This window comes from Mixophyes fleayi, chromosome 5 (assembly GCF_038048845.1).
Source record: "Mixophyes fleayi isolate aMixFle1 chromosome 5, aMixFle1.hap1, whole genome shotgun sequence".
In the NCBI taxonomy this organism is placed as follows: Eukaryota; Metazoa; Chordata; class Amphibia; order Anura; family Limnodynastidae; genus Mixophyes; species Mixophyes fleayi.
The window spans coordinates 126027501-126099589 of NC_134406.1; the positions used below are offsets into that span (position 1 = coordinate 126027501).

Here is a 72089-nt window from a genome sequence, read left to right on the forward strand (position 1 = left end):
GTAGTGTATCCCTAGTGATAGAATCCATTCTTGTAGCTTAGTGTAATATATATATAGTAGTGTGTTGTAATCCTATAGATGTTTTCTGCAGTGTAGTGTATCCCTAGTGTAATGTATCCCTAGTGTATTTCCTGCAGTGTAGTGTAGAGCTCGTTGTCCAGGGGCAGCAGGCATGCAGAGAGAGCCAGGGGAGTCCGAGTCTGGACTTTTATAGTCCAGGCTAGCAAAACTCCCAGCCTGTCCAGCAGCCACGCGTGTGTTGTGATTCACCACACACACGTGGAGCTTCCTGTGCGTCCAGGGATGATGATGTCATCACCCCTGGCGATTCTCCCCACTGTGTATGTGCCGACTTGAGTCGGCACACAGTGGAGATTCTAATATGCAACTGTGTATGCGCGACTCGCGCATGCGCAGTTGTACTCGGTACGTGCGCACGTGCCTACGTACCCATACCCTCGTACACGTACTGCCCGTCGCTCCCCTTCACAGTCCCCCTGTTGTTGGAAGCACGACACAAGTAAAAACTACCTGTCCCTAGATTTGGTGGTGAACTAAAAAAAAAATTAACTCTCTCTTCCTCTCCCTACCGACTATGGAGGAGATAAAAAAAAAACCTCTTATGTTATTGGCGCACAACAGGAAAAAAACCTCCTAGAGGGGGGGAACCATAGTGGGAAAAAAAAACACCCTTTCCCCGAGGGTGTGAAGAGCAGGGGAGAAGAAAGAAGAGGAAAAGAGAAAAAGGCACAAAGGAATAATAAAAAAAATACATTCATATAAAACAGATCCCATGCCCGCAAAGTCCATGATGCCCGCAAAGTCCATACCCCCCCTTCCCTTAAGAGTTCATTTTTTGTCCTTTAGTCTTCATGTGGTACTAATACCAATATAATGAGAACTATTATGGGATGAATGAGAAAACGATACTTTGGCATCATGTTCCAGCCTGATTGTAGCTTGATTCCCAGAAAGTTTCTGCAGTATGTCTTCTTCCGTCCCATAGTCGAGCAGCCAATTCTTGAGTTCTGAACCAAAACCAAGCAGAATTTTCTGAAGCCTCACTGTAGTATCTGGATCGGTACCTAGTCGCTTCTCTGGGGTTGTTGGTGTTCTTCCCATCTACTCCGCTACATCCACACCTACAGTGGGAGAAAGTAAAATATGCTTTGAGGAGGAGTGTCCCTCTTGGAGCAATGTTAGTTGCATATAGAGTGCAAGATGTAATCAGGGTAGGGCTCTAGGATTTTCCTTTCCTTACATTTGGTTCTCAATGATCAGTTAAAACGTTTTTTGTTTTTTTTTATTTGGAAGGGGTATGTATTCTCAATCTACCCATCTCAATGAGCACAGAAGCACTCTATTGAGTTAAGGAGGCTTGCGTGGTTTTCACTTGATCAACGTGGACCCAGAGAACTTTACGTCTTCTCTCTTTCTTTGTAGTCGTTGGCCTTTGTACTTTTAGCATTGAGTCACCCAGGATTTCAAGGACCCGATATGGTCCTTCCCAGTTTGCATCCCAGGGACCTGCCTTTCGGAATGTCTTGATCAATACCAGATTATCTACTGGAGGCATGGGAGTCTCCCCCTGTAGATAGGGTTTGTTCAGCCGGATGGCTGCGTATGGCAGCAGTTCTTTCAGGTTATTTTGCACCTGTTGTAAGAACATATCTCTGGCAATCACCTCTTTGATGGGGTTTGACAACTGTGATTCATTGGGGAAGCAAAGTGGCATTTTGCGACCAGTCATGAGCTCAAATGGGGTGATCCCTGTTGTCGTTGCCTCAGTTGCCCGAATACCCATCAGTATTGCGGGCAGAGCTGTCACCCAAGAGGAGCCCTTCTCTAACAGTGTCTTGGTCAAACGAGATTTGATTGTTTGATTCATTCGTTCTACTATTCCTGCTGATTGGGGATGATACGGTACATGAAATCGCTGTTTTATGTCCAGTAATTCACAAAGCGCTTTTATGACCTTGCCAGTAAAGTGTGTTCCCCGATCAGATTCAATGATCCTGGGAACTCCCCAACGTGACAGAATCTGTTCCCATAAGACTCTTGCTGTGGTAGTAGCAGAGTCATTTACAGTTGGAATGGCCTCAACCCATTTTGAAAATACATCCACCACTACCAAGGCATACCGACAATTGTGACTGCCAGCTGGTAGTGGTCCTATAAAATCTATCTGTAGGGCAGCCCAGGGTCCTTCTGCAGGGGGCACACGCTGTAGAACCGGCTTGAGAGCTGGAGCTCTGGGGTTCACTTGTGCATACACAAGACACACAATTTCCACTGTCTTTGACATCCCTGACCAGTATAATTTGTCCTTTAAGAGGGACATGAGCTTATCTCGGCCAGGGTGTCCGAGGAGCTGATGGTTGTGTCTTGTCAGCTCTACCTGAAGATGTGCAGGAACAACTGGCAGGGGTTCTGAACCCTCATTGTTCGTAGGACACAGGATGCCCTCTTTGTTTGACCAGGGATCTTGTGGCATGATAATGTGGGGTATAAGAAGAGGATCCTTTGCTTGTTCCTCTTCAAATGACACTGGGCTTTCATCCAGAACCTTGTTTCGTATCGTCACTTTATAGGATGATACTTCCTTGTAATCTGGGTCTCGAAAAAACCCAGATAAAGAAGCCAGTTTGGCTGCTTCGTCTGCAGAGTTATTGCCCAGGAAAAGGGGATCATTCCCTTTCTGGTGAGCAGGAACTTTAATGATCGCAGCCTCTTCAGGATGCATCATTCCCCATTCCCATAACTCTTTGAGCACTGAAACGTGCGCCAGGGGTTTATTCTGGCTGTCCACAAATCCACGCCTGTGCAGGTATTCAAGTGTAATGTCAGGGACCGAACTACATATGAGCTGTCGCTATATATAGTACGTGGTCCTGAAGGTTGACTCCAACCTTAAAGTAAGGCTTCCTTTACTGCCTACAATTCTGCCCTTTGTGCTGACAGGTGACCAGGTAATTTAACAAGACTGAAGCCCTGTAGTCTTATCCAAGACTGCATAACCTGTCACATATTTCCCATCTGTGTGAGACCGAGACCCATCAACAAAGATGACTCGGTCATCCGGATGTGTAGTTTGTCTAAACAAAGTCATTATTTCATCATATGACATTTGTCCACAGTCGTGTTCCGTCCCTGCTGTGTTTAGCAGTTGGGACAATACATATTTGGCCTTGTGACTTACTTGGATATTGTGTCCACTCAAATCCATTATCCATCTCTCAAACCTCTGTTGAGAGACACCAGGCAGCATATCCCGGAGTAGAAGGGTTAATGGAGAGTGTGGGGTCTGTATAGTAAGGGGTCTAAAGCCCACAATATGTTCTGTCACTTTGACAGCATAATGTATTGCAGCCAGTTGTTTTGCACATTCATCAAAACCTCTTTCCACAGGAGAAATAAGTCTTGAGAAATAGCCTAGTGGTCTAGTCTCAGATCCTACTTCTTGTAGTAAGACTGTTGATATGGACTCTGGGCCAGCGTGAGCCTGAATTGCCAGCTCACCCTCTGGGTGTGGAGTAGCCAAAACTGGGGCAGAAGAGAGATCTCTTTTCAGAGTAGAAATTGCCTCTTCCTGTGCTTCTGCCCATCCACTCAATGAAGGTTCCTCACCTCTGAGCAATTCTTACAGAGGTTTTGCTTTTGTTGCAAAATCCTCTATGAACTCTCTCATGAAGTTTGTAACCCCAAGAAATTTTCGCAAATCTTGAAGGGGATTTGGTCTAGGTAATTTGTCCATTGCCTCAACTCGGGTGGCCATTATACCTTTTGTCCCATTAGCGATCTTGACTCCCACAAATATGACCTTGCTTTGCTTTGTGAGGACTCAGTTTGAGCCCTGCACGTACAAGGAGGGCTAACAATTCCTTTGGGAGTGTCAAATGTTGCTCCATAGACTCTGTATGGAGTAGTAGATCCTCCACATATTGCAGCAGGCATTCTGGGTGTGAAAATACACTCAGTACTTCTGCTAATGCCTGATGGAAGTATGTGGGGCTACTGTGAAATCCTTGGGGAAATACGCAAAACATGTATTGCGTATCTTGCACGGTGAATGCAAATTTGTAACGGCAGCTTTCTGTCAATGGTATCAAAAAGAAACCATTGGCTACATCAATGGTAGAGAATACCTTACTTTTGCCGTTTATTCTTGTCAATATGTTTGGTGTCTCTGCTACCAGCTGTGCTGACATGGGGGTATATTTATTCAAAACCCTGAGATCAATTGTGAGTCTCCAGGTGTTGGTCTCCTTCTTCTTGACAGGCTATAAGGGATTATTGCACTTGGAATTTCCCTTTATGACCACCCCCCTTGCTTCTAAGTCAGTCACAGCTTCTATCACTGGTTCCATAGCTTCAGGGGGGAAACGATATTGGCGTTGAGGTGGTGGATCTGGTACTTGTATGTCCACCTGAACATCAATCATCTTTCCACAATCATTCTTCCCTTGAACCCACAGCTCTGGGAATTTGTATACAATAGGTTTAAGGTTTGTGTTATTATTATTATTATTATCGTTTATTTGTAAGGCGCCACAAGGTTTCCGCAGCGCCGTACATGGTACGAACAGTAGACTATACAGGGTAAAACAGTACAGAACAATAAACACAAAGTACCAGTACTTCAGAAACTCCAGGCAGGCAGATACAGTAGAGACAGAGCGGAAGAACAGGTGTGGAGACAGGAGGGGAGAGGGGCCCTGCTCATACGAGCTTACATCCTAAGGGAGGGTAAACAGAATCAGGTACAGAAGGGAGCCAGTGAAGCAACGGGGAGAGAGAAAGGGGGCAGGGGAGAACCAGAAGAGGTGAGAGGTTAAGTGGATGGTTGGTAGGCCTTAAGGAACAGTTGAGTTTTAAGTGCCCGCTTGAAGGAGCACAGATTGGGTGAGAGACAAATGGAGCGAGGGAGGTCCATTCCATTGGGTGAAGGGGGCAGCACGGAAGAAGTCTTGGATTCTAGAGTGGGAAGAGGTGATCAGAGTGGAGGAGAGGCGGCGATCATTGGCCGAGCACAGGGAGCGGGAGGGAGTGTGAATGGAGAGGAGGTTAGAGATGTAAGGGGCAGTAGACTGAGAGAGAGCCTTGTAAGTGGTGGTGAGGAGTTTGAAAAGGATTCTGTAGGGGAAGGGGAGCCAGTGTAAGGAAAGACAGAGAGGGGAGGCAGAGGAGGAGCGGCGTGAGAGGAAGATGAGTCTCGCAGCTGTATTGAGTATAGGGTGGAGAGGGGCAAGGTGGGAGCAGGGGAGGTCAGTAAGGAGGAGGTTGCAGTAGTCGAGACGGGAGATGATGCGAGCATGGATGATAGTTTTGGTGGCATCTTGAGAGAGGAAGGGACGGATGCGGGCAATGTTATGGAGTTGGAAGCGACAGGCTTGGGCAAGGGATTGAATGTGGGGGGCAAAAGAGAGATTTTAATGCAAGATCTCTGGCCATTTGTGTACAACCATGTTAGCTCTTCCAGCAATTTCATGTATGGCTGGTCCTAAGTGATGTTTCTTTATCACACAGACCTTTGAGTTTCGTGGGCCCTTCCATAACAAACAGTTTGCTAGATCCAAGATCCAGCCATTCTGTGTCATTACATCAGTTCCGATAATGTTCTCAGAACATAAATAATACCACATAGGAATTTTTAAGGTGAAATCATTGTTGATTTCCACAGTGACTTCCTCAATTCTTTGGGCTTTTACCCCCCCCCCTTGTTTGTGATCAAATCCAGTCACCACACACTGAGGGCTGTCTGGTAGTAAGTCATGTTCTACATTAGTGATTGAAATTTCTGCCCCAGTATCAAGCAGAATTTTCAGTAATTCATTTTTTATTTTGGCCATTATGTGGGGTCTCCCTGAGGAATCCAATATGATATTGCATATTGGTGCCAGATCCTTAGGGGTCCCTAATCTTCAATCTAGTTGCACCAGATTCCCAGTAGGGACATCTGCTGTGCGGACTGCTACTTGTGCTTTCTGTACATCACAATTGTTTATCTGTTCTAAAGAGTTCTGTGTCTGTGGAGTCACTGAGTTATGTGACTGTACATGAGACTGTCCTGTTTGGCCAGTATGTGTACTTACAAGCGAAACACATTTTTGCATCTGATTCAGGTGCTCAGAGTCCCTTGTATACCCTTTGCGAACACCTTGTGGACAGTTGCGTTCATAGCCGGATTAAGGGGGGGGCACAGGGGGCACGTGCCCCGGGCCCCCCTCTCTCCGAGGGCCCCCCGTCGCCGCCTCGCGCATAACCTCTACTGATTTTTTGGGGGGGATTTGTTTTTCTTAATTCGGCGGCGGGGGGCCCTCGGTGAGAGGGGGTGGGGTTGCGGTCGGGTTCGGGGCTCCCTGCGTTGGTGGGGGGAGCAGGATAGTGAAAAGAAAAAATATATAGATACTACTCGCCTCATCGCATCGCCGGCGTCCCTCCTCTCTGCACTGTTAACACTGAATGACAGGCGTGATGTCATCAAGTCACGCCTGTCATTCAGTAAGGAGCAGCGCGGAGAGGACCAGGAAAGAAACAGGAAGACAGAAGAGAAGAAAGAAGCTACAAGAAAGGTAAGTAAAAAAAAAAAAAAAAAGGTAATAACGAAGAAAGGCACAGTATGTAGGAAAAAAGGAGAAGAAAGGGACACTATGTAGGAAAAAGGGAGAAGAAAGGGACACTATGTAGGAAAAAAGGAGAAGAAAGGGACACTATGTAGGAAAAAAGGAGAAGAAAGGGACACTATGTAGGAAAAAAGGAGAAGAAAGGGACACTATGTAGGAAAAAAGGAGAAGAAAGGGACACTATGTAGGGAAAAAGGAGAAGAAAGGGACACTATGTAGGGAAAAAGGAGAAGAAAGGGACACTATGTAGGGAAAAAGGAGAAGAAAGGGACACTATGTAGGAAAAAAGGAGAAGAAAGGGACAATATGTAGGAAAAAAGGAGAAGAAAGGGACACTATGTAGGAAAAAAGGAGAAGAAAAGGACACTATGTAGGAAAAAAGGAGAAGAAAGGCACAGTATGGAGGAAAAAGGGGGAGAAGAAAGGGACACTATGGAGGAAAAAGGGGGAGAAGAAAAGCACACTATGGAGGAAAAGGGGGAGAAGAGAGGCACACTATGGAGGAAAAAGGGGGAGAAGGGAGGCACACTATGGAGGAAAAAGGGGGAGAAGAGAAGCACAGTAAGGAAAAAAGGGGGAGAAGAGAAGCACAGTAAGGTAAAAAGGGGGAGAAGAGAGGCACAGTAAGGAAAAAAGGGGGAGAAGAGAGGCACAGTAAGGAAAAAGGGGGAGAAGAGAGGCACAATAGTGGGGACAATTAATTAATTTAAGATGGGGTGGTTTGGGCGCTACTGAATGTGGGGCTGAGTTTGGGGAGAATGAGGTCCCTTTATTAAATGTGCCTATGAATTATTTAATGGCAGTGACGGTTGTGGGAAATAGGTATATTTCTAAATTGTAAATACTATTAATTTATTGCTGGGGCTGTTTGTAGGGAGGGAAATAGGTTTATTTATTAAATGTGAATACTATTATTTTAATGTTGGGGCTGGAGGAAGGCCTAATTATTAATCATGGGTGGTACTGATTTAACGCCGGGGGTGGCTGTAATTTTCTAAATGTACCCATTTTTTTTCTCCAAATAGGGCCCCTAACATTCCAGGATCCAGACAAGCCGCAACTAAAGAAACATGCAGCACAGGTGGTGAAAGTGAGAAGAACAGGTAGGAGAGAGCAGGAAAGTCTGTGAAATGTTGTGATTCTAGTGGGACAATCCCAATTTTTGGTGACCGTTCAATGGTGTACACAACAATGCAGGTTTTTTGTCTGTAGGAGGGTGGCCTGGCCATGCCCAATGATGCATTATCAATGGTATTTTAATTTGCGGCATCATTGCTAGTTTTAGCGTGCGGTATCATTGCTAGTTTTAGTGTACGTTATCAATGGTATTTTTAATTTCATTGCTAGTTTTAATGTGTGGTGTCAATACCCATTTTAATGTGGTGGTTTGATGATTGTTTTAATGTACAGTATTTTGGTTTGTGGAAGCAATGATTTTTCTTATGCAGACAACCTAATCGAGCCCTCTGGGAGAGCTGTATGTGTCATACTGTGGGCTGTAGGTTATGTAATGCAGGATGTGTCACTATGCCCTTAATTTTAGATCTTAGGGGCCCCCCTGTCTTAAGTGCCCCGGGCCCCCCGAAGCCTTAATCCAGCTCTGGTTGCGTTTTACATGGCCAAAGTTTAGGCATGCATAACATTGCACATTCACCCATTTCTCCTGTGGATGAGCTGTGGGTGTAAAATGTGTCTGTCTGCGCACATTGCCATATGTTGTGTATCGGCTATCTTGTGGTCTGCCGTTTACTACAACATATTCCCTCATCTTCAGTGACTTCCTATTTTTCATTAAATCTTGTCTATACTCTTCTATAACCATTGCTGCGTCTGCAAGCGTTGGTTCTTTAGCCGCACTTAAGCGAATTGCTGTGTCAACGTAAGGAAACTTTTCCACAAACATGCGTATCATGCCTTGTGGAACATCTGCACATTGATCTTTGGTGACTTTTCTATACATTGCTTCAAACCTACCACATTGAGACAATGGCTCATCGTGAATGGTTGGTTTAGTTAGATAGGATCTCTGGGGTAACTTCCCAATGGCCAGTTGCCAATTTTATGAGGACGGAAAGTCTCTCTACCTCATCGTAAAATTGACCATTTTTGGGAGCAGTTTTTCTAGTTGCTGCATATCTCTGATTGAGATGAACAAGTCCATGCGATGTTCTGGGGCGACACTAAATTTGTCACAATATCCCTCAAAAATATCGCAGGAGGTAAAAAGGTCTATAATGGGATCATATTTTGGAATTTCCTTACGGATTTTCAACGGAAATTGAGTCTTCTCCATACTATAATTTCGATGGGGAACATGCAATCCTGTGCCATTACCGTGACTTGTTTGTGGTGTAGGAGCGGTATGTACAGTTTCCCAACCACTACCTAGGCCAAAAACTTGATCATCCGAAAATTGTGCACGACCGTTATAGCCATTCCCTATGGGTGTTGTGGAATAAGTTAATGTGCGTGCTACAGGGTCAGCCACTGAGGCTATTGGATTTCGCTGATCTATTGCAGAAGTATGGGCATATGTATATTATGTCCTATACTCCCTGTTTCACTGCTTCTCTTATCTGTTATACATACCTGCTTTCTAGCCATGGATGTATTATGTGTTGTGGAGAAGGGTGATAACTCATTGATAATTTTTTGCATATTGGTTATCATCTGTGCTCTATTCATTAAATCACTTTGTAATTCAGCAATTAGAACTTCATTAGATGATACCTTATCCCTGAATACATTGATTTCTGTATACAGTTCTGCCAATTCATTATCGACATCTGTGTAATATTTTTCTTTCTCTAATATTTGGGAATTGAGCATACAAATCTGCCTTCCCCTATCTATATTGGCCATATCTTTGTCTTCCAATTGTGCTTCAAGTATGGAAACACTTTTAACCTTTTCAATGCAGCACTGGCAATGAGAATTTGCATCAGTGCCCTTTTTGTTTTTAAGTATCATCTCAGCGTGTTCAGATGTCCAAATCCTATCTTCATAAGCATGTACCAATTTAGCTAACATTTGGAGACGTTTAGTTTTTTTGTTGAACACGGTTCTCCTATTAATACACAGCGTATGATGTGTATAAGCCTGTTCTAAAAGTGTTGCCCATAATGTTTCAGCAGATGTGTAGTTATTAGGAATCACTGGGTTAAACATGCTATTTGCTGACAACTTCTCAATGGTAGTAAAACTCATACTCGCCTGTCCAGATACAGAAGTCATTTTTGTTCTTTGTTCAGTGTTACTTCTCACTGTAGTAATACCGGTCCTTAAGCCTCCGAGACTTAAAAATGCTGCTTCCAGAAAGATCCTTTTCAATTCAGGAATGTCTTTCTCCTCTCAGCAGGACCCTTCCAAATGACTGTTGCAACCTTGAAAAGTGAATCCACGTTTCTCACAAACGCTCACAGTGCGACAAACCGTTCCTTCTTAAAGAAAGAAATAAAACAACGAGTATCCAAGAAACTTTAAATTTTAAACTAGATTCGCTGTAATTAATTGTATTTCTTCTAGGCCTCAAGTAAAACAATGTTATCTGTCCAAACCTCTTTCCAAAGCGAGCGTACGCTAATAACACATAAGTATCACCTCCTTTTTGTACCTATGCTATTCGTCCCCGCCCCTCTACCGAATTAGATTAACAATATAACAATTTTCACTACTATATCCTAGTATATTACAATTAAAACAGCCAGGGCTAAGCTCGCCAATGTTAAAGGACCTGTGGTAGCGCCTAACATGCGCACGCTATCCTTTAATTATATTCTTAGATACACTCGCTATAAAACTCACACTTTTATGCACTTTTCCTTACACAGTGTTGCCTTACTCAGTCTTTTGACCACACTAAATAACACAAGTTTTACAGAACTATTTATCCAATATTCACTGTATCTCAGCAGTACTTCACAGTATATATTCGTTATAAATAATCAATACTGACAACATATGTATGTATTTAAATCAAAGTATTTTACTGTTAACACAGAAAAGCTAGTATTCACAATTCACACATATATCATAACATTGTTCAACATAACATAGTATATAAATATAACATTAACCTTAGGTTCACCACCGTTATTCCTTACACTATCCTAGCTTTGCATATGTATCCTTAATTAGAATCAGTATTTATAATATTGATTTAACTATCACAGATATCACACAATAGCTACTCAATTATATGTATATAAATAGTTAAATCCACATTACAAATACACATATAGCTCTATGAATATATATATATATATATATATATATATATATATATATATATATATATATATATATATATATATATATATATATATTAATGATACTTATCAAGTCCTTGTATCCTCGGTCCGATTCTTATCTGCAGTGTAGGGAACATTCCTGTAGTATAGAATCCTTTCTTGTAGCTTAGTGTAATATATATATATATATATAGTAGTGTGTTGTAATCCTATAGATGTTTTCTGCAGTGTAGTGTATCCCTAGTGTAATGTATCCCTAGTGTATTTCCTGCAGTGTAGTGTAGAGCTCGTTGTCAAGGGGCAGCAGGCATGCAGAGAGAGCCAGGGGAGTCCGAGTCTGGACTTTTATAGTCCAGGCTAGCAAAACTCCCAGCCTGCTCAGCAGCCACGCGTGTGTGGTAATTCACCACACACACGTGGAGCTTCCTGTGCGTCCAGGGGTGATGATGTCATCACCCCAGGCGATTCTCCCCACTGTGTATGTGCCAAATTGAGTCGGCACACACAGTGGAGATTCTAATATGCAAATGCGCAACTCGCGCAGTTGTACTCGGTACGTGCGAGCGCGCCCACGTACCCATACGTGCGCACGTGCGCACATGTACTGCCCGTCGCTCCCCTTCAGATAGGCCAGGGGGGATCCATTCACAGCAACCCGGATCCATAGTAAGAGGTCCGGAGTTACCAGCCAGGTACACCAGCAAGGAGATACGCTAGCAGCGTTAGTTACGCAGAAGAAACCCGGTACTGGATGCCGGTAAGGAGTCCAGTGGTGGCAGCTCGTGTAAGCCCCTCCTACTGCGGCAAGAGGGAAATTTTTGGATAACGAAAGGGAACGGTGGCAAAGTAAATCCAGCCGGTTCCCAGCAACAACAGACAGGGTGGCATAGGCGGTCCATCCTGTCACAATGCTGATCTATAGAAAAACTATAGACAAGAGACTTGGTGCATAGGGGGGAGAAATGAGCACATGAAGTATGGTGAGTTTACCTATGTGGTCCTCAGAATCTATAATATGAGCTTTCTCAGGTGTAGGATCACATTGCCTGGTAGAGGAAAAATGGGTATATCAAATTTGTGGTCCCATATATTATTGTGATTTGTTCCAACTAAATATTAACAAAGGCTTCACGTATTGTCCAGGTGGTAAAACTGATTACTAAGCATGCAGTCTTGAATGCAGTAGGGTTTTCGGACTTGTATCAATATATAATTTGCATATTGTGGTATAACCCATTGAAGCTCACGATGTATAATGAATGTTGAGTGGCACAAGTTAGTATATTAAGAGCTAATAGGATGAGGGAATGGTTAGTATTGAGGGAGATACAGGTACGGATACAGATACATATGCAGAGACATGATACAGATTTGTTGATCAGATACAGATACATATGTAGAGACATGATACAGATTTGTTGATCGGATACAGATACATGTTAGGTATGATGATACAGATATGTTGATCATATAGATATTTATGTAGAGTCATGATACAGGTATGTTGACCGGATTCAGATACATATGCAGAGTCATGATACAGGTATGTTGTCCGGATACGGATGCAGGTAAGGTAGGATGATGCAGATGCGTAAGGGGATACATGGCACTGCTGGGTCACGTGGTCAAACAATATTTCTCGTATGAAGCTACTGGTTTTGCAGAGTGTCCAGGACAAAACTTGTGGGGTTTAGACTTAGTTTACTAAAGTACAGGGCATTTGGATAGTTGCTTGCAGGAGACCTATTGGCTATCAGCAATAGTTAAACGCAAAGGGGCTGTACTTTCATTGTATTTCCTTATGTATGGTATTAAGCGTCCCTGGGACAGTTGTTGGAGTGGGACAGTTTTCAATTTGGATCGGGCCCATGAGCTGACGATATTTTGGAAGTGGCCACTGTTAGTGACACTGTTGCTTTTGCCCTCCTACAGGAGTGAGCCTTCATGGGGGCCTATGCCCCAGTGTCGCAGCCTTATTTATTTACTGGTTTACTTCCCCATGCTACATAGTAATATACATTTTCAGGGGTTGGTCACGCGGATCCATTTTATTGTCAATATCTCCAAGGTTAATTACACATCTGCAGTTACTGAGCACGAATAGGTCGAGTTGATGAGTGGTGTGATATGCAGTTTCTTTCATGCACTGTGGGACAGACAGTATGAAATGCAGCATGGAGGACTTTCCTGATAGTTATGGATCTGGGTAGGGACCCTAGTTGTGATGGAAGTGGGTCTTTGGAGTTGGCGTTTCTGGACTATAGGAATTTAGACAAGAATCTTCCTTGTGGTCTTGAAAGGAGACACTGATCCCTGGGGGTAATAATTGGGCCTGCATGGGCACAGTGTAAAGTAGCCTGGCATGTTTGGCCTTACATGTTCATCTTAGCGGTGGCATTAATCCTGTGTGAGAGGACTTTTGCTTGATAGTGATTGGAGTGGCACTATAGCCTGGGCATGTGGGTAAACTAATATACAATATTTGCAATGCAGTCTCCTATGGCGCGGCAGTCCCTTACATTTTTGCTTGCTCACGTCGTTTACAGGGTAGGGGATGCTGGATCATGGTGGCTCCCAGGGTTGGTTTCTCTGTATGAATGGTTGCAATTGTATGTGAATTTACTGGCCGTCGGCCGGGGTACCGTAGCAGAGGAGAGGTGATGGTTCTTCCTTAACATGATACACGTTGCTGGTGGTATTTCAAGCTGACATGGGTTGCGCTAGGCTTGAATAGCTGTTCATTTCTGCACCCAGTCCTTTCAGAATGGGCCGCCAAGTCTGCAGAGGATGATGGCGCTTATGTTGCAGTATGTGTAGGCGCTAGGCTGATGGAACACTAATGTTTACAAGCGTTATGTGATGCTTTCAGTTCCTTCTTGATTTCTCCCCTACCTTACACTCGATGCTGGATCACACAGTGTTACGGCTGCTTGTTACTTTTGGAGGCAGGGGCACGAAGGGTCTTAAATGTATGACCTGCTACCTCCTACCATACAGACCTCTGGACCCCGCTGCGGATCTGGCTGCTGGGACACTCATATATTCATGGGGCTGGTTTGTACAGGGCAGCCAGGGATATTTCTCCATTTACAGGGTCAGTGGTGGTGCAGTGGATAGGTTGTAGAGGTTTCAGATGGCCTGGGTTTCGAAAGCTCCTTATGGGTAAGGTGGCTAGTCAATGGAGTTCCCCAGGTGCTGGGATACATCTAGGAGGAAATTACATAGGTGGTAGCAAGTCGATTGATTTGATATTACGTATTCAAGAAGACTTTGGCTTGGGTACATGCCTCCTGGCATGCCCTTGTCATTTGCTGGTCAGATATTGTGCCAAGGATGGTTTGGCGTTCATTTCCTGATGGACGCATAGCAGATGAAGTGAGGAGGAAGGTTAATTCCGTTGTGGCATGTTTCATATCCTCCATAAGTGGTTTGCGGATTAAGGACCCGTGGATTTGTTTCAGGGCCCCTCGCTATATAGGGGGGAACAGAGTGCATTTGAGTGAGGAGGGCATAGTGATGTTGTTCAAGATATTTATGTTTTTAGCATCAGCAGGTTTAGCTATGGTGGCGGGCCGCAGCTCCTAGGGAGCCGGGCGTGGCTGGAAAACGCAGTTAAGTCGACGGCCAGTGGTTGGTTGGGCGCACATTACGGAATTAGGGCACGTTGAACCCGCCTCTCTTCGAGTGAATCGGCTATTAGTCTCGGTTCAGGTATCGCCCCTGTGAGTTGCCCTGTGGTTGCTTTCCGTATAGCCGAGAGGATGGGCGGGTTCGGTAGAATCCGGACGTAGTGCCCCATCCAGGTAGATATGTGCGCCCGGGGTGTGATTGGTTGTCCCCCACTTGAACCCAGGGGTGTTGGCGCACCAGATGGAAAGTCCTAAGGAGAGGCTAGGACAGTTGGGTTTGGCCTGGCACGCGTCGGACTGACTGCTTTAATCTCCTCCACCATGGTTAATAAATTTATTTAATTTTGCCACACTCAAGTCTCGTGTCGTAACTTTAAGGTGATAGTTGAATAAGACGAAGAAGGTAAAAGAGGTTAAGATATCAGACATAAGCCTTTTATATATATATATATATATATATATATATGTGTGTGTTTGTGTTTGGTCCCTTTAAAAACGCAAGCTATGCAAGCACAGGAAGCATAGGACCCAGGAGTTTCCCTGCTTTTGCTGCTCATTGGTTCACACAGCCTGTCAGTCAAGGAGGGACAGACTGAGAATGAGATTACAGCCAAAATCCAATGAGATTTGGGGGTGTTCGTGCAAGGAACTTCTGTAGACAGAAAGAAGACGTGTGATGCGAGGTGCTATGTAAAGTAAACTGAAGCAGAAAACAGACAAGCAAAAGGCTGGTTGGAGTTTAACAGCTGCTGTACTGACAAGTTTTCCTGACAGACAACGCAGCAACAGAGATAACAGCAGCCCAGTGTGCTGGGGTTGGTCTATAAACTATACCCTATAAGAGTGAGACTTTGTACTGTTTGAGGCCTAACAGTAGTAAGAAGAAAGCTCTAAGTATAATCCTCAGAATGTATGTGTACACTTGTATTATTAACCAGAGGAACTAAGAGAGAGTCACAAAATGATAGCTTCAGGATATAAAAAAAATGTAATTAAAGTTTTTGCAGCATATCACAAGGAAAACTACCTCTCTAGCAGTAAGATATCCTTGCTCCAGAATTGTAGTTAAGACTGCTCACCAGTTAAAGGAATTGTGTTTGTTAACCACCACCATTTTGGGACAGTGAATGCAGCATCAAGGAACAGACATTTTGTTTGGTGCAGAGACTGAATTATCTGTCAGAACTTTATTTGTATTAGTAAGATTACATGACTCAGTCTGCATTGGAGTACCATTTAAACACAAAAACAGTAACTTTGTTATGGAAACCTTTTGACTATTGGATACAGTTCAGTTCTGTGGAACTAGAGATCCTAGCAAGATCCCATCCCGGAATTAAAGACTGTGTTACTTCACCTTAATTTCAAGTAAACCACTGAGATATTGTGGGAAACCTTGTTTTTATTTGGTTTGATTGCTAGGCTGTTATTGCAGTGATTGTTGACCTATTTTTAAGTGTCTATGCTAAATGCATTGTCTATTCCATGTATATCGAATGTATTCAGTGTCGGACTGGGGCATGAAGGGCCCACCAGGGAACTGCAACACTAGGGGCTCACCAGAGGGGGTGTGGTCAGCCATCATAGAGGCGGGACCTGACACTAGAGGGGGAGTGGTCAGTCCGCGAAGAACAGCTAGCTAGAGTGTAGTATATAAAGCATAGAGTGTGTGTATAAATAATAACACAGTCTTGACCTGCATATTTCCCTTCTGCTATTTATCACTATGCTGTAGCATTGTGTGTGCAACTTCCTTTATAAAGCCTAAGTCCCAGCTCAGCAATAACACAATTAAATAAAAATAATGTTGCCTGTCTGACAGGAAGTCATTGACTAAGACTCAGACTGTCACAAAAGCAAATCAGTGGATGTTAGCCTAATAATGTATGGATTTATTTTATTAATTCAATGGGGAAAAAGTTAATGAAGTCTTATAATTAGAGACCTGCTTAGTCCTATAGCAATATGCAAAATCATATTCCCTGTAAATATATATATTTGCGAAATGTGCTAAACATACTTGCATGACAAAATGTTTCTTAGCTTACAACTGAAGAATTTGCATTCATTTCTAACAGTGTAACTGAGATTATCTGTTTTGGAATAATAAATGGCCAAGCACGTTGCATAACATACCTCTAACAGAATTTAGGATCTCAAATAAATTACTACTGGTTTCTAATGATGGGTCAACTGAAACCCGTTAGCTGCATTTTACAAAATAAAAAGGAAAAGCGAAAAAGAAATAGGAGGAGTAGTTTCACTGCAATGAAATGGGATTATCTTGTCCGGACAGGCAGGGTGCAGACCTCTGCACCCTGGAGGGAAAATGCTAATGGGCAGACTAGCGCTTTACAAAATCAGGGTTATCGCTGTCAATAAACCTTTGATGTTTAAAGTGAAAAGAAAAAACTATCTCGGGCAAAAACTCCAATTTTTACTGGTAGTGGGCCTTTTCATGTGGAGTTTTTAGGTTCTCGTGGGTTTCCTCCCACAATCCCAGAACATACTGGTAGGTTAATTGGTTGCTATCAAATTTACCATAGTCTCTCTCTCTGTCTGTCTGTGTGTGGGTATGTTAGGGAATTTAGACTGTAAGCTCCAATGGGGCTGGGACAGATGTGAGTTCTCTGTAAAGCGCTGCGGAATTAGTGTCGCTGTATAAATAAATGGTGATGATGAATTGTAGAACTCTTATTTTATTCAAGTGTATGAACAGAAAATACTTATATAGGTTACTTAAGTAATTTCTTAGAACCCCTCATGTGTTTGGAGAAAGAGCAACACTGTGCAGACATGACACAGTAGATAAGTTTTAGTGGCTGCTGCTGTACAGGATGTTTTGATGATGAGACTGGCCATATCCTAGTTTGTAAGTGGGACAGACTGCTCCATTTCACATGGTCTTCCCATACTGACTGCAGAGGTCAGGTCTCAGTGTCATGAATCTCCAGAATTGCAGAGCTATATATCTGCCTAGAACAAAGTAAAGGTATTTAACAGTGACCTCTCTTCCACGCTTCATAAGTCAGACACTGGCATTCTCTGCTTGCATTATAGCGTTATTGGTCATTAACATGAATATGGATGGGTTACCTCTCACTGCCAATCTTGTCTGGAGAAGAAGCTGCAAGATACGAGTCCATGTAAGAACTAAGAAAAGTACACATACACCCAGAAAAGGAGGGGGGAGAGGAAAGACCGAGAAGAGACATGGTGATAGATAAATAAAGACAGACAGGCAGACACATGGTAAGGGAGAAGTGGAAACAGACAGCAGAAAAGCAGTGGCAGGAGCCGTGCACAATGTAGAGGAGGAGCTGAGAGGTCAGGGGGCGCCTGTGTGACGAGTGGTTGCATGCTGCTTCTATACAGAAACAGGCAGCATGCGGCCACATATACAGAGATACGGGGGCAATCCTGATTGTGAACAGCTGGGTAAACACATAGTTGTGTACAGCAAAGAATGGGTGGCCGTTGCACCCCCCTCGGCGGCCGCACCACCCTCGTTATGGCTCTGGCGCTATGAGACCCACCTAAAAGAAGAGAAGCGTTCTGTGCCGGGCAGTGCAGCTCTGTTGTGTCAAGGTTTTGTGGCAGTGATCAGTACACTGTGAGACTGGTTTTCTCTCTTGACTATAACTTCCGCCTGTTTTATATCACTGCTGCTCTCTTGGGTGTTCTCTTCCTCTGTCTACCACACACGGAGACTGTCCACTTGCATATTGCTGACTAGGGAGGGGGCGATCGCAAGCAGCGGGGACGCCGGTGAGGACCTCCAGGTAAGCTCTGCCCACGGGGAAAAGGGGGTGTGGCCATAAGGTAGCTGGGCCTATCGGTGATTTAACCGGTAGCCCACTGGGCCAGTCCGACGCTGAATGTATTATTTCTAAGTTGTCTTTTCCACCTAAATCTCTTTGATCCAGAAATAAAAGGTTCTTGCTGTCGGTTATTGAGTTGGGAGTGAGTAAGCCCTACCATTACCATTGCCACTCTGTTAACCATAGTCATTCTCATATCAACCAAATCTAAGGAGGAAGAACATCATAGAAGAAAAAGAAGTAAGTCATTGCATTGTAGGCACTCCATTCCTCCAGGGTGTTACATTTGCAGTCAGTCTTCAAGACACGTAGCCTTGGTAGAAACTTAAATCTAGTCATCTACCATACTGTGGTGAAGTCAATAGTGGTTTGGGCTCAGAAGCCAGGACAGAAGGCAGATCATACATAACTCAGCTTAATTTTAAGGTTTAATTTTTTCCTATGTTTTCCATTCAAAAATCAAGTGATATGGGCAATATTTTAAATGTAAAATATAATGGAGTATTTTATTCCACTGTATCTCAAACAACAAAACAAAATCATATAGCATGAGACCAATAACTACATTACTGGTTGGATGGATCAAAATGCCCCAATCAAATTTGCAGTTATATCACTAGCCAATATTGAGAATCAGTCAAAATATTGTTTTATATAAGGGCATTGGCAAAAGTAAAATTCAGTACTTTTTGTATAGTAGAAAAGCACAAGTATAAGAAAATAGTAGTTGATAAACATTGTTAATTACCCACAAATATGTAAAAAAAATGTATTGTTTAAACACAGTTATCTTTATATATACAAATGTTTTGTTCATAATGAGTACTTTCTTATTGTTTTCTCTTTAACACTTTCAGACTGAGCTATGTGTCATCTGTTTCTTTAGAACCTAAGGGAAATAAATACAGAACACACCCCGGGGCATTCAAAACAATTTTTCCGCCCCCCACCTTGTTTGAATGGTTCACAAAATCATATGAAAAATGACGTAATAATAAATTATGTAACTGACAAAATCACATCACTAAGGAATACATGTTTCCTCTCATGAAAACACAGATCCTCACACCTTATATCATTTATACCTGAAATTCAACGCACTACCTATCCACAGATTAGGAAACAGGATCATTCAATATCTAATGATTCCTTCAAAAAATATCCAGTATATCCCAGTATCCAGAGCCCCATTTCACTCTTGGGCTCTGGAAATTTCATGGAATTAAATTAAGGGACCATGTAATACATCAGTGTAAACAAAACAAACCTTTTAGTCAAGGGTGGGTTACATGTAATTAATTATCCATTTACTACATATTCTGTAACTACATAACTGACCTCATTTCAAATACAAAATATGTTGTTTAGTAACATATTTATTATATTTAATCAGATGACTACATGGATTATATATAATTGCTTTTTATTTGTGACCTATAATGTTTTTTCAATTCTATTTTCATTTTTAATTGGACAAAGAAAGACTTTTTTATCCATGTCCATTTATCTGTTTTAAACCCAAACTGAACTGGCAAGGCCATTAAATAGAACTTACTGCTGCTGATAAGTTCAAGGAATATTAGAAATGCTTATTCATTTCCATTATTTCTCTCTGCTACTTGTTTCCTAGTATGCGAGATTTAGATTTCTGAAAATGCTAAATGGTTTTTATTTTCTGCCATTCAAATAAATTACTACACAGGAAACTAAGTCAGCATAACATCTCAATTAATTATTGAAATTAGTTTTAATTAATTTGAGTACCATTATTTTTGCTAAATTCACCCAATTACCTTACAGAAATACCAAATTAATTGGATCACTGAATTGTCTAATACATATAAGTTTGTGTCAATGAAAATAATGATCGCTCACAAATACCAACATTAAAATATTTTAATATTTTTGTGCTTCAAGCTTCAGATTTTATACTTACCAACCTTTTTAAAGTCCTTTCTGGGAGATCCCAGACAGGGGGGCGTGGTTGGAGGGCGGGAGGGGCGGGGCGCGGTGAGTCGTGTCATTTTGGCCCCACCCCCACATCAAAATGCCATTTTTGTTGCGTGGGGAGGGGCCAAAATGAACGCGATTCACCGCGATTCGCGTCATTTTGACAGCAAGAGGCCGTTAACGGGATATTTGCCTGCTCTCCCTGGAGTCCAGGAGATCTACCCGAATTTCGGGAGTCTCCCGGACATTCCGGGAAAGTTGGCAAGCATGGATAATTTGTATGCAATTAAATCCTTTTCTAGCCCTTTTCATCTTAGACTCCCATTTCCATTGGGATGTCTCATTTTGGAGGATTTTATAAAGTTGTGAAATATGGTGGACAGCCTGTTAGGACTTGAACAAGACTTGAACTTTGGAGACATTAAGTAATCTAGTGCAGTTCAAGGTTTGTAGAAGTCTTTGTGATGTGCAAAATAGAGCCCTTGGGGAAGTCTGATGCGAGTGAAAAGGGAAAATAATGGGACATTCCCACTTAGTTGCTCTGGAGACTGAGAATGCCACAGCAGGAACTCTGGAAGGAACAGAGAATTGTTCCTCCCAATATAACCATAGACTAATTTTCAAATGCTAAACCTATCAATTAAGTAGCAAATTGTTCAGAGCCTCTTATTTACCACAATTTTTATCTTGATGTTGTTAAAAGGTAAAACTAAGGGGGAGCAAGACATGTTGGAACTATTTGCATATGTTGCAAATAGTTCCAACATATGCATTCAGACTCACTATTACATGCCTTTGATTGAGTCATTATTCCTAATAAGTATAGCAAAGGTATATAAATTCTGTTCCATAATCAAAACAGAGAGCAGTGGTGAGAAAGAGCACTCCCACCTATTTCTATTGGAGATCCCTACTGGGTCTGAAAGCGTACATATTTTAATTTGTGGAATCAGTTCATGATACAAGGCAATTATTCTAGTGATAGATGCAGGGCACAAATCAATTTACTCTAGTATTAAATTCTAGAACTGCCAATAGACCCACTTTCTAAGTATCAATGGGGAGGAAGCTTGTTGGTGCAAAAATGATATTGGGCATAGGCTTTTATAGTTCTAACAGGGGTATTTTTGTGTCCCTGTGGTGCTGAATTGTTTTGTTCATTAGATCGAGTGTATTGGATTGAAGTTTGTTTTACATCCACAAATTGGGAAGCATCCTTTGGAAGTACATATGCCTCGAGGGCATGTGAGGAAAATAGATAGGATAAATTTATGCAAGAAGAGGATGAGAGACCATTTTCAAAGCATTTGTAAATGCATGCTGTAAAGTTGCTACCTGACAATGTAATGATTTTCAACTTAACCAATTCATGAAAGGCCCAAACAGTTGTGACCACTATAGTAATATTATCTTCAAGTCGCATGTTGCTACTACTATGACAATAAATTGAAAAACAGATTTAATAACTAATGGCAGTGATAAGAGTCAATATAGACAAATACATTGAGATGGTAACAACTTTAAAAAAAGTCTCGATCAGCATGTCGATTCATGTGTACATACATTACCCATTGTACACAATTATCTATCATAACCATCAGCTGAAAAGTTCATGACTCTGTAAACTCTATGGAGATCCTGATTGAGAGTGCATACCCACACCAGGATCAGAACAACATCGTTCCATCAAAGAAAGAAATTTTTCCATGTCCAGAAAAAAAGTGATATTTTACTATCTGGCATATTGACACCTGAAAAAAAATCCATAACCATAAAAACAAGAAAACAGATCCTTGGTCCTGCAGCTTTGAAACAAAATAAAATATTCCAGAGAATAGGTGCTTGGCAAAATAAAAAAAATCTTGGGACTGCTGCAACCTCTTGACATGAAAAGCTCCCATTTTGTAATGACTTAATTACAGCTGCTAGGTCTATTCATAACATGGGGCTTTCCCATGAACTCAGCGATGGGCCGTGGGAAAGCCCCATGTTATAAATAGACCTAGTAGCTGTAATTCTCCCATTTTGCTGCGGGAGCTCTTCATATGAAGGGCTAGTTTGCGGTGGCCCCAATCCTTTTTTATTTTGCCAAGCAAGGATCCTCTGGATTATTTTGCTGGGCAACATTGGCAGGACCGCTATGTTTTTTTGTTTTTTTATGGGCATTGATTTATTTTTCTAGTGTCAAGCTGCAAGATTTTAGGATATCATTTTAGCATGGATTACAGTTGAGGAGCCTGAATGTTGGTGAGCATTACAGGCGTGGCTGTTTTTTTATTTATTTCAAATAATGGTATTTTATAAATGGGTGTGTGTGTTTTATTTACATTTTGACTTGGTTTACTATAAGTCTCAGTTTGCCTTGGGGGACATGCTGGCACTTGTGGGGTTTGGGTCTATTCTGCTTTCAGCACGGGGCTGGGTACCTCTAAGGGATAAGCAATAAAAAAATGCAGACCCCATACAATGTGCGGACAAGCCTGGGGTTGGTTGACATTATGGCAGGCAGACCTCACGCTGCAGGTTCCCCTGCTATAGTGCCACCAGCCCCAGCTGGCAAAGCCTAATCTGGAACAAGGCAAATTTTTTGTCCCCCTTGATTTTACTACTAACATCCTAGGCTGGCAGCACTAGAGTTTAGCTACTTGGAGGAAGGGGGTGAGCACACTGTGTTTTCTTTTTATTGTATTAACATTTTGTTTTTATTTTTTTACTGTTTACTGTCTGGCGGCTGTATTGTGCCGGCAGGTCTGGGGCTGTATTGCTAGCTGGAAGTGACTTTACTACCTGACAACAGCTACAATGTTGTCATTTTAACTCCATAGACATGCTGAACCAGACGACATCAGACAGTCTCACTGTCGACAGATTGACAACATCCCCATTGTGAGATTCATGTCGTCTGTTCATGCCCTTCAAAGAGACGCTGATGTCAGTCTTGCCTTGTAAGCATATAATGGAGTATGTGCTATAGCCATTGCCATCAAGGCCATTCCATGGTCAAACAAAAAGGGAATCCTCAGCCTTGAGCAATATGCTCACATAAAATAAATATATACTTATTTACAAGCAACTAGTTCATAGAGACATGATGATTCTGTAAAGGCTATAGCTTTGGTGACAATCAGACTCCAAATTTGTCATTTTTTTCACCAAAGCTATAGCTTTTACAGAAGACTCATGTCTCTTTGAACTAGTTGTTTGTAAATAAAATAAGTATATGTGCATTCTAAATTTAGTTATGCTACCTAACTGGCAAATTTGAAAATCACTCCAATTTTTAGTCAACCTTTCATTATATCTCATTACACAAGTGCACTCCCAGTGTTCGCGCTGTGGATGCTTACTGTTAAGGGACTACATAGGATTTCAACACTGAAGCTTGCCCTCACCTTTAACACAGGTTACAGATTGACTGAATCACTCCCAAAAAGTTCCCTCACACTCATAAACACCTGTCAACTCCCACTACCTATTCAGGGCAATAAGACATCAAAACTCATATGGACACACTGAAACACGCCTTGTAGCTAGAGATGCTCACTGACCCCCGTGTTTTGGTTTTGGATCTGGATTACCGTTGTGTTTTGGTTTTGGATCTGGATTACCGTTGTGTTTTGGTTTTGCCAAACCGCCCTTGCGTGTTTTGGTTTTGTTTTGCTATTTTTGAAAAAAATACAATTTTTTTGGTCTAAAATAACCTAATTTAGTGCTCCACCAGTTTCTTGGATAAGTGAGGTAATTCTAAAGCTAATAAATTATGAAAAAAACAGTTTAATCCCTGGTAGGCTGTCCTTAATTCGAACACTTGTCTGCAAATTATACAGACAAACCTGGTTGTCTACCTCCTCCATCTTTGATTATTGGCAATGTAGCCATCGTCCTTGGGTGTATATAACACCCTCCACTTGAAGTTGAATAGAAAAAAAGCAGCCTGCATAGACTGTGGAATTAGAAAGTAAAAATAAATGGACCAAGGTAGTTTGGTGGCTATATATGCCCCCCCGCCCTCCACTTGTAGTTGAATAGAAAAAAGCAGCCTGCATAGACTGTGGAAATAGAAAGTAAAAATAAATGGACCAAGGTAGTTTGGTATCTGTCTGCATCAGACCCCCTCTCCACTAGGAGTAAAATAGAAAACTATTCAGCCGTTATAGAATCTAGAATATAAATAGAAATTGAGAAAGGCAATTTGGTATCTGTCTACATCATAATCATCAACATCATCATTAGTGCCCTCGTCGCCTACACAAATCTCCCCCTCATCCTCTTCTAATTCAAAAGTGGCATCCTCAATTGGTGTATCACTGACTATACTCGGGCTGTTAAGGCACACATCAGCATAACTACTGAAAGGAACCTTCTTTATGGGTACACTGTCACTAACAGAATGCTCACGATTAGACATACCACTGGTGGATGGACTCTCCACAGGGATTGGTGTCATTTCAGATTCAGAGCATACATTATCCTCTAATGCCTTACTGGTTTCTTGCAGCTCGGCTTTCACGCGTAACAGTACATGTGCACCACTTTTCGACTCCAAATTTCTTGGTTTTGCTTTGTCACGAGTGTCCGTACAAGAAGAAGGCTCAGTAACATTTTTTTGATCTGCCACTAATAGAGAAAGGTGAAGGCCTCATTCTTTCTTTGCCACTGCGTGTGTAGAATGGCATGTTGGCAAAAAATTTTTTATCCGCACTTAACTTTTTCTCAATTACACTTGTTTTTCACTTCAACACTGTAAATTTTTTTGGGGTGTGTGTTTTTTTGACTGATTTCAAAAGACTGTGTAGTTTGACATTGCCTTTCCCAGATGACGTACTGGGAACACTACCATCAGGACTGGTAACAGAACCTGGTTGCTCATTCTGCTCATATGTGGACTGCTTTGAATCCATTATGAGCCCAAAGCACTTGTAGTGCTACAAAGTGTTTTAGATACTGCTGACAAATAGGATTCTTGACAGCCAGAAATATTAATGCAAAAGAATGGTGGACACATCAAAAGCACTTGGGAGTGCTAAATATTATTTTTGGAGACTGCTGACAAATAGGACTTTTGACAGCCAGAAATATTAATGCAAAAGAATGGAGGACACCACAATGCACTTGTAGTGCCAAATATTGAAAAAAAAGACTCCTCTATTATCATCATCATCACCATTTATTTATATAGCGCCACTAATTCCGCAGCGCTGTACAGAGAACTCTCACATCAGTCACTGCCCTATTGGGGCTTACAGTCTACATTCCCTAACACATACAGAGAGACTAGGGTCAATTTGTTAGCAGCCGATTAACCTACCAGTGTGTTTTTGGAGTGTGGGAGGAAACCGGAGCACTCGGAGGAAACCCACGCAAACACGGGGAGAACATACAAACTCCACACAGATAAGGCCATGGTCGGGAATTGAACTCATGACCCCAGTGCTGTGAGGCAGAAGTGCTAACCACTAAGCCACCATGTTGCCTTTATCCTCCTCTCTTCTCTATCAATTGTTATCAGAATTGTAATCAGAATTGTTATCAGAATTGGATGAAGAATAAGTTATATTCTCTGTCCCTGCTCTAATCAGCCTGTGACTACACCCTGCTCTCTCCCTCTGTCAAATGGCGATGGATTTCTGTGGAGGCAGGTATTTATAATTTTCAATTATCGCGAGAACCGAGCCCCGACGACGTCACAATGACGTTCGGCCTCGATTTGGAATCTGAGCGGGCGGGAGAGTACCGAGCCTGCTTGGCTCGGTACTCGGATAGGCAGAGTTCGGGCGGGTTCAGTTCTCGGGGAACCGAGCCCGCCCATCTCTACTTGTAGCTAACAGTTCACACCTGCTGTCATAGGGCTAATATATCAAAATTCTATTACACAAATGTACACATTGGCCCACACTATGCTTCTTATCAGTGAACAACTCACAGGGTTAGCGTAAAGGATGAGCGGTTTGGATTATTTGAAATCTGAGTCGTGAATCAGTTTTTCCCTCCAAACTTGGATCTCAGAACAAAGCAAAACATTATTTCCGTGATTCCCCCCCCCCCCCGACATTTTTTGTATATATAGTCCTCCCTCATTCTCTCAAATGCCATTTTAAAACAGACAGCATGTTGGGAGTAAGTTATCTGTGGCACTCTGTTCATAAAATAGCGGTAAGGGTGAAACAGTGTTATAGGAAAGTAATATAATCATGTCATTCTTGTAATGCAGCTCTGTAGAGAATTGTCAGCTACACTAGTTTGCTGATCAATTGCTTTTAATTTCAATCTAATCAATTCTAAATACACTTTACACATACTAGTGGCTACTGGTTGTTAATGCATTGCATATATATATAATAGTACTAGACAGTATTCACAGACTGAGTTAGATAGATATATATCATTCTGAACTAACTAGTATATTGATTTCTTTAAGTAAAACAGTGTGTCTTTACTGTCAGACTATTAGCAGCAGAATGCAAAAATGAAAAAAAAACTGGGTGTTTGTATATAGGATTCAGCAGCAGTTGCATCCCCCCTAAAAAGCCTATATAGTATTATATTCTAGTCTTTTCTATGTTTCAATACTTAGAAACTTTGGAGGGTCATTCAGTGAAATCTATTGTTTAAAAAAGGCTGTTTGGGGGCAGGGAGGCATCTACCCCCCAGGCCGGTTCCATAGTGGGCTACCTTGGGCTGGGTCACTGGGCCACCTGAATTTTTTTCTTTAAAATGTCCCTAATATGTTGAGCCGAGTCTTGACCCCCAGGCTAAAATTTACCCGTTTGTGAGGGTCAGCATGTAACTGCACACCCCAAAAATGCAATATATATTCAAATCTTTTCTATTTTTCAATATTTGTTTATTTTGAAAGGGTCACTCAGTGAAATCTTTTTCTCAAGATTGACATAGAGTCAGCTTTTTGTCTGCTGCCACTCCACCCTGAATCGTTTCAGTTTATGGGCTTTAGACACCGCAACGGTTTTTATGTCGATCGCTGCCTGCCCATGGGCTGCTCGATTTCGTGTCCCCTTTTGAAGAAGTTTAGCAGCTTTCTCCACTGGTGCATTCAGGCTGGAACCGGACACAGGGGGATTGCTCACTACCTAGACGATTTCTTGATTATTTGGTCCAGACAAGTCCAGCAGTTGCTTAGAAGTGCTACAATCAGCGCAGGCCCTTTTTTACGGTAATGGGAGTTCCCATTGCCAGCGATAAGACCGAGGGTCCTTCCCATTGTTTCGCTTTTTTAGGCATTGAGATTGATTCTGAAGTGGGTTGTTGTAGGCTCCCGGAGGACAAGTTGAAGAAACTGGGGGAGGCGATTGGGCTGGCACTTAGCTCTCCCTATATGTCATTGAAAAAAGTTCAGTCACTTCTGGGGCTTTTTAACTTTGCGTGCAGAGTGATTACAATGGGCAGAGTTTTTTTGTCATAAATTGCAAAGAGCCATAGCAGGGAAGAGTAAACCTCATGCAGCGGTCAGGCTGCCACAGGAAATTAAAGATGATCTTCAGGTATGACAGAGGTTCCTTAAGGAGTTTAACGGTAAAAGGATTTTGCCCACCCCTCCGGTAAACAACGCTACCCTTGAGCTTTTCACGGATGCTTCGGGATCGCAGGGTTTCGGAGCTTACCTGGGTGGACAGTGGTGTGCAGAGGCTTGGCCAGAATTGTGGCATAGAAGCGGATGGGTGAAGAACTTGGTTGTTTTGGAGCTATTCCCGATTATTGTTGCCATAGAGCTATGGGCTATAGCCCTACGGGGCAAGCACATTGTTTTTTGGTGTGACAACTTAGGGGTAGTTCAGTCCGTTAATAGCCAGAGCGCATCTTCCCCGCAGGCGATAGCGTGGTTGCGTCACCTTATACTTTGGTGCCTTGAATACGAAATAACTTTTAATGCCCGCCATGTCCCCAGGGTTAATAACGAAATAGCAGATGCCTTGTCTAGATTTCAATGGAGGAAATTTCGTGAACTGGCCCCTCAGGCAGATAGCATAGGCATTCTCTGTCCCCCTTGTGTTTGGCAGATCATCACGCCGGCATAAGAGGTCTAGCGGAACGCGGCCTAGCACAATCCACATTGCGGGTGTATCGGGCAGCATGGCGGCAGTGGGTCCATTTCAGCGCCTCCAAGGACCAGTCGGAGTCAGGCCAGCGGGATGCGGTGATGGAGTTCATGTGGTTGAAGTTTTGTGAGGGAGCAGCTAAGGCTAGTATGTCATCTACACTGGCAGGCATTTTCGTTTATGTCACGGCTGAATGGCACGGTAGACATCACTAAGGGTTTTTTAATATCTAAGGCGCTGAAAGGGTGGGCAAAAGAGAGACCGACCACTACTGACACGCGCCACCCGATTACCATACAGATCTTAGCCCAGCTTATGAGGATTTTAGTGGAGGTGGCTTGGGACGAGTATGAGATCCTGCTTTTTCATACTGCTTTTAGCCTGGCATTTTTTGGGGCTTTCAGGGTATCGGAACTAGTGGGGCAAACAGCAGGTCATGTCTCCGCAGGTCTGCTTACGTGGTCATACGCGATGATCATCTAAGCGTTAAGATAGCCCGGATCAGAGGGGGAGAGGTTGCTGGTTACAATTGCAGGCCCAAAAAGATAAAGAGTTATGTCCAGTCTAATTAACCACCCAATTTACTCTAATTAGGCCTTCCAAATCAATTTTCCTGATACATAAGGATAGGGCGCAGCTTACCAGATATCAGTTTAATGTGGTCTTGAAAAAGGCGATAAAGTTGCTAGGCCTTAACCCTTCTTTTTTCAGCTCAGGGGGCTCGGGGGCTTCGGTGGAGGCTTTAAAATCTCTCGGGAGATGGAAATCTTCGGCTTATCAAAGTTACATTAGGCCTAATGTTTTAAGTTGATTAATGATACACGTGAATGTTGTGTTATTGACTTCTGTGCTTATTTTGCCTATTTCTCTCTTTATGCTTTCATTATTATTGTTTGTCATTGTCAGATAGCTCTTGATCCTTATCTTCATTGTCGTTTGTTCGATCCTCCTATACCCTACCCTGTTACTCAAGGCTTATCTGCTCGTCGCGTTGAGCGAGGGCGCGAAGGGCTTTCTCACGTTTTTTTTCTCCGGAGGCCTGATTAGTGGTGCGCCTCTGGGGTTTGTTCGGGTTTCAACTTCGTGTGAGTAACTTACCCTTACCCAAATCCATTCCTCCCCTTTTACTTTTCCTTGCCAGCTATTCTCCAGGCCCGTTTTTGGGCTGCCTTCGTTAAAATTCCTATGTGCACCTTCGTGCTGTGTGTGATGATCCGGTAAAGATTGCAGTTATTAACTCTTGTCTCTTTTTTAGATGCTGGGGTTTCTGCGAGAGATGTGTGGCACTCATATTTTCTGGGCAGCTAACCAGACAGGGGTGCAGTCGAGGTTTACCAGCATAGGAGATAGGCGGGTGCTTTGGTTAGGTAAACGGGGTTTAGTATGGGGAGGTCTCTTTCCCTGGTTAAGACAGCTAATTGAACGGTGGGGAGCCCCTGACATACTAGTTATCCACCTTGGGGGGAATGACCTGGGTAAGGGTAAGTCCCTTGAGCTAATTATACAGATGAGAGAGGACCTTTACTATATTAACAGGACATGGCCATCAATTACCCTGGGCTGGTCCGCTATGATTCCGAGGCTGTCGTGGCGATCACAGATCCCCCTAAAAAAGATCCTGATAATAGGGAGGAAACTTAATAGTGCACTTCGGAAGGTCATTAGGTCCCTTGGAGGTTTTGTGGTAGATCACCCTGAGATAACAGCGGATAGGGTGGATCTGTATAGGAGAGACGGTGTGCACCTCTCGGACGAGGGGTTGCATATTTTTATGGAGAGCATTTGTTTGGAGGTGTGGAGAGTGCTCGGTTTTGGTGGTGGCGGGCTGCTTGGCCCTTAGGGCCGGCAGCGTGGGAGGAAGGCACTGCGATCAGCGGCTGATATAGATGGCTCTATCGTGATTGGCGCAGGTATCTGTCCCCTTACAAGGCAATCGGTTACTCTTGTCCCTTCCGTGGGGAGGGGCCTCGCCCGGCTCAGTGAGGGAGGGGGAGTGAGTAGTGAGGTGTGGTGCAGTTTACTCTGACGTCAGGTTAGGGCCGGCCAAGCAGTGGGGTTATGAGAGAAGTGGGTGGACTTAAGGCTATATTGCCATGTCCACGCTTGGTTGGGTATCACTGGAGCTGATCTTCAGTGCCCTTTCTCCGCCACCAGGTTTTAATAGGATATAATAAAATAGTTTTAGTGCAACTTTACTCAAGTCTCCGTGTCTTTATTTTATATAAGTTGTTTACATTATTTAAGGTATTGTGTAGGGCGAAGAGCATACACAGTGAACTATTTAATTACATGCACCACCTTGTCGCTCAGAGTGTACATCTGTTACTGACAACAAAACAGCAAAATCAGTGTGAATGTAGCTATATGAATTATATCCTGAAGTCAGTCATCATTTGCATAACCGAGAGAAAAGCATTAAGCGTATAAACTACTAAATTGTGCTGTGACTTATTGGTTAACTTATCTATACTCCACCCAAGATGCTGTAACATAATAAAATGGGTCTCATTAAAATCAGGTGGAGCCAGAAATTCATGTCTCAAGTTACAAGCAGGGTAAGGACAGCTGTCGGCAAAATCCAAGTGTAAAAATAGAGACAAACAATTGCATAGTAGAGACTGAAGATAGTGTAATATATCTATAGGTGGGAGAAATTACATCATTGATATTAGCATATATGTAGCACATTACTATAAAAACTAGAAAATTAACATTACAAATTAACCTGTATTCTGCAAGATTAAATTGTATAGTATTTGAGAGAGAGGAGATTGTATAGTGGAAGAGATTTCAGTCTTAACAGACTAAACACAAGGACCACCTAACTTGATAAGATGGATTTAAAAAAAAAAAAAAATAGTTATGTCAACATAAAACAAACACTGGTAACAGCATATCAAGACTAGTGCACAATTGTTACGAGCCGCGGCAGTGCCCAGCCGCCGCGACTCACTCACCCGCGTCCCGGCCGTCGCCATGGCGACAGGGACGTCATTTCCGGCCTTAACCCGGCCGTTGCCGGGGCAACTAGCAGACGCTTCAGAGCTGCGTCCCGGCAATAGGAGGAAGCCGGGCGCAGCGATTCTACAGCCTGTGGGCTAATTAATAGGGGCAGATTATAGGAGGCAATTACAGGCATTAGCCTGCAACTGTGCAGGCCAGGGGCAAGCCCTGATTGGCTCTATTAGTGACTGCTCTATTAACCTGCAGGAGTGTGTTCAACCTGTGATTGGTTCAGCTGGGTATTTAAGGCAATGAGGTCTGCTGCCTCATTGCCGGTTATAGCTTCTGTGCTCCAGTCTGCTGACCTGCTTGTTCCAGTTCCTGTATCCTGTATCTACGTTTGACTTCCCGTGTATGACCCTTGGCTTCGTATTGGACTTCGCTTGTGTTTCCTGTGACCCTGATCCTTGGCTTGTTTACCCGTTCTGCTACTTTGCCTGTGACCTCTGACCTCAGCTTGTTCATCATTACTGTTACCTGCTGCCGGCCTTTGACCTCTGCGTGGACCTGACTCTTCTTGCCTGGGTTCTCCCCAGCCGGTACACACTTCACGACCCTCTGTCAGTCTGCAGCCCAGTCTGTCCCCACCATCAGGGGCTCCAGTGAACACCTGACTGGCAGAGTAGACTCCGGGTTGTGTTGTGCCGGCTGGAGGGGTTCCTAACATTATAACCGGCCCACTCACGGAGACAAGATTAGGATGGATGCAAGTGGATCCACACCGTCTCCGGCACAAACCCTAGCAGGCCATGTTGAGTCTTTGTATCAGATGATGCAGGGATTGGCTGAGCGTATGTCTGTTCAAGAAGAAGCCACAAAAGCTTCACAATCTCCTCCAGATCCCATCTGTGAGCCCAAAATGAATTTACCGGATCGGTTCTCCGGAAATAGAACCTTGTTTCGGAACTTCAGGGAGAGCTGCAAGCTCTATTTTCGGATGAGACCCCGCTCCTCCGGTTCAGAGCAGCAACGAGTTGGGATTATTATTTCCCTTCTACAGGGTGACCCCCAGTCTTGGGCGTTTTCTTTGCCACAGACCAGTCCGGCCATGCAGTCCGTAGACTCCTTCTTTGAGGCATTGGGTTTACTGTATGATGACCCGGATCGAGTGGCCTCCGCGGAAGCTCACCTACGGTCCTTGAAACAAGGCAGACGGTCGGCAGAAGAATACTGCGCGGAATTCCGTAGATGGTCACCTGACAGTGGATGGAACGACCCTGCCTTACGTAGTCAGTTCCGTGTCGGCCTATCTGAACAGATTAAAGATTCGCTAGTGCAATACCCGTCTCCTAGCTCTCTGGAGGATCTGATGCACCTCTCCATTAAAATTGACAGGAGATATAAAGAGCGGAAAACTGAAAAGGAAACGTCATCACCTCCATCCGCCTTCGTTCCTATCTCCCAGGATGGTGAGGAACCAATGCAATTGGGAGCATACCGTCTTTCCTCTGAGGAGAGAGACAGGAGACGGTCACAAGGCTTATGTTTATATTGTGGCGCAAGAGGCCACTTCTCCCGTTCTTGCCCAAACAAGTCGGGAAACAAGCATGCCTAAGGAACGAGGGGAGAGTTCACTTAGGTCTACAAATTGTCTCCCAGAAAAATGCACTATTGGTCCCTGCACAGCTCACGTTCAGTGCTCGTTCTACGAAACTATCAGCCTTCATTGACAGTGGAGCTGCTGGCAACTTCCTTGACATCGAGTTTGCCCGCTCTGCTGGGATTCCGCGGATTAAACTCCAATCTGCCATTACGGTATGTGGCTTAGATGGTAGTCCGTTGCCAGGAGGCAAGATTACTTGGGAGACCCCACCACTACAGTTGAACGTTGGCGCTCTCCATTCGGAATCCATAGTCTTACGCCTTATCGAATGTCCATCGGTTCCTTTAATTCTGGGCCACCCTTGGCTATCCTGCCATAACCCCGTCATGGATTGGGCAAAAGGAGAAATTGTCCAGTGGAGCCCCCATTGTACACAGTCTTGCTTGACACTACCTCTACGTATTATTCAGTCTATTCCGGAGCAGCTCCCTTCTCAGTATCATGGCTACTGGGATGTTTTCTCCAAAAAGGCTGCTGACACACTACCACCGCACCGCAATTTCGACTGTGCCATTGAGCTCATTCCGGGCTCTAAATTACCCAAGGGACGCTTGTATCCTCTCTCCGGTCCAGAGACCAAATCCATGCAGGAGTATATTGACGAAAACTTGGAGAAGGGCTTCATCAGGCCATCCAAGTCCCCAGTAGGAGCAGGGTGTTTCTTTGTACCCAAGAAGGACGGTGGACTCAGACCCTGTATCGACTATCGAGGGCTGAACCTTATTACGGTTAAGAACACCTACCCCCTTCCCCTCATCTCCGTTCTTTTTGATCAATTAAGAGGAGCCACTATCTTCACAAAAATTGATCTTCGTGGAGCCTATAATCTCATACGTATTAGAGCAGGTGATGAGTGGAAGACGGCGTTCAACACGCTCTCGGGCCATTACGAATACCTGGTCATGCCGTTTGGCCTGAGTAATGCTCCTGCCGTATTTCAGGATTTGATTAATGAGGTGTTACGTGAGTTCCTGGGACACTTTGTTGTTGTTTACCTTGATGACATCCTCATATATTCAAAATCGTTGTCTGCGCACCAGGGTCATGTCAGACAAATCCTACAGAAATTACGGGAACATCACCTCTACGCGAAACTCGAGAAATGCGAGTTCGAGGTCCAGAAGGTATCCTTCCTCGGTTATCTAATCTCCTCAGAAGGTTTCTCCATGGACCCAACCAAGGTCCAAGCAATTCTGGATTGGATTCAACCGAATAACCTCAAGGCGGTCCAGAGATTCCTGGGATTCGCCAATTACTACAGGAGGTTTATTGGCGGCTTTGCTGATATCGTGGCTCCTATTGTCACCTTGACCCGCAAAGGAGGTGATCCAACTGTTTGGTCACAACAGGCAATAAATGCATTCAAAACCCTGAAGAAAGCTTTTGTGTCTGCTCAGGTTCTCAGACATCCGGATCCTAGGGTACCGTTTGTTCTTGAGGTAGATGCTTCTGACGTCGGGGCTGGGGCTGTCTTGTCACAAAAAGACCCCCAGACCCACCGCTTACATCCATGTGCCTTTTTTTCCCATCAGTTCTCATCAGCGGAAACCAACTATGACGTGGGAAACCGAGAATTGCTGGCAATTAAATGGGCCTTTGAGGAATGGCGACACTGGTTGGAAGGCGCTGCACACCAGATCTCCGTTATAACGGATCATAAGAACTTACAGTATATACAGTCAGCCAAACGTCTGAACCCCCGACAGGCTCGGTGGTCGCTGTTCTTCACTCGGTTCAACTTTATTATCACCTATCGTCCTGGTTCCAAAAATATTCAAGCGGACGCCCTGTCTAGAAGTTTCCTGGCACATCATGCTCCGGTCACCTGCTCAGAGCCTATTGTTCCTGTGTCTATGATTCATGCCGGATTAACTCAAGATTTGAGCTGTATCTTACAAAGGTTCCAGAGGTTGGCTCCTGATAACACTCCGGCAGGATGTTTGTTTGTCCCAGTTCATCTAAGGAAGACAGTCCTTGCTGAGGCACACAACAGTCGGACTGCTGGGCATCCTGGAGTCTACAAAACACTGGAAATCCTTTCCCGTACTGTATGGTGGCCGTCTCTGTCTGCTGACGTCAAGAGTCACGTCCGGTCCTGTGAAGTTTGTGCCAGGAACAAAGTTCCCAGGACTCGCCCGGTAGGTCAGTTAGTTCCGTTGGCCGCCCCTGGTAAACCTTGGACACATCTGTCCATGGACTTTATAGTCGATCTGCCACCCTCTGCGGGACACAATACCATTTGGGTCGTGGTAGACCGGTTCAGCAAGATGGCACATTTCATTCCACTCACTAGGCTGCCTACTGCTCGAGATTTGGCAGTTTTGTTCATTCAACACATTTTCCGCCTCCATGGACTCCCTACAGACATCGTCTCCGATCGGGGTTCCCAGTTCATAGCGCAGTTCTGGAGATCATTCTGTACCCTCCTGGGAATCAAGGTCAGTTTATCATCTGCATACCACCCTCAGTCAAATGGGCAGACTGAAAGGGTTAACCAGTCCTTGGAGAAGTTCTTGCGATGCTACATATCGGAGTTCCATGACAACTGGTCCTCCTTGTTGCCCTGGGCAGAATTTGCCTGTAACAACTCCTGTCACTCATCCACGAAAACCTCTCCGTTCTTTTGCAATTATGGTTTCCACCCCAGATCTAACTCTTTGTATTCACTCCAGTCCGTTGGTATCCAGGAGATCCGTTCCACTGCCAGGGATCTCAGAGTTGTCTGGAAGAAAGTACATTCATCTTTAAAACAAGCCTCACTTGTTGCAAAAAAAAATTCGGACCGACACCGTACCCCCTGCTCCCTTAAGGTTGGCCAGAAAGTCTGGCTGTCTACAAAAAATATCAGGCTCAGACAACCTTGCAAGAAATTGGGCCCTAAGTTCATCGGGCCGTTTCTTATCATCAAGCAGGTGAACTCTGTCGCATTTAGGTTAAAAATTCCAGGCTCGTTAAGAATTCCAAACACCTTTCATTGTTCTCTATTGAAGCCAGTGCTTTATCCTGGTCAAGCCCAGTCTTCAAGTGTGCCTGGGAGAGGTTCCAGTGGGCCACAAAAATTCGTGATTCAAAAGGTCCTTGATTCTAAAAATGTTCAAGGACAGGTGCATTTCCTTATACAATGGAGGAATCGCGGATTAGAAGAGCGATCTTGGGTTCCGCGGAGACAACTCCATGCCCCAAAGAAACTGAAGGAGTTCTTCAAAAAATTCCCTAGGAAACCAGGATGTCGGGGTCCCTCGACCCCTCCTCAAGGGGGGGTACTGTTACGAGCCGCGGCAGTGCCCAGCCGCCGCGACTCACTCACCCGCGTCCCGGCCGTCGCCATGGCGACAGGGACGTCATTTCCGGCCTTAACCCGGCCGTTGCCGGGGCAACCAGCAGACGCTTCAGAGCTGCGTCCCGGCAATAGGAGGAAGCCGGGCGCAGCGATTCTACAGCCTGTGGGCTAATTAATAGGGGCAGATTATAGGAGGCAATTACAGGCATTAGCCTGCAACTGTGCAGGCCAGGGGCAAGCCCTGATTGGCTCTATTAGTGACTGCTCTATTAACCTGCAGGAGTGTGTTCAACCTGTGATTGGTTCAGCTGGGTATTTAAGGCAATGAGGTCTGCTGCCTCATTGCCGGTTATAGCTTCTGTGCTCCAGTCTGCTGACCTGCTTGTTCCAGTTCCTGTATCCTGTATCTACGTTTGACTTCCCGTGTATGACCCTTGGCTTCGTATTGGACTTCGCTTGTGTTTCCTGTGACCCTGATCCTTGGCTTGTTTACCCGTTCTGCTACTTTGCCTGTGACCTCTGACCTCAGCTTGTTCATCATTACTGTTACCTGCTGCCGGCCTTTGACCTCTGCGTGGACCTGACTCTTCTTGCCTGGGTTCTCCCCAGCCGGTACACACTTCACGACCCTCTGTCAGTCTGCAGCCCAGTCTGTCCCCACCATCAGGGGCTCCAGTGAACACCTGACTGGCAGAGTAGACTCCGGGTTGTGTTGTGCCGGCTGGAGGGGTTCCTAACAACAATGAAATAAATTGAATATAAAATCTTGAAAAGTATAAAATGCATATGGTTAATGTCTTTTTCTTCATGCACCTTACCAACCTTCGTATGCTATAAGTGTAACTTAACCAAAATAAAGACACGGACACATATCATCTTCTTTGGCAATGTGTCGCAGTTTTATTGAATAACAAATTGAATAAGAATCCAGAATGGTGGTGGCGAGAGCAAAATGCAGTCAGCTAGCAACCAATCTTTTAACCAAATAGTACAATGCCACTATGGCATTAAACCAACCAAGGAATAATCCCTTAACATTGGTCGGTGTTAAAACAGGCGTCAGCGTGACTGCTCCGGACTCAACTCTGGACTCAACATTGGTGGCCACGCACAGCATGCCCAGGGATCCTCCACTCAGAAGGATCAAGAGTGATGTTACTTCGAAAGGGGCAGTGATGTGCGGCCAACTAGCGTAACACTATTGTGACTAGTCACTGACTGCACTGCTCCCCTACCCACAGCTGGCACCCTTTAACGAGTTCCCAGCCCACCACCACAAGATCCTACCCATGCCTCTAATTGCTCATAAATATCACTAATGAACAACCCCAGACCCTCTCTATTCAAGTGAACCCCATCCAGACGGAATAAGTGGGTTTTGTCCATCTTAATGGAAGGGTGAAAAATATCAATACCACCTATCCACCTAACTCCCTAATCACCCGCCCCGTGACACTATTGATTTTTCTTAGTAGTTTGGTTAATATAGACAGTCGTATAGGAAACCTCCAAAAAAGGCGTGGGACTATATTAGACCAACATAGACTTACAGTTGGCCATCGTGCGTGTATCGCATGCACATCCTCTCTGATGCTGATTATAAGAGCTAACAATTTTGTCTTACCCACATCATTGCCTCCCAGATGTAAAACTAAAATGTCAGGAGGTTGTGATTTTGAAAATTCCTCCTCCAACCAGGGCAAAAGGGATGGCCAACACACACAGATCCCTTTTCCCCATCCATTTAATATCAACCGGGCATGGGAAATGTGACCGATCACTTGACAACTGATGCTTGGAAGCCCAATAAACAAAAGAATGTCCCAAAATCCAAATCTGTATCTTCTGGCCTGTGAACCGAAGATTGAAAATTTGATCAACTTTAGTATTAAAATGCACACCAAAGCTTCTGTTCGATAAAACGACCAAGCAGACACCTTATAAGGGGAGACTAAAATTTGCCAACTGTGACAACTAATGTGCCACCACATACCATACATGTCCATTAACCCATATTCCCCTTGATACACACAACACCGAGCGTACACCGCAAATTGGGATCACTTTGAATGAACTGTGATCAATGCACGAACCGCACCCTACCATTCATTAACTGAATGCAACCAACCAGTAAGGTTTAATCCCATTGCTGCCATTGAGGGAAAGGGCAAACTAACCTATAAAGGTTTATTCATGAACCAATATTAGTGACACTAGCAACCAGTATGTTCTAGTGCTATGCCTATTGGGCTAGATAAATGGGGTTACCTCACCAAAAGGTGTAATGGAGGGGGTTGTGGGGGAGGGGGGGTATTGGGAACATATACTTAAAGCTAAGAATTGAGAGCCAAATACACCTATCAGGGTATAATAGGGAAGCATAAACTTCCATTTGAAAATTATAATTAATGACTGAGTTAACTAATGACGAGCCGTATTCCAACCTGTAAGGTTTATTTAATGTGGGGCTAGCAACCAGCCATATCCTGGTTTAACTGACGCCGCACCAACTTAATATGTTAAACATTGCTACATGAATAATGAACATAAACACCAACCACGTATGGTTTATCTAGAAAACAGCATTAAAGGAACCAACCAATTATGGTTTACCAGCACTACACGAAGTACCAACCTACTATTGTTTAACACCCCTAATGAAGAGTAGAAAATAGAGTACCAACCTGAACAGGTTTAACCAAAGTGAGGAAAGGGGAAGGAGTGGTAACCCAAGTGAAGGTTAACAACCCATCAAAACCCCGTAGGCTCACCACTAATCAGGCCTGTATCTGTGGGAAAAAGATGGGAAAATCCCTTTATGCCTTCGCAAACACGACAAGCAGCTTTCGCCTTGAACTACCGAAGGAAGGGGAGTGGAAGGAGAAGAAAATAAAGAGAAGGAGGGAGAATGGGGGAGGAAGCAATGAGAGAGAGGTAGGGATAGAAAGCATAAGAAATGAAGAGAACATACTTAAATAATTAAGGCCTAATATACCTTTTATAATTATTCGATTTCCAGTGACCCAAAGATTTAATATCAGGTACAGAGGCCCCACCTACAGCTGGCGCTGTAGCTGCCCCGATACGAAATGAATGTGTCCCGTAGTACTTAGGGTCCAAACCAATCCTTTGCACTGCATTTTTAAAGATCGCGCTAAACTGGAATTTTGACAGATGGGACCTATCAACATGCACTAACCATGTCTCACTATCTTTGGGATGAATCTCTGCCAATTTTGCACACAGCGCCACTGGACATATGGTCACATCACTGTTCGCAGGCAAATTGACCCAATGACCTTTACTGTACTGGTCCGGCTTAGAGCGTAAAATCTTCACGGAAACCTGTGTGTCAGTAACTAAACTATCGAGCCAACAAAGCTGAACCTAAAGTAACTCTAGAGCCAGCAATCAGCTCACTAATTTTAATCGCTACATGAAATGCCATAGCGAAAGCTGTGCTAAATAGTATAGCCTCGTAGGCACTGGAAGTTACCTCTGCCAAAGCCACTATCAACTGCTTAAGTAAAGGAACAGCAATGGGACACCTAGAATCAGCTGTAGCCCATAGCACCTTAGTCCATCCTTTCATGGCCTTAGAGATTACAAAACCTCTCGTGGGATCTAATTTGCTATGCAAGCGAGCCATAAATGATATGCCTGCCAATATGGAAGCCATAGCTGACTTATTTACACCTTCACTATATTTCACCCACGTAAAATTTAGAATCTCTTCTGCCTGACCTGAGGTACTTGATGCCCTGGAACTCAAGAAAGCTTCCCACTGACGCCAGCTTGCCTGGTAAGCTGGTCTTGTGGATTGTGCAAGGGACGACACCGCCAACCCGATCATTCCGATGCGACCCACTGCCATGTGGAAGAACAAGCAATGCAGGTTAATTGAGCTGTAGGGGCTAGCTCCCTAAAGTGGCGCCATTGGAAACGTGTGAGCGCATTTGCCACCACATTCACCTCTCCCGGATCATGTCTAGCCTGGAAAATTATATTCTCCAAGCATTCCAAAACAAACCTATGTAAGAGATTCACTGCTGGCAAAGATGTAGCGCTCTGGCGATTGATTGCTTGCACCACCCCAAGATTATCACACCAAAACACAACATTCTGGCTTGCTAACTTATTACACCAAAGCTCAATGGCCAGCACAATGGGAAATAGCTCTAGAACTAACAAATTAGCCACCCAATCGCTATAGCACCAATTCACAGGCCAAGGAGCTGCACACCACCCGTCCTGAAAAATAGCGCCAAAACCATTTGCTCCCGAGGCATCTGTATGCAAATCTAGCGACACATTAGAAACCTGCCTTTTAGGCCAAATACGGACTCCATTAAAAGTCTGCAAAAATTTAGCCCAAACCTGCAAATCTCCCCGTATCTCAGCCGATAAGCGTACTCTCGCATGAGGGCTTCTCAAGCCCGCTGTGGCCATTTGCAATTTCCTAGAGAAAATGTGTCCCATAGGGATCACCCTACATACAAAGTTTAATGAACGAAGCAGGGACTGAACCCGGCGCAATGAGCTAGCCGGGGAACTAAGGGCATCAGCAACCGCAACCCCCAACTTATCTATCTTCTCCTTAGGCAGACGACAACAACCTGCAATGGTGTCTATCTCTATGCCCAGAAATGACAGACAAGTGTTAGGCCCCTCAGTCTTATCATGCGCCACTGGGACCCCCATTACAGTGAACAAAGCCTTCACTGAAAAAATGGTATCCTTAGAAACCGAAGAAGAAGGGGGACCTATGAACAGGAATTCGTCCAAATAGTGAGCAATTCCTGTATGACCAGTTCCTGCTTGTGCGCACCAATGCAGGAAGGAGCTACATTTTTTTAAAAATGCGCATGACACTGAGCAATCGATGTAAAACCCGTCCTGTAATTTAAAACCCATGAATCTGAAAGATTCCGGGTGCAGAGAAAGGAGCCTGAACATCGACTCAATATCTAACTTGGCTAGCAAAGCCCCTTGACCAAATGCCCTGACCATAGCCAGAGCTTCATCAAAGTACTGGTAACTCACCGAGCTATGACTCGCATCTATAGCGTCATTAACTGAAAAACCGGGGGGATGGGACAAATGTTGTATTAAATGATATTTGCCCGCAGCCTACTTGGGGACCAGCTCAACTGGGGAAATTATCAAACCAGGGATCGGAGGAGAGGTAAACGGCCCCAACATGCGGCCCAGACTAACTTCCTTCATAACCTTCTCTTTCAAAACCCCTGGAAGCAGGAACGCTGACTTCAGATTCCGCCCCACCGATGTCCTAATCTCCCCTGCTATTGGAAGTCGAAAACCAAAACGGAAACCTTGACCCAGAAAACTTGCTCCAGCAACGTCTGGGCATAGACTAAGCCAAGTATTCAAAAATGCTAACTTAATGGGGGAAGGGGTTTTAACTAGCACTCCCTGCTGCCCCACAACCCCTTCCGACACCTGCTGAACTCCTGTTGCAATCTTTGGCTGGGTGATTGCCGCCGCATTTGGCGCAGATGTGTCTGTAACGACAAGACTCCCCCCTACCACATATGGCGTTATTAAACGCAAAGCATCTGTTTTTGCTCGTTTGGGGAGTACTACGCCTCCCCAAACTCTGAAACCTCGACCCTACCCCCACTTACATGGATTCTTCAGATGGCAGCATTAGCGCCATCCATGTCTCCACATCCTTACAAGCGAAGGGAATTAGGTGCATCTTATGGGCCTTGCTACGAAAACTCTAGTCATAACTTCACCATACTATCCCGCCTGCATTTACCGCCAAATCATTAATGAGGTGCAGGTAAATCCACACATCTACATGTCCTTTCGAGCTGCAACGCACCCCGCTTAGCAGTGCTGTGTTATTGCAGCGCACCATTGAGCCTCCCAATTCTGTAGGGGGGGTAATAAAAGAAGGAGCGACTCACGTGGTTTTTGTTAAGTGTTCCTTTAAAATCTTCAATAGCTTGCGCGATCCCTGACTCTCACCTTCTGAGTCATCGCTAGAGCTAGACATGGGAGAGCTACGTATGTGTGCATTGTAACAGACTCATACTCACCACTCTGAGCTGATGTCCCCGGAATCACTTGCGTATCCGTTGCCACCTCCTTTCGTGACCCCTCCGCGTTAACCGCCTCCGGGCGAAGATCTGAAACTCCAGCTCCCAAGGCTGTTCCTTGCACGGGTGCATCCTCGCTTGTATGGGTTACCTGTAGCGCTGAAACAGAGGACATGTTAGCGACATTCACGGCAACCGTTTGATTCTCACTACCTAATAGATTACTCATTGGCAGGTTTTGAACTGTAGAGCATGCTATTGTACTCACAGGGGCACCTGGGGCAGGGAACCGACCCAGGCTCGGTCCTGCAAAGAGATCCGTGACAGATACTGCTGGCCAGGGGCCGTCAAACCTAGTGACCCGGGCGGGGCAACATTATGAGCCGAAAGGCTATACTCACTGGACGAAGGGGGGTAAGGTACCGTCCAGTTATAGGGGGCAAACGTGTTAAAGGCCGGGGTGGGAGGAGTATACGGCAGTGACCAGTTTAAAAGAGAAGGGGATGCGGTTCCTCTCACCATTTGATTCCTGACAGGCCATGGAGAAGGTATAGGTGTAGAGGATGACTGCCAATTGCCGGGCTGGGCATAACAGTGGGGGTTATACCCGCTTGTGCCCGCATAGGAAAGCATAGGTGGAGGACCCGGGTTAACCTGCGTAAATTGTGGGCATGGAAATTGGACGGGGAAAAAAGAGGGTGCATTATGGGAAACCACTGGAGCTGTAAAATGGGGCTGTAAACCTGGACCTTGCGTGTTTATGGGGCGACATCTCCCTCTCAACCAACCCTCGGGCATGGGGAGTGGTATGCTGTTCCATGGCACATTATTTGCAATATTAGTTATCATCCAAGGGCTAGGAGGGGTGGAAGCTATGACATTAACCCTTTCCTGAGTAATCACATTACCCTGCACGGACTGCCTCTGATCCTGCCTCCCCACTGGGGAAGTGTAAGAGGCTGCCAGACACTCCAGCCCACTGGTGACAACCTGAGACTGCTGCATTACCCCACTCATAGGAGGAGTATGAGGCTCCATGCAAGAAGCCCAGCTCCTTACAGAGGAGGGGAAGGGGATCCCCTCCTCTGTCTAACATTTCCCCTTGCCTCCTGCCTGCCGCCAGAGCTGGACATTGCTGCCGGCTCTGGAGGGTGCGATCTGCATGTCCCCTTCGTCCCCCCGCACCTGGAGCTCCTCCGGATCTCCAGCGCTGGGAGTGCCGCCCCCTCCTTGGCACTGCTGGCCCACTATGTACTCGCGGCGATCCCACCGCCTACAGGACCAGGGGAGGGCAGAGAAGCAGACGGGCGGAGGCTCCCCGACAGGAGCTGCGACCCATCTGCCAGACGCGCAGGAGTGCCAGCTGACCTCCTCGGTCTCTGCACCCTGCGTGACATGCTGCACAGTGAAAGATAAAAATCTAGCAGGATAAACAGAGAAAAAAAAAGAAAGAAGGAGGGAGCAGAGGGAAGCTAAAATGGGGGGAAATAGGGAAAATGAAGGATAAGAGAAGAAGGGGGAGAAGGAGGGTAGAAAAATAAGGAAATATAAGGGAGGAATAAAGCAGGCATAAGCAAGCTATGATACAAAAGCACAGAAGGGACAGCAGATTATAAAGGGTACTATACAGCAAGTAAACACTTTAAGCTATAAAATATGCAAAATACACAATCCTTATCTTCCAGGAGCTCATTCATCCAAGAAAGTGCAGGAAGAAAAGACCCAGCATTCCCTGGGAAGCAATATGAAGAGGCTATGCCACTCCCCAGGGATCCTATTGGCTGGTATCAGCAAAACTTTAACCCCGAATGGGTAAGTGCCTGAAAAATCCTAACCCAATGCTTTTAAGTGACTTCACTTAACAATAGAAATGTAAGATCATGAGAATGCACACGGATCACCAGTATAAAACAACAAATTTAATTAAATTAAATAAAGAGACATGGTAAACAAACACAAATGCGTAAAATTTGAGTATGGTCAGATTCACAATCGTAAGAATCGCACTGAATGAGGATATGAAGTTGGGGTACAATATAGATAAAAGGTTAATCCTGTGTGATGAATCCAATCCAAGAATAATAGGGGTAGTAGTTGCAATAAAAACAGGGCACTCTAATGTGTTTCATTACACTAGGTAACTTCATCAGAGGGATAGCACATTTCAAGGCCTCATTTAAATAGTCCAAACCAATTACATGAATACAAATAGTATATGGGGTGCTCCAACAGATCTGCAGCCGAACATCATACACAGGGACTCCACCAAAATCCCTAATTGGCTAAATGTAAATGGAAACAGTATACTTTCATGAAGCGCTGAATCTGTAGTACAGCTGATATAGAAGGTTCTCATGTGTTACTGCACACCGGATTCGTATGTCTTATCAAAGAATCCTCCAATGTGACTAAAACTCATACAACATAAAATAGAAAAAACACTTATAGTGCAATATGTCCAACACTACATTTTCTAAATGTCCGTGCTTAATCAAACACCAATTCAGGAAATAAGACTTCTTCCACCGTAAAAATAATAAAACACAGATGACCTCCACTGTTCTGTCCCTTAGGACACATGCTTACAGTGTATAAGAGATGGTCAAGCCTTCTAATGTCAATCTCCTGCTGGTTTTCAGATCCTTACTAAAAAGTTAGCTCCATGAATGATGTAAAAAAATGAAAAAGGAAATCTAGTGCATTACCTTTAATAAAAATACATGCTGAATTCCATAAAAACAATACTTGAGCTTAAAACTATGAGCAATGAGACTCGTATCGGATAAAGAAGAAGCCAGGCATTGAACAAGGTATTACTGCATTCCTCGAACAGAATGCTTGTGGCTCAGTGGAAGCATTCAATTTCATAATCTATAGTCATTGATGTGGACATGGATGATTACGATATAATATTGAGGATATTGCGGTTATGATCGGAACTTTATTCTACACATTTTCTTCCAGTGACTCCGTTATATTTATATTTTACTTTTACATTTTATTTCGATTGGCCAAACATATGATTTTTTGTCAATACAAATGGTCACATTTCTTCTGAGCTCCATCAGCGCTAAGAGCTTGGTGTGTGTGTGTGTGTGTGTGTGTGTGTGTGTGTGTGTGTGTGTGTGTGTGTGTGTGTGTGTGTGTATATGTACAGTTATATATCCGATCGGAGTGTATTGCAATCATTTTTTGATATTGTTTTGAATTTGTTTATAAGGTCATTTTTATGTGTGTTTTTTTGTTTTTATTATGGTATAATGACATTAATAAATGTTACATTTTATATGGTGATTCGTGACTATTACATTGATTTATTTCTCTTTTATTAGCTGGTTGGGTCTTTAGCGCTGCAGTTTGTTTTAGTTTACTCCATTTTGATATACATGACATATATTATACATGGTGGGCCTGATTCATTAAGGAAAGGAAATCAAAGAAAATGAATAACTTTAGGTCTTGGCAAAACTATGTTGTATCGGAGGGGGAGGTAAATTTAAATGTGAGGATAGATATTTAATTGGAGTAGAGCCTGTCCTAGATCAACTTTTAATGTCAGTGTAAAAATTAAGCTATCAAGTATTTACATCCAACATGAAAAACAGCCAGTGTTTTCCTTATGTGCAAAATAATAAACTCATTTGCATTGCGACATGGCTTTGACAAGGTTCAAAGCAGGTGTGCACGCAGGGGGGGTTTCTGGTTCTCCAGAAACCCCTCCCCTCCGCAAAGAACAGGGGCTAAACATTGCCCCTACATAGTGGCACTTTACTGTACAGCAGCCGCGTCCGCTTCTTTGACAGCGCCGCGACTGCTGTACAATACAGTGCCGCCGAAATGGCCACATGTACAGCAGCTCGCTATATTTTATTTCAGCATGCTTTACATACCTTAATGAATCAGGGTCGACATATTTATATACTTGCAAATATATACGAGTGGCGAGTCCCTGTGTTTGATTCACAAGCGCAGCATTGTGGCACATACTAATTTGTATTCAGCCAGAGCTACCATACTTAAACCATAAAAATATAGTAAAACAAGGTGTTTGAAAGCTCACATTGAATACTCTACCCAACGATTGTTAGGCTGCTGGCTTGATAACTAACTTGCAGAACATATGATAGAGGTCTTCACCTTTAGCAGCCGCCTTTCCCGTAGAGCTTTATGTGCTCACAGGTACTCGGATGCCCCCAGGAATTAACTCTAGCATAGTGCAAGTTTGTTATACAATGCTGCAGCGGCAGGCCAAAGGAGGCTGAGAAGCTGGTAGCGGATGGTCAGACGTTAGCCAAGGTCAAGGGTCACAAGCAAGGTATAAATGTCAGATAACACGCCAAGGGTCAGGGTCACAGGCAAAACAGCGGAGTCCAAGATACAGGCCAAGGGTCAGGGTCACAGGCAAGGTCCAAGGTACAGGCAGGGGGTCACAACCGTAAATCAGCAACACAGGAATCCAGAGCAGGTCAGCAACAGTGCAGACTAGACGCTATAACCGGCTGGGAGGCTAAGCCCTCCCTGCCTTAAATACTAGTACTGACCAATCAGGGCTTTGCCCTGTAACAATTCTCAGGGCCAGATTTATTAATACATTAACACTATTAATCAGCCCACAGATTGTGAAGGTCCCTGCGCATGCGCCCGGCTGCTCAGATTGGGCGAAACAGGATTAATTTTAGCGTCCGGAAGTGACATCCCGGTCATCATGGAGACGGCCGGGATGCCAAAAAAAGGGGCAGTGAGTCGCGGCGGTGCTCGCGGCCGCCGCGCCTCCTAACAACGATAAGTGCATTTAAAAGTCTGCGGAGGATATTCATTTTGACAGCATTGATACAGACTATCCAGGAGATATGACCACATAGTAAGGTCCAATGTCATTTGGGAGAGAATGCGGAGAAAGTTAGCTTGCAAAAGGTTTTCAGCCAGATCTACCTTACTCATACCATAAAAAACACTTTAGTAGTAAAACAAGGTGTTTGAAAGCTCTACTCTTGGCTCATAGTGAATACTTTCACCTTCATCTATTTAATTTTATCAATGTTTGTATTAACTGTTTTAAATAACTGTACTAACCATACCACTGTCCATCTAAACCATCCAATGAATGCTGCCTGTTTCTGCAGCATAATGATGGATGCTCTGTTACGTTCTTTCTTGATTATAAGGGGATCAGAGAGTAGAGAGGTATCCTAAAATTAATCCCATTTTAATGAAGGTACTTGTGATCTCTAAAGTACTTTTTTGCAAGGCTGCCAGATCATCTATTGTGTTCTCTAGTCTAGGGATTGTATAGCTTTATTAAACTGCCATGTATTTGTGCAAAATATATTTGTGCAACTGCTCTGTCACTAATTTTAGCCATCCAGATCGCTGCAGACTTTGGCCATAATTGGTGAAAATTGATACAGTTGTGAAGTGATCATTAGAAAATAGACTGGAAATTACTGGAAAAAAATGTTAATGGTATAAACAGTAATATTAAAGCAAAAACAGCTCAAAATTACATTATTTTACATATTTTTCTCTATTTTTAATTAAATTCAGATCCAAAACCAAAACATGTAGCACTTATTCGAGGGTCAGCGCACCTCTCTAGTTGGCATATCAAAACTCTGTTACACAAATGTAGATGCTGGCCCATACTATGTTCCTTTTTAGTTAAAAGGTTTCTCAATTGCCCATCAGCAATCAAAGTGTTAACATAGGTAAGTAATATTTCTCTTCATAGCATTGCGCAAATTCACAAACTAATGTCTTCAATTACCAACACCTCCTGTATATGATTAATATCATTATCTAAATTGAAGCGAAGGGGAGATTTGGGAATTTCATGAGATCTTTAAAATCTTTTGTTTCAAGAGGCAGAGAGCTTGGCCAAGGCAAAAGGTTAATTGCTTATTTTTTCTTACTTTAATCAATCCTACATAGCCATGGACATCAGCATCTGGAGCTGTGTAGAGGTTGCATGCATGCGAACACTTCAAGAAATATTTAGAAAAAGTCTCACCCAGTGTGACATAGTGGCTGTTAGGGAGAAAACTTTCCCCTTCTGGTTGAACACATAGCCGAAGAATACTGCGCATTCAAAGTGTCTCTCCACAATGATGTGTTTGCTAGTTGTGCTCAGTCCTGATCATATTAGACACAGTTCTGGTCTCTAAAGTACAGCATATAAAAGCACATAAAAAATGAAAGTAACACTTTTCCATTCATAGACCCAGAGTGCTGGATGTGGGAAAGAAGTTCTACTGACGCGTTTCATCAGTATAGAACTGACTTTCTCCCTCTATCTATGGGCGCACACATGATGCATTACTAGCATGTTTTTTATATTTTAAGTACTCTGTACTAGCTGACTCTTACATTATTATGTTACGTTCAGAAGAGTTTATATGTACACTTAACATCACACTATACTAGAGTTGGCTAGTTTATCATACCTATCCATCACTCAGTTAGTGGCTCATTACTGGGCATACCAGTGGTTAGTGCATGTGGCCATACACAGTTTGGTTTTGCTAGTAGTTGTTAGTTAATTTGCAATTTGTTTTTGCTGCCACCATCTCTATATTTAATTAAAAAAACTGTGACCTATTTTGTCAAAATTCAAATGGTTGTCTTTATTTACGCATGATTTAAAGTATATGGCTAAACTGTAAGAAAGGTTTTGTGCAATGAAGAAGAGCAATCAACAGTATGCAGTTTATGATAAGTGAGGCCATAAGCACTTAAACATACTTAAAGGTATATGTTTGTGCAAGTAAGCCTGTGTTAAGTCTACTGACATCGTCCAGCAAATAGTATACATGGGGCCCTAGCTGTCTCATATATTCTTCCCCCAGTGTTTGCTGGGTCAATTTTGTTTCACAAATCCCCTCCTTCCATGAAATTATGTGTGATGTTTTAACCATATTCTTTTTCCCCGATACCATAGAAAGCATGGCATGAAAGCTTTTGCAGTCAGCGATTAATTCACACTGTGCTATCACTGATTGACTGCATGTAAGTGCCCCCTTCCAATCACCATGGCTTTTGGTCCCTTTTTGCGGTGGACCCCTTGACCTGCTTTGTGTGGGCACGTCATTGTGAACCCAGAGGAGGAGTAGCTGACCTGCAATTTGCTTTTGCTGCCACCATCTCTATATTTAATTCTATAAACTGTGACCTATTTTGTCAAAATTCAAACGGTAGTCAGCGTCTTTTTTTACGGATAAATTAACTGGTCATTTTCAATTAAATACTGCAATTATACATCCTTTAATGAATTCTTAGTTATCAGAGTTATTTAAATTACCTAGTAACCTGGACCAGGCGGAAGAAAAATGCAGAAAACGTAAGGGGAAATTGAGTTGGAGAAATATGCAAAATTCCATAGCCAAATCCAGAATGAAGCAAATATTACACAGAAGAGTTCAAGGGGTAAAAAACTTACCTTTACAAGCCATCACCGCTTTAAATTTCCCCTGCAAAGTCACAGATTTCCAGCAGCTTGCAGAAATCGGAGCCTCATACATTTACCCCAAAATCTGCTCAGTTATGTATGACTGCCTACTGCACATTTTAAATACCCACCATTGCTATGTCTCTTTGACCAAATAGTATACATAAAGCTAAAAAAAATAAAATGAGCAGTAATTAAACTGTTTGTCAAATCCTCCCCCCCCCCTCTGTGTATGTGTCTCAGTACTATACAAGCTTCCATTCATTTTTTTATGTGCTTTGAAGTTTGAATACCACTTTGCTGCATTGTGCTATGATATTTGACAATTCAGTCCAAAGAAGTTAATTGTTATTATATTTCACAGTTCTCAAAGCATTGTATTGCTCAAAATACTGTACTCGCTCGCAGACAGTTGACATAAAGCAAAACTGTTGTTAGGGAAGTTTGATGTAGTATAATGGCAGACTATCTGAACAGAGTGGTATATTTATTCTACTACAATACCATGAAGTAAGTCTGTACTGCACTCTACTGGTAAGATGCTTGAGTAGTGTTTCAAGTGTAAATGGATTAGGGTTTCTACTGTACTTGTATGGGTAAAAATATTATTTTGGTTCACGTTCTAATTCTTAATATATTAGCGTATAATTATATTGCTGCTGTGCCAATTACAGATATAAAGTTATAGACTAGTAAAAATGATTACTAACAAATCTAAAAAAGAGGTGCTCAACTAAACAAAGCCAAATCAAAATAAATATTACTGAATATAAACTAGATAAGAGAAAGTGGTTAAACTATAATGTTCAAAGTACTAATTGATTATAACACATACATAAATTCAATCTATCTTATTGAAAATAAGTTTAAAATTTTACATAAGTAAGCTGATAGTGAAATAAGCCTAGCTGCAACTGTTACAAAGTATGAACAAATGATTTGCAGTCACCCATACATAACATACACATGGTGATATATTGTGATACAATATATTGTAATGCTGCAAAGATTCCAGGATCTTCTATTCACCAATAGGGTCACTTAATATTAGATAGCCTGATAATACTTGCCGACTTTTAATTCCGGGAGATCCCGGAGGGGGCGTGGCAGGAGGGCGGGAGAGGGCATGGCAGTGCAAATCAATAATGTTGTTTGCGATTCCCCGCGAATCACGTCATTGAGCCTCACATCCTGCCCACTTCACTAGGAAGTAAACAGGATGCAGGAGAGTTGCCTGTTCTACCTGGAGTCCAAGAGACCTACCCGGAATTCGGGAGTCTCCTGGACATTCCGGGAGAGTGGACAAATTGGAGATAGATAGATTTTAAATCAGCATTCTAGAGAATATGATGCCAGAGGATAATAAAGTAGGGCAATATCTATTATTTATGGAGTATTTGCCTGGTTTTCTAGATTTTAGTTTTAGGATGTGCCCCCTATGCTGAAACTTCTTGTACTGTTTTTGCCATATTCCTCCTTAACCAGTTCATTGGGAAGGGGGGAGAGGTGCCCCTCTCATTTATATTGGGCCCCACAATTTCTGATGGTAGCGCTGAACATACTCAATAATAAATCAAGTAAACATAACTGAAGGTGCAGTGTGCCTAATCAGGCAACTGCAATGTCATAAAGGTGAGTTTGTGTAAAGAATGTGACTACAAATTAATATAGTTAGAAGTTTGCTGATAATGGATAACAGTGGTCTAACAGAATGTGTACTACTGACAGTGAGTTCATTAATGGGATTACCTGTTTGTAATAGTCTATGTGTCACTATTATTATTATTATTATTATCGTTTATTTGTTAGGCGCCACAAGGTATCCGCAGCGCCGTACATGGTACAAACAGTAGACTATGCAGGGTAAAACAATACAGAACAATAAACACAAAGTACCAGAACTTCAGAAACTCCAGGCAGGCAAATACTGTAAAGATGGAGCGGAAGAACAGGTGTGGAGACAGGAGGGGAGAGGGGCCCTGCTCATACGAGCTTACATCCTAAGGGAGGGTAGACAAAATCAGGCACAAGAGGGAGCCAGTGAAGCAAAGGGGAGAGTAAATAGGAGCCAGGGGAGAAACAGAAGGGTGAGAGGTTAAGTGGATGGTTGGTAGGCCTTAAGGAACAGGTGCGTTTTAAGAGCCCGCGTGAATCACTACTGTGATTCACAGATTGATTTCCACTTCACTGCAAAAAAAGCAAGTGGAGTGTTATTTGGATTGAAAGTTGTGATGTGTTATGACTCTTGTGCTGAGGGATTTTTTTATTTTTATACCTGGGTATCAAATGTGGACATTTGTATGGTACTTTATGACTATAGCATAAATAGTGCCTATGGTTCTATAAATGAATAACAGTGCTTTCCTCCTAATCCTGTATACTGGGTTGAAAATTAACATTTGGGAGAAGTGGGTATATTAAATTGCCATTTTGCCTCCTTTTACAACCCTTATATTGTGCAATATTTCAATAACTTTAAAACATTGAAACTCAAAAAAAGTGAAAATATTTTTTTTCTTCATGATATTACAAAATCTTGTGTAGGTAAATTTACTAGCCACCAATTTAAAAATGACAGTCCAGAATTCATTGTGTTTTTTGAAGGGCTTTAGATTAGCATTTTCTGTATAGTTGTACAGCAGACATAAGGGAACCAGGAAGCAGACTGTTCAAAAAGAGATTATGCTTATCTGTCAAGTCAGACCACAAGATGAAATATTGCCATTACAGACAAAAAGAAGGATGATCTTTAATGCATTTAGAATATATAGACTATAATCATCCATCTCACAAAATATTGCTACTTAGGGCTAGATTTACTAAGCTGCGGGTTTGAAAAAGTGGGGATGTTGCCTATAGCAACCAATCAGATTCTAGCTTTCATTTATTTAGTACCTTCTACAAAATGATAGCTAGAATCTGATTGGTTGCTATAGGCAACATCCCCACTTTTTCAAACCCGCAGCTTAGTAAATCTAGCCCTTAGCGTTTGTTTACTTAACAATTCAAACAGTGTTGCAATATACATTTCCGATCACTCCACAAAAGCACAGCTTGTTTACTTAAGCATTTTTTATTACCTCAATGCAGTCTCTGAACTAGAACATGTCATTTTAGCTCCCTACATAAATCTACTTCAGGGAGTTGGGACCAATAAAATCTTTCTTCCAGTCAGCACCTTGTGAGCTAGCTTTAACTGGAAATATACTAGTTGTTTCAATTGTATCCAATTTCAATTACTTTGAAATGTAATCGATGGGAAGAATTGTGGTGCTCACACATGAGCTCCAAGTCCCATCTAGTGGCAACAGAAAAAAAATACATGTCAGGATCATTCCTTACAACTTAATAATTATCTTTATTTATATTGTTTTCAGTTTTTTTCCTCAGGGTTTCCTGTGCAGTTTAGCCTGTATACATAGTTGAATGAATCTGATTAAATCACTGTTCATCCCACTTTAATTTAAAATGGGAAATATTTAAAACACAGTTTGCATGAAGATAGTCCAACTACAAAAAAGTATTTATAATGTGTATTTTACTTATTACTTTACACTTCTAGGTGAACTGTAAAAAAGGCTGAATGTCTGCAAGTAGTGTAGTGTGCACTTTTATATTTTTAAATCTTATTTGCGTTGTCCTTTACTCATTTATAATAATTATTTATTTTGTATTGAGTTACAAATAGTATATTATGGCTTAGACAAACTGGGCCTGATTCCTTAAGGCACGCAAAACAAAAAAGGAGTACATTTACTCCTGGATTAACCATGTTGCAATGCAGTGGGTGAAAATTAGTTTATTGTTTTGCTCGTAAGGAAAATGCTGTCTGCTTTTCATGTAGCGCAAACAAACTTCAGCTTTAGTTTTACTCTGAAATTTAAAGTTGATCTAACACATGCCCTACCCCAACTATAAATCTGTTGTCACATTTTAAATTTACCTTCCCCTCCAATGCAACATGTTTTGCCAAGGTGTAAATATTTTCCTTTTTTTTAGCTTTGCTTGTAATGAATCAGGCCCACTGTCTCTATTAAATTTCCCACTGCATTTTTGTAATATTTTAATGGTTTACATGCAATAGTAAAGTATTCTGTAGTTTTATGCAGTGGCATTTTACTCAGAATAAAAATGATTTAAACGGGTCATAAATTGTATTGAAATATATATCGATAATCAAACATAAATCCTTATCTGCGCTCTCCAATGTGTGTAGGTAATATTGCAGCCAATAGGTAAAAAAGGAGGAATACCAGGGGCGCATGCGCAGCAGCTCCGTTTTGGCAGTGCTGTCCTATACAGCAGCCGTGGCGTTGTCAAAGAAGCGTCCGCGGCGGTGCTGTATACAATACAGCACTGCCGCGGACGCTTGTTTGACAGCGCCGCGGCTGCTGTATAGGACAGTGCCGCTATGGTGGCTACTTAGTTAGCGCGGGGGGGGGGTTTCTGGAGACTCAGAAACCCCCCCTGCGTGCGCCACTGAATACACTGTTCTCCCAGGCAATGACATATATTAGAAAAATATTTTCCCAAGTGCAAACAGTAGATATGTAAACAAATGTGTGAGAGACAAATATACTAACGGGCGTGTTTGGCGGCGTTTTTGATCTGCCATGCATGTTTTACCGGCAGTTTTGCAGGTCAAACAGCCGGAGTTATTAATGGGCGGTTTTAAGTTTCAATGCGAACCCGCCGTCGATGTAACGGCGGTATGTAAGCCTCCAAGCCGCCGGCGGCTTTGAAAGAAACATGGAGCTTTTGCTTTAAAACACGGCGGTTTTGTGTTATGGCGGGTTTTTTGAAAAATTCATCATTATCATACAGTGTTACTATTGGCTACTTTCAGTGTCAGGAAATTTGACATCACAAGCACTATATAAATCACAGGATTACCACAGTTTCCTTGATAGGGTTTTGAGGAGTAAAGAGATAGGAGCTTGGAGGTATTAGTATTGTGAGTGAGGTGTTTTGGAGGGTTGTTGTGCTGCGATTTCTGATTGGAGTGTGAGTAGTTCTGTTTTTTTTTACAGTGTTGTGGCTTTATTTTCTCATTTCATTTCTGTCTTGTTTTTTTGGTAATTGTCTAGTCCTTTGTCTGTATTACTTGTGTGTGCGTGTGTTGTGAGTGTTTCATTAATTAGTTTAGTTTGTCCTTTTTGTTTGTCAGTAGTTCAGTGTTACTTGTTTTTCTGTTTTACTTTGGATTATGGCCAGAGATAGGAGGGGGCAGAGGGTGAGGAGAGGGAGATGGAGCTGGAGGGGACAGAGGAAGGTGAGGAAGGGTTAGAGGAGACAGGACAGGGGAGGAAGAAAAAGTCTGGGAGGAATGTCATGTTTTCACATGATGAGAATTGTGTGTTAGTGCACAATATTGTTCCCTGTCCCTGAGATTATTTTAGGGAACCTTGCAGCCTGTACTCTGCTAAAGCGGTGCCACCAATTGTGGGTGAACATATGCCAGGCCGTTAATACAGTGGGACCATTAAAGCGGTCAGTGGCTCACTGCTGCAAACGCTTTTCCGACATAAAGCGGCAACTCAAAGAAAAAATGGGTGAGGAAAGGAAGGCAGCCAGAGGAAGTGTGGTTATACCACGTATGAGGAGGAGCTGCGGCAGATACTGCCCCGTGAAATTGTAGAGGGGGTTAATGTCCAGGACACGGATGCACCTTCTTTTGGACAACCAGCTGGTGAGTTGTTTGCAATTTTTACTATAACTGTTTTGCAAGTACACATGCATTTTTTTACATTTTTAATTGTATTTGAAAAGCACATTATCAAAGTACACTGTATACATGTTTAAATGATTGTCACTGCTAATACAGTGTCTGCTTTTTCTAACACATCCAGAATCGCCTGTAAGAGACTCCACTCCGAGTCCAAAGTCTACTCCTCCACCTTCTGTGAGGGATTCTGCACCTGAAGAACAAGCAGGTGCATGTAGCCTTTTTGGGGGAGAAAAAAATGTTGTTTGTATTTTTTTTAATCAAAATGTTGGTATAAATGTTATATTGGTTGCTTTATATACGGTTTGCAAAAACGGCTTCATGTACTACACGGAGGGAGAACTAAAATAGTAATAGCTTATCCCAAATCATTGTTTTGCTACATTTTGCTGCCAGCACCATCAAAGTTTACATTAAAAATAATTTGCTTTTATATTCCATCACCCTAACACATAGGTTAAATGAGATTTTATTCCAAAAAAAGATGGCTAGCATCCTTAAGCAGGTCGCATAGGACAACTATTCAGGAAGGTAGACATTGTTAAACATTCTGTAGTTGTAAAAGTTCCTATATACTTACCTTGGTTATTTCACCACAGGAACCTCAGCATCTCTGCAAGGCCAGCGCCAGTTTGCAGAGATGTCAACTCCTGACAACACACAGGAAGACACAGTCATCACTTTAGAGATGGTAGATGTTCCCGTGTCTACGCACCAGGGACTGGCTCTGCGGAACAGTCACCAGAGCAACAAACTACACCTCCCCAGCTGGATACAGGGGGAGAAATGGCCCAAACCATTGCAAATTTCCAGGTCTTACAGTCTCAGTTTATGGACACTCAAACGAGACAAATGTCTCATATTGTTGGACATTTGAGGCGTTCCTACCGCAGTACTAGCCTCATTCCTTGTGCATTAAATTTCATAGCTGCAGCTATTGAGCAATCCAATGTCAGCATGATTCAAATGACTAAAGTAAAGGAGGTCATTGCCAACATGAATCGTATTGGCTGCCCAAATTCACCAGGACATAACGGTACGGTCAGAGCCGGATTTACACCTCATGGGGCCCTAGGCAAGATATCGGTTTGCCCCCCCCCCCCCTTCACACACACAGTGGCCCCTCGCACACACATAATACATGCACGCAGTGGCCCCTCACACCCACACACAGAGTACACGCACGCAGTGGCCCCTCACACACACACACACACACACAGACAGTGGCCACACACACACACACACACACACACACACAGGGCCTGATTAAGGGTTCTGGCCGCCCTAGGCTAATACGACCACAGCGCCACCCCCCCCCGTGAATATATAAGTGTATAGGAACACTCCTGAATATGAATGTTCAGGTGTACTCTCCAGCATTCAAATTTAGACAGATTGTGCCATTGTCTTTTACCAGTTCTTGCTCTTCTCTCTTGCAATTTTGTTATCCTCTCGCTGGCTTCTGGAAAGTTGGTGTCCTGTTTTGAAAATGCAAAAATTTATTATAATGTGAAGTGTTAACAAACCCTGAATGATTAGGCTCTTTAGTTAAAACAAAACACTCCATTATGGCCAGCTAAAAGTATCCCATTGTACAGGCATATATAAGCAATATCGAAATATTTGTGGTCAATTAAATACAAACCTCTACCAGCCCTTTCTCACTAATATTTAGTATTCTAGTGACTGCTGAGACCACAGAGAGCATCCATGTGACCACCACACAATCATGAGATTATGCCCTCCAAAGCTGCTCTATTTTTTAAATAACCTCTGCAGCCATTTTCCTTAACCCCCCCGCAGCGATTTTCTTTAACCCCCCCTACAGCCATTTTCCTTACCGCCCACTCTGCATCCATCCCCCCTGCAGCTATTTTCCTCACCTCCACTCTGTAGCTATCCCCCCCGTCACATCAAAACTCCCCCAGTCACATATATCAGCCCCCCTCCTCTGCCCTCCTTCACACATATCAACCTCTCTCCCTCCCTATAGATTTGTATGGCAGTCCCCCATCTCCCTCCCTATAGATTTGTATGACAGTGCCCCCTCTCCCTCCCTATAGATATGCATGACAGTACCCCCTCTCCCTCCCTATAGATAGGTAGGGCAGTTCCCCCCCTATAGATATGCAGGGCAGTCCCCCCCCCCCTCCCTATAGATATGCAGGGCAGTTCCCCCCCTCCCTATAGATATGCAGGGCAGTTTCCCTCCCCACTCCCTATAGATATGCAGGGCAGATTTTCCTCCTCCTCCCCCCCCCTTTCCCTATAGATATGCAGGCAGTTTCCACCCCTCCCTATAGATATGCAGGGCAGTTCCCCCTCCCCTCCCTACAGATATGCAGGGCAGTTTCCCCCCCCCTCCCTATAGATATACAGGGCAGTTTCCCCCACTATAGATATGCAGGGCAGTTTCCCCCCCTCCCTATAGATATGCAGGGCAGTTTCCCTCCCCCTCCCTATAGATATGCAGGGCAGTTTTTCCTCATTCCCCCCCCCTCCCCCTTTCCCTATAGATATGCAGGGCAGTTTCCCCCCCTCCCTATAGATATGCAGGGCAGTTCCCCCCCTCCCTATAGATATGCAGGGCAGTTTCCCACCCCTCCCTATAGATATGCAGGGCAGTGTCCCCCCCTCCCTGTAGATATGCAGGGCAGTTTCCCCCCCTTCCCTATAGATATGCAGGGCAGTTCCCCCCCCTATAGATATGCAGGGCAGTTTCCCCCCTCCCTATAGATATGCAGGGCAGTTCCCCTCCCTCCCTATAGATATGCAGGGCAGTTTCCGCCCCCTCCCTATAGATATGCAGGGCAGTTTCCCCCCCTCCCTCCCTATAGATGTGCAGGGCAGTTTCCCCCCCTCCCTATAGATATGCAGGGCAGTTTCCCCCCCCTCCCTATAGATATGCAGGGCAGTTTCCCCCCCCTCCCTATAGATATGCAGGGCCGTTTCCCCCCCTCCCTATAAATATGCAGGGCAGTTTCCCCCCCCCATCCCTATAGATAAGGAGGGCAGTTTCCCCCCCCCCTCCCTATAGATATGCAGGGCAGTTTCCCCCCCCTCCCTAAAGATATGCAGGTCAGTTTCCCCCCCTTCCAATAGATATGAGGGCAGTTTCCCCCCTCCCTATAGATGTGCAGAGCAGTTCCCCCCCCTCCCTATAGATATGGAGGGCGGTTTCCACCCCCCCCTCCCTATAGATATGCAGGGCAGTTTCCCCCCTCCCTATAGATATGCAGGGCAGTTTCCCCCCCCTCCCTATAGATATGCAGGGCAGTTCTCCCCTCTCCCTATATATATGTAGGGCAGACCCCCCCTCCCTATAGATATGGAGGGCAATTTCCCCCCCTCCCTATAGATATGCAGGGCAGTTTCCCCCCTTCCTATAGATATGAGGGCAGTTTCCCCCCTCCCTATAGATGTGCAGAGTAGTTCCCCGCCCCTCCCTATAGATATGGAGGGCAGTTCCCCCCCCTCCCTATAGATATGCAGGGCAGTTTCCCCCCTCCCTATAGATATGCAGGGCAGTTTCCCCCCTCCCTATAGATATGCAGGGCAGTTTCCCCCCCCTCCCTATAGATATGCAGGGCAGTTCCCCCCCCCCTCCCTATAGATATGCAGGGCCGTTTCCCCCCCTCCCTATAGATATGCAGGGCAGTTTCCCCCCCTCCCTATAGATATAGAGGGCAGTTTCCCCCCCTCCCTATAGATATGCAGGGCAGTTCCCCCCTCCCTATAGATATGCAGGGCAGTTCCCCCCCCCTCCCTATAGATATGCAAGGCAGTTTCCCCCCTCCCTATAGATGTGCAGAGCAGTTTCCCCCCCTCCCTATAGATATGGAGGGCAGTTTCCCCCCCCCTCCCTATAGATATGCAGGGCAGTTTCCCCCCCCCCCTCCCTATAGATATGCAGGGCAGTTCCCACCCCTCCCTATAGATATGCAGGGAAGTTCCCCCCCCTATAGATTTGCAGGGCAGTTTCCCCCCCTCCCTATAGATATGCAGGGCAGTTCCCCCCTCCCTATAGATATGCAAGGCAGTTTCCCCCCTCCCTATAGATATGCAGGGCAGTCCCCCCCCCCTCCCTATAGATATGGAGGGCAGTTTCCGCCCCCCTCCCTATAGATATGCAGGGCAGTTTTCCCCCTTCCTCCCTATAGATATGCAGGGCAGTTTCCCCCCTCCCTATAGATATGCAAGGCAGTTTCCCCCCTCCCTATAGATATGCAGGGCAGTTTCTTCCCCCTCCTCCCTATAGATATGCAGGGCAGTTTCCCCCCCTCCCTATAGATATGCAGGGCAGTTTCCCCCCCTCCCTGTAGATATGGAGGGCAGTTCCCCCCCTCCCTATAGATATGCAAGGCAGTTTCCCCCCTCCCTATAGATATGCAGGGCAGTTCCCCCCCCTCCCTATAGATATGGAGGGCAGTTTCCCCCCCCCTCCCTATAGATATGCAGGGCAGTTTTCCCCCTTCCTCCCTATAGATATGCAGGGCAGTTTCCCTCCTCCCTATAGATATGCAGGGCAGTTTCCCCCCCCCTATAGATATGCAAGGCAGTTTCCCCCCTCCCTATAGATATGCAGGGCAGTTTCCCCCTCCTCCCTATAGACATGCAGGGCAGTTTCCCCCCCTCCCTATAGATATGCAGGGCAGTTCCCCCCCTCCCTATAGATATGCAGGGCAGTTCCCCTCCCTCCCTATAGATATGCAGGGCAGTTTCCGCCCCCTCCCTATAGATATGCAGGGCAGTTTCCCCCCCTCCCTCCCTATAGATGTGCAGGGCAGTTTCCCCCCCTCCCTATAGATATGCAGGGCAGTTTCCCCCCCTCCCTATAGATATGCAGGGCAGTTTCCCCCCCCTCCCTATAGATATGCAGGGCCGTTTCCCCCCTCCCTATAAATATGCAGGGCAGTTTCCCCCCCCTCCCTATAGATAAGGAGGGCAGTTTCCCCCCCCTTCCCTATAGATATGCAGGGCAGTTCCCCCCCTCCCTAAAGATATGCAGGTCAGTTTCCTCCCTTCCTATAGATATGAGGGCAGTTTCCCCCCTCCCTATAGATGTGCAGAGCAGTTCCCCCCCCTCCCTATAGATATGGAGGGCAGTTTCCACCCCCCCCCTCCCTATAGATATGCAGGGCAGTTTCCCCCCTCCCTATAGATATGCAGGGCAGTTTTCCCCCCCTCCCTATAGATATGCAGGGCAGTTCTCCCCTCTCCCTATATATATGTAGGGCAGACCCCCCCTCCCTATAGATATGCAGGGCAGTCCCCCCCCCTCCCTATAGATATGGAGGGCAGTTTCCCCCCCCTCCCTATAGATATGCAGGGCAGTTTTCCCCCTTCCTCCCTATAGATATGCAGGGCAGTTTCCCCCCTTCCTATAGATATGAGGGCAGTTTCCCCCCTCCCTATAGATGTGCAGAGCAGTTCCCCCCCCTCCCTATAGATATGGAGGGCAGTTCCCCCCCTCCCTATAGATATGCAGGGCAGTTTCCCCCCTCCCTATAGATATGCAGGGCAGTTTCCCCCCTCCCTATAGATATGCAGGGCAGTTTCCCCCCCCCCTCCCTATAGATATGCAGGGCAGTTCCCCCCCTCCCTATAGATATGCAGAGCCGTTTCCCCCCCTCCCTATAGATATGCAGGGCAGTTTCCCCCCCTCCCTATAGATATGGAGGGCAGTTTCCCCCCCTCCCTATAGATATGCAGGGCAGTTCCCCCCTCCCTATAGATATGCAGGGCAGTTCCCCCCCCTCCCTATAGATATACAAGGCAGTTTCCCCCCTCCCTATAGATGTGCAGAGCAGTTTCCCCCCCTCCCTATAGATATGGAGGGCAGTTTCCCCCCCCTCCCTATAGATATGCAGGGCAGTTTCCCCCCCCTCCCTATAGATATGCAGGGCAGTTCCCACCCCTCCCTATAGATATGCAGGGAAGTTCCCCCCCCCTATAGATTTGCAGGGCAGTTTCCCCCCCCTCCCTATAGATATTCAGGGCAGTTCCCCCCCTCCCTATAGATATGCAAGGCAGTTTCCCCCCTCCCTATAGATATGCAGGGCAGTCCCCCCCCTCCCTATAGATATGGAGGGCAGTTTTCCCCCCCCTCCCTATAGATATGCAGGGCAGTTTTCCCCCTTCCTCCCTATAGATATGCAGGGCAGTTTCCCCCCTCCCTATAGATATGCAGGGCAGTTTCCCCCCCCCTATAGATATGCAAGGCAGTTTCCCCCCTCCCTATAGATATGCAGGGCAGTTTCTTCCCCCTCCTCCCTATAGATATGCAGGGCAGTTTCCCCCCCTCCCTATAGATATGCAGGGCAGTTTCCCCCCTCCCTATAGATATGGAGGGCAGTTCCCCCCCTCCCTATAGATATGCAAGGCAGTTTCCCCCCTCCCTATAGATATGCAGGGCAGTTCCCCCCCCCTCCCTATAGATATGGAGGGCAGTTTCCCCCCCCCCCTCCCTATAGATATGCAGGGCAGTTTTCCCCCTTCCTCCCTATAGATATGCAGGGCAGTTTCCCTCCTCCCTATAGATATGCAGGGCAGTTTCCCCCCCCTATAGATATGCAAGGCAGTTTCCCCCCTCCCTATAGATATGCAGGGCAGTGTACCCCTCCTCCCTATAGACATGCAGGGCAGTTTCCCCCCCTCCCTATAGATATGGAGGGCAGTTCCCCCCTCCCTATAGATATGCAGGGCAGTTCCCCCCCCTCCCTATAGATATGCAGGGCAGTTTCCCCCCCCCCTCTCTATAGATATGCAGGGCAGTTTCCCCCCCCCTCCCTATAGATATGCAGGGCAGTTCCCCCCCCTCCCTATAGATATGGAGGGCAGTTTCCCCCCCCTCCCTATAGATATGCAGGGCAGATCCCCCCTCCCTATAGATATGCAGGGCAGTTTCCCCCCCCTCCCTATAGATATGCAAGGCAGTTTCCCCCCTCCCTATAGATGTGCAGAGCAGTTTCCCCCCCTCCCTATAGATATGGAGGGCAGTTTCCCCCCCTCCCTATAGATATGCAGGGCAGTTTCCCCCCCCCTCCCTATAGATATGCAGGGCAGTTCCCACCCCTCCCTATAGATATGCAGGGAAGTTCCCCCCCCTCCCTATAGATTTGCAGGGCAGTTTCCCCCCTCCCTATAGATATGCAGGGCAGTTCCCCCCCTCCCTATAGATATGCAAGGCAGTTTCCCCCCTCCCTATAGATATGCAGGGCAGTTCCCCCCCCCTCCCTATAGATATGGAGGGCAGTTTCCCCCCCCTCCCTATAGATATGCAGGGCAGTTTTCCCCCTTCCTCCCTATAGATATGCAGGGCAGTTTCCCCCCTCCCTATAGATATGCAGGGCAGTTTCCCCCCCCTATAGATATGCAAGGCAGTTTCCCCCCTCCCTATAGATATGCAGGGCAGTTTCCCCCTCCTTCCAATAGACATGCAGGGCAGTTTCCCCCCCTCCCTATAGATATGGAGGGCAGTTCCCCCCTCCCTATAGATATGCAGGGCAGTTCCCCTACTCCCTATAGATATGCAGGGCAGTTTCCCCCCCCCGCCCTATAGATATGCAGGGCAGTTACCCCCCCCCTCCCTATAGATATGCAGGGCAGTTCCCCCCCCTCCCTATAGATATGCAGGGCAGAGGGCAGTTTCCCCCCCCCCCTTCCCTATAGATATGCAGGGCAGTTTTTCCCCCTCCCTATAGAAATGCAGGGCAGTTTCCCCCCTTCACTTACCTGTAGTTGTGCCAGCGTCGCTCCTCACTCCTCAGATCAGAAGACAGGAAGTGAAGACGTCCTACTTCCTGTCTGCTGCACAGCAACAGGCAGCCTAGCGATTGGCTGCCTGTTGCTAACCACTGACCACCAATGCTTTTGATCGTGGAGCACCAGACCACCCTCCCCCGGCTTGCGGCACTATACAGTGGGGGCGGGGCCAAACGCCGTGATTCCCGGTAAATCACAGCGTTTGAATCGTATTCTGCCCACTTCTGGGCAGATCAGGGAGATTGCCACACTCTCTCGGGAGTCCGGGACACTCACGCAAAATGCAGGAGTCTCCCGGACGTTCCGGGAGAGTTGGCAAGTATGCTGTACCTGCCAAAAGGCGCAGATAGGCTAATCTGTGTGGTTTTAACCAACAACCTGTAAAATAATTTGTTTATATTTTGAAAATCTTCTTATTTTCTGAGTTCAGAAAAATCTTGCACTATTTACAGTCTGTTACACTTCTGTTACGTGTACCCTGCACACATCAGAAATTGAGTGTGTACATTGTGGGGGATGCAAAATTCATCTATACTTGAACTTCTGTACCACAATAAATGTTGTTTAACTTATACACCAAAAATCTGTCTATCCTGACTCTAAAACAGTATTAGACTGAATGTAAAAAAGTTAGCACTATTGGTACTTACGCATTTCCACCTGTCTGACACTTAACGCCGATTATTAAAAGTTGCACATGAGCAGAACTCACTACCCTTTGCTCAGAATAAGCAAAGAAATATGGGTTAATTTTACACATTACACTTTTAAAAAAAAACAAAAAAACACAGCTTTGCAAATTTAAAACAAACAAAAAAAAAACCTTATGTTCACACTGGCAAAATAGCAGAAACTGCATGCTGTTAGGTCAATCTCGCCATTCACAACCAGCTCTTTTATTTTGGTCGTTTGAATGGCGTTTTTCCGGCGGTTTGTCAAACCCCTCCATAGTAAATCTGTTTGTATGTAGCTGTTTGTATGTTCAACATTGTTAAAATCGGGATGGCGGTTTGTAAAGTGGTGGTTTAGGAAAAAGTCATTTCTGGCCATTTGGACGGCGGTTTTGCCTTTAGTAAATCTGGCGGTGGCAAAACCGCCGGCAAACTAGCCGAAAAGCGGCGGGTTTAGCAAAACGCCCATTAGTAAATCTAGCCTAGGTATTAGAACCAAAAAGAATTGAGGTGTGGTTAGCGCTCCCTTGTGGAAAATGAAGTGGGCTGCCTGGGAGGACTGTGGAGGATAAGAGAAGTTCCAACCCTTAGACTAAATGTATAACAAAAGAGGGTGTCCCCTTGGGGCTCAAATAGGATGTATTGATTATATGGATATTAAACCTTTTTATTAGGTATCAAGAATCATAAATATACAATAGGTTGCAACCTTGATTTGGGTACACAAATGGATAAATCTCTTATACAAGTGTACATATAACAAACATGTAAATGCTTCATATAAAAAAACTTATAGAAAAATATATCATGAATGCATAAATACAGGAACATAAACCCTCAAACAGTCAACCTCTTGGTTTAAACCAAATGAACAGAGGAAGCTGGGTATGTAGAGTCCAATGTATGGATATGATGATCCTGTGATAGATAGTCAATCTCTGAGCAGATAAACAGAAATGTCCCAAAACATAGGTTTGAACTGTTATAAAAATTCCCAGAGTAGAAGTGATCCGGATCCTTTATACATAAACTCAAAGTTCCGGTAAGCGCTGCATAAAGCGAGAAAACAGAAAACAGGGAAATGGTGCAGAGAGGGGGATGAGTCCAACCGACAGTGAAAAACGTCTTGATGCTAGTTAGCAACAGACTTACCCTGGACGGGCTACACAGTACTGCTCCATCCTCCTGAGAGATGCCTCCTTCTGTGTGCTACACCAAGATCCTAATAGGGGAACGAAGTCGAGTCCGATGACGCGCATGCACATGCGACGGTAATGCCGATAACAATCCTCGGTGTATGAAGTCCAAAGTATGGAGTGGGTAGAGGATGCGGCAGTGCCTCCAACGCGTTTCACTAGTAGCCTCTTCAGGGAAGTGCGGATCTAGGAATAGGGACATCTCTTTAAAGGCGCCTGAGAGGAGGATCCCTTGTATGATTGGTTGCCATAAAATAGCCTCCCAATTGGCCCACATTCTTGATGAACAGGTGGGTGACAGGTGATTGTCTTTGTCTGAAAATTATGCGTATAGCACGTTACGGCGTGGAGAAGCTACGGTGTATCCAGCTGCAACACGTGGCAACAACAGGTTTTACACATTTACACACACTGACACAAACATGCACATTTGTAATTAGTACACATTAATAGTAGTTGCAACACATAGTTATTTATGTCAAAATGTAGCAATGTTTATGGTTAATATTATTAGTTATATACATGTTAGTGAAATCAAAGGTTCAGGTTACAGGAAACATATCATGTTTAGCATAATTTTAATTCCCTATTTATCCGCAGTTGTCCGGTTCATTCGCCGAAAGGATCGCACTATGCACATTGTGCTTTGGAACCACATTACGGCAATCGACAATAGTTATTGGATAGCAAATAGATGTGCATATCAATTTGGGCGCTCGCGGCAGAGGTTACTCTACCGAACGATACGTAAGGCCTACGGATTTCGGTTCCTCAACAAAGGGTGGAGACGCTTCATATACGGGTAAGAACGCAATGTGTTCAAATCCTGTTTATCATTCTGTGTTGTGAAACCGAATGTCCATTTTTGCATTTTCTAAGGAGCGCTAACTTGAATCTAGGGACAAGAAAGAAAACTGTTTATTTTTATTGTCGTTTTGCGTTTTGAATGTATTGCATTGCATAGCATATGTGTACTTCTGGTATCGTTGCCACGTGTTTAAACAGACGGTAAAACCTCTGAAAATATATTACTATTGTTTGGGAAATTTATTTTCTGCGCAGAAAACTGAGGTGTATGTGTTTGTGAATTGTATGATTTTGAAGTGAAAGTTAATTTACTGTTGAAAAAGACAGGGACATCGGTTGCTGCCTGACGAGGCAGGCTGGACAGGCGAGGATAGGTATACACGGCAGGTATACTGGCAGCAAAAGCTCTGTTTGAGAACAGTTAAAGAGGCTTTTGAGACGCACTGCCCAATAGTAATCGCAAAGTTTAGGGATAGCTAGTATCTCTAAGCAGTGCGATTGGACCGCATGGTTTATTGTGTAACTATGATTGTGACTTGGGTGGAGCTGCGGGAGGAATTACGCTGGTATGGCGGGTAAACTGTGATGCTACCAGTTCAGTAATATACTCAGCAGATTTGTTGAAGAGACAGGGTATCGAGGAACTGATATTCCTGTGGTTCACATTGATATTTCTGTGTCAGGAGGTGAATGGACGTAGCCTGTGAAATCGTGCACGGGTAAAGTCTCTAGCGGTAGGCTCTGTTTGACAGGAGAACAGTTAGAGACCTGTGTTTTGTAGCGTGGAAAAATAGTCTATTTTCACAATGGGTGCTAAGCAAACACTAGAGATGGTTGATGGTGTGCTGCCTAAGGAAGGACTGATTGGTTCGGCGAGGTTTCTTATGTTTAAGAAGTATGGTGCATATGCAGCGGCGTATTGCGACAAATGGATCAAGATGACCAAGGATTGTTTGAGACCTTTCCCAAAGATCGGTAGTTTAGATTCAGAGGTACTGAATAATGTAAGAGATAAAGTGCGGTTGATTAAATCAACAAAAGTAAGAGTTGAACATGATGACTGTTTGAAATTGTGGCAACTAGAGGGGAACACGTGGCAAGCCAGCGCGTGCACAGCGGAAATAGGAGTGGCAAAAAACGCGTGGACAGCGGAAGTAGCTGTTGAGAAGCGTGGAGAACTGAGCGCAAGCGAGCCCCCGCCGCCGTCTGCGGTAGGGGGCAAAAGTACAGCCGTTATCAAAAAGGATAAAAATTAAATTAGCAAGTTATATCCTGTTTTGAGTCAATTTAAAACAATTATTTCTGAGGAAGAGGATGAACCCACTGTGATTTCAGCCATTGCCCATGCTATTAACATGTTAGAAGTACAATGCAAGTATAGAAAGGGAGCGGTCCCACCAGCAGGTGCAGCGGCTGAGATAGGTGAGAATAGTGGGGTAACCACTAGGAGGGAGAACATCCATGGTACTGAAACAGCAATTCCTGTGATTAATCCCGAATGTAGTGAACCGGTTGGTGCTTATCCTGTCTGCACAATAGCAGTTCCTAATGGGAAAGCGAACAAGGATGGCATAGTTCCTGTAAAAAATGTTTCAATGCATTGTCCTTGGACTAGATCGGAACAACGTTCAATTATGACTGAGTTCCCAGATCCTAGAAAAGAGTTGGCCAAATGTCAGAATTTTGCCAAAGACTTATGAAATGCGCATGAACCAACCAATAAGGATTGGCGAGTGGTGTTGAGGGCATGTCGTCCTCCCAATACTGACATACAAAAATTTATTAAAGATTGTTTGTTGGAAGAAGACAAAACCTTAACAGATGAGGATAATCACAAGAATACTAAGAAAATTGTCTCACATTTGGCCATCTATTTTCCAGTAGTAGTGAATTTGAGAAAAATTTTCACCATTAAGCAAAAGGAGAGTAAAACGGCAGCTGATTATTTTTCTAGAGCTCTAGCAGCGATGACACAGTTTACTTGGATATCAGATATAAGAGAGGTTCCGCATCATAGGGAAGTGGCTCTAACGATACTAATGGGTGTTCTCAGGGAAAATCTAAAGACAAGGGTAAAAATCTCAACACCTAGTTGGAGTGGCATCATGGTAGATTCTCTTAGAGAGATTGCCGTGGAGCATGATAAGAACATTTGTATAAAGAGAGAAGAGTGATAGGTTTATGACGGTAAGTATCCAGGTTTTAGAGGGACTGCACACACAACCACAAGCATACCACACACACAATAAAGGAAATGGGATAGTGACGTGTTTCAACTGTCATAAAGAGGGACACATAAAGAGATTTTGTCCAGAAAGAAGATTGGAGACACCTATAGAGGGATCACATAGATATTTGTTTTATTACTCTTTGACTAAACCCGCAGAGGTTACTATCGGGCCTCTGCATACCAAGCATTCATTTCTTTTGGCTGCAGCAGCTCCTACTAACTTACTGGGAAGGGATTTGTTGTGCAAGATGGGATGTGTCATATACTGTACCCCTGATGGTGTATTCCTAGACATACCAGAGAAGGTTGCACATGAGGTACAGGATATATTGGACACCCCACAAAGGTTAATGTTACACTCTACCGTTATAGAACAAAGTCCATCTCAGGTACAGGGGATGTTGCTGGAAATACCGGGTTCCCTATGGACCAAAGATGGACAGGACACTGGATTGATGGCAAATGTAGCTCCTGTGATGGTAAATCTAAAAAGTGGTAGGATAGCTCCAAAAATCCCACAGTATCCATTAAAACCGGAGGTGGAATTAGGGGTGTATCCTGTTATTGAGAGGCTATTGCAGCAAAAGATTTTAATTCATACATCCAGCACAGCCAATAGTCCCATTTTCCTTGGGAAGAAGTGTGGGGGGAGGGGCTAGATTAGTCCAGGACTTAAGGGGACTTAATAAAGTTGTTGAGAGCCAATTCCCCGTAGTTCCCAATCCAGCTGTAATCCTCATGCAGATTCTCTGCTCTGCCTTCTTCTCAGTCCCTCTTCACCCTGACTGCCAATACCTTTTTGCATTCTCCTATAGGGGGGGTGCAATACGCATGGACCAGACTGCTCCAGGGGTTCATTGACAGCCCTAGTATTTTCTCCCAAACCTTACATGACTGTTTACAATCCTTCCAACCAAGGGTCTGTTCTAATTCAATACGTGGACGATTTGCTGTTGAGCTCTGATTCATTTATGTCATGTTTACATGATACTAAATTGTTGTTACTTCATCTCTCGCAAACAGGGCACAAGGTTGCAAAGGACAAGTTACAGCCATGTCAGACTAAGGTTAAATACTTGGGACACAGACTCACCCAGGGGCTAAGACATTTGACAACGGACAGAATCGAGGCAATACAACACATGACTCTGCCGCAGAACCAAAAGCAAATCCGTACCTTCTTGGGGATGTGTGGATCCCAGGATTTTCTACTCAGGCGTTACCATTGCAGGAGCTAGTCTCTTCCTCAAAACCAGAACGCGTCATACACACAGAGGAGTCAGAGCAAGCATTCTTTAATCTTAAAGATAGTCTGACTAGAGCATTTGCTTTGGGAATACCTGGTTATGAAAAGCCCTTTGATCTATACTGTACAGAAGCTGATGGTTGTGCAGCAGGTGTCCTCACTCAGAAACATGGTGACGCTGACAGACCAGTAGCATACTACAGTGCACAATTGGACACTGTGACAAGATCACTCCCAACATGTCTAAGAAGTGTAGCAGCAACTGCTCTTCTGTTAAGTAAGAGCGAGGATATAGTATTAGGATGTGATTCAACTGTCTATACACCTCATGCGATATCAGGTCTGTTAATTTCAGCTCAAACCAGACATGTCTCTTCAGCTAGGTTCACAAAATGGGAACTAGCTCTGATGGCACCCTCAAATATCACCATCAAACGGTGTAGCACTTTAAATCCAGCTACATACCTTCCATATGTGCCTCGAGATGCACAAAGGGTGGGAGGTGAGGAGACCCTGGTTGGGGATGAGTTTTGCAGGTATACTAATACGCATGATTGTATGGAATATCTGAACCAGACCTTTACTGCAAGGCCCGACATACGTGACACCCCCTGAGAAAATGTAGATTTTATGTTTAATACAGATGGGAGTTGTCATAGACAGACTGAGACGGGAGAACTATGCAATGGTTATGCTGTTGTAGATGATCAGGATATTGCAGAAGCTGGATCCCTTGGCCCACCTCACTCGGCCCAAGTGGCCGAACTAGTAGCATTAAGGAGAGCGTGTGAGTTGGCAGAGGGTGAGTCAGCTAATATATATACTGACTCTAGTTACGCCTTCGGGGTAGTGCACGATTTCGGGGCCCTTTGGTGTCTTAGAAACTTTACGACAGCAGCAGGCACACCAGTAGCACACTCACAACACATAAAAGGACTTTTGACAGCAATACAGTTACCCAAGACAGTAGCCATCATAAAGTGTAAAGCCCACACATCTGAAGAAGACCCGGGGCCTGAGTCATTAAGGGACGCAAAATGAGCGCAGCATACGTACGTGCACTAATGTACGTACTTTGTGACTGCGAACGGCCGAAGTCATTAAGCTGCATATTCTCCCATACGCAGCTTCATGACTTGCGGCGCAAGTCTTCCTATTCTACCCGTTCACGTCCGTACACGCCGGCACATACTTGCATAGCGTGCAGAAGCAAACGCTACGCTGTTTAGTGCATAGTAATATCATTGGTGTATCTCTCAATTGTTGAATCATGGTGCTGGTTGCAAATAACCGTAAAAATATATATTCTCCTTGTTATGCTACTTTGTTTACTCTGTCAGGATGTTTTATTTTTGATGATTAAAATTTCGTAATATTGAAATATTTTCAGTGTTTTATCGTATATCATATATCAGTATATCATGTATATTTGATGTGTTTTCATAATGTCATATGTATTATATTATATATATATTATATTATATTATATAAGCCTTTGGTGTCAGCTGGAAGGAAAAGAATATGAACAGAAATGAAGTAGTTATTCAAAGAACCTATGTTTTCAATCCAGAGATTTTCAACAAAGACTTGCACAGACTTCTTCGACTTGTCCATTGCATCCAGGAGACTCAAAAGGATCAGGATACGCCTAAATACTTTCTCATCCAATTGTTATATGATAGGTGTAAATTATAGTACAACCTTCTTTTGTTGAAACACAAAGTACATCTCTGGTCTGTTTAAGATCAGAGTTTTCAGCATAGAAAAAGAGTGGAAGCTTTTTATTTTGTAAAGAAACAATGATCCAATTTTATTCGTTAAGTGTCTTTTGCTGAAGGATTTTTTTTATGATTTTATTAACCTATATAACACCAATGAGGTTATGCCGCTAGCCCTGTTTTCCCTGTGTATCAGGTTGTGTCTTGGTTCTGTTTTCAGTATATGTTTTAGAAAGAGGTTATGACGTACCTAACTGTTATTTCTTTGGGCCTTATCACATTATATCCCGGATGTGAGCTGTGACCCTATTGGTTGGCCTCTTCTCCATTGGCTTTTAAACAACAGCTTTACTTAAGTGTATAATGCTAATACGTAAATTAGTTCAATGAAATCACACATGTACCAGTTTTTCTTGTAACAAAAATATTTTAATTTATAAACTAAAACTATTAACAAATGTTAAGTAAGAAACATGAAAAAAAATAATCAATAAAAGGTATTTAACATTTTTTTTAGATATTTTATTTTTTTTTACATTTTTTTGCTTTTTCTTTATGCTTTTTATATTTTTTTTCTTGTTTTTTTAATTCACTCAGAAGCCTCTGGCTGTGCCTTGGAGGACCCATCGACTCCTCATCAGCTGCAAAAAATGAAAGACAACAATTTAGTAAATGCACTCTTAATACATTTCAATGTGGTGAAATGCTAGCTGTCGGTTCTTGTACCTTTGCATTTTGTAAGCTCGGTATAGTGCATAAATGAATGTTACCCAAACACTGGCCCCATTCATTAAATTTTGATAAATGTAGGAGTACATAACATATACTGAAAACAGAACCAAGACACAACATGATACAAAGACAGGTGACAGGGTAAACCAAATCAAATTATCTCTGACAGATAGTGAAAGGGATGGTAGAAATCAGCAAGAAGAAGGCCTAAGCTTGAGAAAACAGGGAAAACAGGCCTATCGAAAAAGGCCAAGAGGGTGAAGGTACTGTAGAAGGAGCAC

The 72089-nt window shown here is 44.0% G+C and overlaps 1 long non-coding RNA gene across 4 annotated transcripts; it reads right to left on the minus strand.

Moving 5' to 3' along the window:
• Nucleotides 1–574: 574 nt before the first annotated feature.
• On the minus strand, nucleotides 575–43978 carry LOC142158640 (uncharacterized). 4 transcript variants are annotated; one of them, XR_012692831.1, is made up of 5 exons: nucleotides 42279–43978; nucleotides 39958–40080; nucleotides 17599–18530; nucleotides 9837–10063; nucleotides 575–1142 (listed from the first exon to the last, which is right to left on the minus strand). It is a non-coding gene; the product is annotated as an uncharacterized LOC142158640 (long non-coding RNA). The 4 variants fall into 4 exon arrangements; XR_012692832.1 differs by lacking the exon at nucleotides 39958–40080; XR_012692830.1 differs by lacking the exon at nucleotides 42279–43978 and having other exon boundaries at nucleotides 39958–42265.
• Nucleotides 43979–72089: the final 28111 nt, after the last annotated feature.